This window comes from Miniopterus natalensis, chromosome 15 (assembly GCF_054644295.1).
Source record: "Miniopterus natalensis isolate mMinNat1 chromosome 15, mMinNat1.hap1, whole genome shotgun sequence".
NCBI classification, from domain to species: domain Eukaryota; kingdom Metazoa; phylum Chordata; class Mammalia; order Chiroptera; family Miniopteridae; genus Miniopterus; species Miniopterus natalensis.
Genome location: NC_142095.1, coordinates 33,682,085 through 33,753,335, shown reverse-complemented (window position 1 = coordinate 33,753,335; position 71,251 = coordinate 33,682,085). Strand labels below are relative to the sequence as shown.

The window sequence follows — 71,251 nt, the reverse complement described above, 5'->3', positions numbered from 1 at the left end:
ATTTAAATTCAATTTGATATGAGTTGTCTTGGCCCCTAAGTCAAGCCTGAGTTCCAAAGCACCTCTGGAAGATCTAGAAAAGGCTGGAGAGAAAGGAAAAAAGAAACAGAATTTCAAATGTTCTTTTCAATCACAATGTCAGGGGGGGTAAGTGTATATCCTGAATTTGCCCTGCAGGCACATTCAATGCAATGTTCTTTTTTAAAGCAAGAACATCACCAAATCTACACACTAAAAAGAACATTTTAACATGGATATGATGTATCTATAGGTACATTTTGGCTTTAATTTCTTGACATATGAAATACTAAGAAATGAGGTGGATGTTTATTTTGTAAAGTTTCACAGTCAGTGTATTCAAAGTTTCAAATATATCGGCTGAGTATGCCAAGCATCTTAGGTGGGGCTCCCAAGAAGCAGCCTCTATGGCAGAACACGTGTGCGAGGGGTTTATTAAGAAATAACTGTAATGGAGTGAGGAAAGCAGGACTCGCAAAGGGGAAAAGCTGGGCAAAAGGGCCCTTTAAGCAGGTCCTTAACCTTGCTCTGGTCCCCTGGGAACCTCTGGAGGGTGAGTTACAGCTTGGAATGTATTCTTCCACCCCCAAAGTGAGGAGCTGGACTTTCATACCCAGCCCTACAGTCCCTGGCTACAGCCACCCCTAGGTGCTACAAGCTCGCAGAAGGCACTTCTCTCTGCACCTGTGCAGAGGGCCCCAGCCACCCAAGGGTGGTCCTGGAAGAAACAGCAGGTGCAAATGATGGAAGCAAAGCACACAGAACCTGTGACATGAATGCTTCGAACCCGTACAAGAGACGCAGGGGCGCTGGGCATGGCGCTGAGGTCGTCCACTATTCCAAGCTGTGTGAAAGTTAACACTTTAGAAAGTTTGAAAAGCTCTTCCCCTGGTATTATTCCAAAGAGAGAGCGACTGACCTTCACTGATTCCAGCCAAGTTAATTTCCCTCTGGCAATAAACAAGCCTGGGTATCCTGGAATCAGCCCTCAACTCTTCACACAAAAAGGCAGGGGATCTGCCGTCTAACGCTTTGTTTCTCACTAACGGGCTGTCTCAATCGCTAGCTCGGGCTCCCCGCACAGCTTCTCACTCAGGTTTGACAGTGATAAGACATCCCAAAAAGATTAACAATCTTCTCTTGGATTTTTGTCCCACATGCTGATCTTGAACCTGGCATTGCTGAAATAGCATCCATAGAAAGCCAATCTTATTTTTCCTGATGAAGCCCACTCCCCCAAAGATTTTGACAGGACTTCAAGGAGCAGGGTTTCATCTTCCAGCAGTATGCGGACACGGCAGCAAGCACAGCTTTTCTTTACGGGTGATGGGTTAACACTGAAATTCGATTTTCTCAGCTAAGTCATCTTTTCAGCCGCTGACTGCGAGAGCAAACAAAACAATACCCTGGGATTTATTTTTAATTTTCTGTTCAAGTGAAGTTCCATCAACACTCAGAGTTCACGGTTTTCATGAATCCCTTCAACAATACAAAGTTCTTGTCATTCTGTGTGATTTTTTTTTTTAAAACCTATTTCAGATGCTCATAACCTTGGTAGATTCGTGATTTGATAGTCTAGTACAACACGGCCTCATTTGCCAAAGAGAATTGTGCCTTGTCGTAACAAACAGAAGAAAGGAATGTGTTGTTTGTTTAAGGCTTGTGTGTGCAGCTGAAAGCTGAGCCGGCCCCTCCTGTCGGTGTTCGGTGGGGGCCGTGAATAGCGTGGTCATGGCAGCGAGCCTGGAGGTTACACTCAGGGTCGGTGTCACAGACTCCCACTCTTCACACTTGACCTCCCACAGCCACTGCTGGGCGCCAAATATGCCAGGAACCCAGACCGAAAAAAGGGTGCCTCATCTACACCATTCCCCAGGGCGATCAGGCCGTGGCCTCATAGCTAGGCTCTAAACCAGCGTCCACTATATGGCACCAATTTTCCCATAGCCAGGATTTACAAGTTCAGCAATCAAGGGTGGGAATGGGAGTGGCACCACTCACTATTACCATGTTTCCCCAGTAATCCAAAAGCATAATTTACGCTTGTGACCTCATGGTCAGCTAGTCTAGCGGTCTTCTTTCTAAAGGGAGGAAAACATCCCCCAGGAAACACACTGATTTCGATGAATTGGAAATTAAGACAGCCACCCGGGGACTTACAGCTCCTCATGGCTCTGAGTCAACAAGCAACAAAGGGGGCTTCTGAGCTGCCTGGAGTGATTGATCCTGATGACCACGGGGTCATTGGACTGTTGTTCCACAACGGACTACAGCATGCAGGAAATTCCTTAGGGTTTTCTTAGTATAACCATGCCCTACGATGAAAGTCAATGCCAAGTTACAGGAAAGAAATCCAAGTATGATTAGTGACGGCCCTGACCCCTGGGAATGAAGATCAGGGTCAGTCATCCAACTGAGCAAACGCCCAACGAGTTCAGGTTCATGCAAAGGGCAGAGGGAACACATTCACTAGGCGATGGATGAAAGTAGTTACAAATACAGGCTCCGAAAGAGTGACCCGTGAAAAGTATAAACTTGATTGCTATCAAGTTTCTTTCTTATTCAGTGATGAATAAATTTGAGTGTTTGTGTATATTTTATACCTTGGTTAAATTTGCATAATGTAAAAAAATGACTGAGTGACCTGAAGGAAAAGCTGAGCCGCCTCCTGTCTAGTCTCCACATCCTCTCCCATTCAAACGAAACACCAGTTCAACATCATCAAAAGCAGTGAAAAGCCATTTTAGTTATTTATACTTTGTTGTATTGTTTAAGTTATAAAACTAATACATCATGTCAGAAGGATACAAGAGTCAACCTGAAAGAGCTCCTACTAGGCAAAGCTGGAACAGTTGGAGCAATAAAATAAGTAGCTATAATATTTATTATAACCCCCCAAAAAATAAATAAATAAAAGTAAATATCTGTGAGCCCATGCTAATGTAAAAAATTGAATAAATAGGTAAGTGGGGGAAAGTGATGATTCCTCTTCATGGAAGAATTCCATCAAATGGAGAAGAAAGGGGAGAAATAGAAAGCCACCCTCAGAGCACCACGGGAACAAGGGCTGCAAGATCCACCGATGAAAACTAAAATCAGTGAGTGAAAGTTTAAGGAGAAACAGGATGCCTGATAACCTCAAATGCCCCCATATTTATTACAGTGGTACCTCTGTTTTCAGGTTACAAACGCCGTAAACTGGGAAGGAAATGCTTCGGTTTTCGAACACGTCTCGGAAGTCGAACATGCCACACGGCTTCCACTGAGCTCAAGATCCTGAGGCCTCGCTGTCGGCTGTTGATCCCTCGGTTTTTTAACATTTCAGAACTCGAATGGTCTTCTGGAACAGAGTACATTCGGAAACCGAGGTACCACTGTAGTTACAAAAGGGGGTGCGGCAACTTTACAGTAAAGAAAGCTGGCAGATACCACATGATCAATTCTTGTTTGTCTCCCGGCACACTATGACCCCATCTTACCGGTTAATGGAATGTAAAGGCAGATCTGTGTGCCCTTACTCTGATATCTTTTGGGCAAAAGTGGAGGGGCTATTCTAACTCATGGGGGGATGTTATCAAAATAATTGTGTGGGGTTGTTTTTTTTTTGAAATTTACAAACCACAAACAAATCTAACTATTTGGCACCAGTCAGGCCTAGCACTGAATCTGTCTTCCTGTTTGCGTGCTGTGTGACCCTGGGAAAATTGCTTTCCCTCTCTGGATCTCTTTTCCTTATATGTAAAAAGGTAATATTATTCATCTTACATGGTTGCTGTGGGGGTTAAAGAGTGAATGTATGTCAAGTGCCTACCCTAGAGCTTAGCATTTAACTCCCCCCCTCCAATCTTAAAAGGATAAATTATTACATGAACCATGTATTGAAATAGAGATAGATGATAGAAGATAGATGATAGATATAGATGATAGATAGATGATGATAGATGATAGATAGATAGATAGATAGATAGATAGATAGATAGATAGATAGATAGATAGATAAGATAGATAGATGATAGATAGACAGATGTTTGTATATCTATATATGACACAGAGAGACATTTTGGTTATCTGATAGGGTCATTTATATGGAAGTGCTCACCCACCCAATTCTGCTAGACAAACAAGTAGAGACTGAATTCCTATAAAAAGCCTCTCAGAGCTTCTGTAGGTGCCAAGCAGTGGCTGGTGGGGAAAGTGGTGGGTGCAGCTAGATTGTTCTCAGGGTACACCTGGAGCAATTTTCCAAAGACAGAATGTGAGTCAGATTTTACTCCCCAGATGTAAACCATCTCAGTGGGCTGAATCAGCTTCCTTTCTTTAAGAAACCAAGAAAGAAAGAAAGCATATACTTTGAGTAAATAATGGAAAGGAGGAAATTACATATTTTGAATAAGTAACCTACTGCGCTCGCATTCACCACCTATTGCCTCCTCGAATTAGTGGGAACAGGTGAAATGAAGTAGGTCCTACCAGTAGTGAGACCCGGCCCAGATCTAAAAGGGAGTTATTGTTTATTGAGTTCTGTCCTATACAAGCTACCTGGGTTACCTGAATTAACGCTCACAACGACACTTCAAAATTAGGACCATGATTACCCCTTTTTTTGTAAGGAATTAGGCTCAGAAAGTTATAATGCATACAAAGTGAATAATGGAGCATTAGCACATAGTAAGTGTGCAACATGGCATAGTTACCAATATAATTATGATTATCTGCCAAGGTGTCACAGCTGGTTAACGGCAAAGTCAGGGTATTTTGAATACACACCCTTTTAAAATCATGAGCTTCCCAATACTCTGCAGAGACTTATAAACTTCCTTCCTTTTTTTCCTCCCTACATTCAAATGACACATCTTTTCTGAGCACCTACTTTTACCTTCATCTCCAACGGCACCTTATTATTTGCAAGGTCTGTTCAATCGGACACCGCCTTTGAGTCTCAGTCTTGTAAGGTAAGCAGAGCAGAAATTGTCTCCTCATTTTACAAACTGAAGCTCAGGAAGGTTCTGCTGTTCACAGAATTCTTAGATACACTTTCCCTCAGCAGTCATGCATGTGCTCACATGAACACACACACACACAGACACACACACCCGGCCCAGTCCCCTGGAGTTACGGTCATTCATTTTTTTCCCCTTGAATTATAGAAATACTATGTATTGATTTATGAAATTGGAAAATTACCAAAACTATGATGAAGAAAAGTTCTGTTTCCCAGTAAGCGTGCTCCTCAGAGACAGCTGGCGTCAACATTTCGGTGTCATTCAAAGGTGGTAGATGGGTGGGCCAAACACCAAAGCCAAACCACCAAAAATTTTATTTGGCCAAAAGGGTGTTTTCAAAGGTGTAAATTAGTTGCTAACAGTTAAAAATTGGGGGATTTCACATTAATACCATGATTTCCAGCTTCTCTTTAAAAATTTGAAGAGCTAGCAACACATGGCAACAGCCTGCTAGGAGCCCCTTTCCGGAGGGCATGTTCTCTTCAGTCCGCCTTGGTCCCCACCACTCCCTACTGCGCCGTCTGGTCTGAGCGGAGATCTTCTGTTAACCACTGGTGCCCGCAGTCCTCAAAGCTGTAACCACTGAGTGTCTCTTTCCTATCCTTGGAAATTATCTATGCAAATAATTTTTTTTGCATTTGAGATCATCCTGTAGTAGCAATTTTTCACGTGCCCTTTTCATTTGCCTCTGTTATCGTCAGAACGTCTAATAGTAGAAATTCTCTAAATACTCTCATTGCTGTACAGCCTTCCACTGTGTACCTTAACTTATTTCTGACTTTTTGCCATTATAAAGGACTGTGATGATCTCTTCTAGATCACTTAGATTGGGAAATTTTTCATGTGTGTGAGCCTCGGATGATCTTGTTGGGCCCCCCTTCCAGTGCCATCCATGACCTATGGCCTTGGCTTCAGTGTCACTGCTTCTTACTTATCCCACCACCAGTGCCAGGTCTCTGGCTGTCCATGGAGTCAAGATATTAACCCGTCTGCATCTGTGAAAGGAAGAGTGACCTCGGCGCGATGCTCCATAGAAGGGAGCCAGCATGGGGCTCCAGGGCCACCTGACCTCCGTCCACCCTGCTGCGCCTTCTCACAGGGCAGCCCTGCAACGACCCATCCCATCTGCCGTTCCTTCCACCCTCTGGCGTCACACTTTTACACTTACCCACCGTGGCGAAACGTTACTTAATCTGGGAATTCACCTTTTGGAACATGACTCAGAATATAGAAAAAAGCCAAAAGGACCTTGGCAAAGTCAAAGCTAGTGTCATCACCAAGCGCGAGCAGCAGAGGCTTTGCCCGAGCCACGACGCATACTGGAGACAGACTTTAACAAGGTCAGTTATCTGATATCCCAGATCACGGCCAAATAGAGATAATGAGTTAAGAGGGGGCAGAAATTAGAGAGGCGGCTGACTGGCACTGTCAAGTGCCAACTGACAGTGAGAAAAGAAATAAAAAAGCAGCCAAAAGAATAATAAATAAATTAAAAACCCACAGCAATCCTGGGTCCAGGGATAATAGCAGCAGTATCTGGAGGGGGCAGGGCAGTCAGTAGTGCCAAAAAGTGAAGGCCAACAAGGAGCCAGAGCATAATTTCATTTTGTGCAAGGCTGAGCTGGATCTGGACTGCCCAAGGCTTTGAGGGGTGAAATGACCTGCCTGAGGACCCACAGCAAGTGACAGAGGCAGGACTAGGGACAGGTCCCTAAAACCCCACCACTGGCTGTAGCACCCTGATCCCTCCCCATACTCAGGGTCCTTTTCAGAGGTGCAAATGTGCGGGGGCCACCGCAGAGTGAGGAGCATGTGGAAGCTGGAGCTGCCATTCCAACCAGACACCCCTGTGGCCTGGGGGGTCAGAGAGCTTCCGTAGAAGCTGAACGTGACCCAGGCAATGAGGAGACAGCTGGGACCCCTGACTTACCCAGTCCCTGGCCTCACCTGAACTCTGACTGGTGGGAATTTCTTAACCCTCTAAACCCCACTCTGCTAACATGTGGGGATTTCTGTCCCTGTTTTACCTGCCCCGTGGGCAATCTCAATAACTAAATTTGTCAGCATGTGAGAGCTTTCGAAACTGTTGCTGCTGTGTGGGTAGCCAGTGCAACGGTGGGAAAGGACTCGACCTGCTGGCTTATAAATGTGAGTTAATGCTCCATATTGCACTCAATCGTCTAGCCAGCCTGCAGGATTATCCGGAATGCTGGCTTCATGGCAAATGGGTGTTGGAGAGGCTTGGTTCTAAAACAGAGCACAGGGAAAATTATAAGAGACACTAGCCAGTTACACTATCAAACAGAAAACTTGGAGCTTTCATTTTGGCCAAGCAATATTTAGGATAAGATATATTCTTTTTGCACTTACGCATCTTTTCTGAGCGTTGTAATCTTTATAAACATTGGGTGTATTTCTGACGTAGCTTACTTTCAATCCAATGGCCTGTTGGGGTACTTTTGCTTTCATTCTGAGGAGGGGTGCCCATGAGCACTGCCCCATCCCTGTTAAGACAGGCCAGCTGAAACAGACTGAGGCCAAAAAGGCGAAAGGACTTGCCCAGCAGACGACCGAGTGGCAAAGATGAGATTCAGACCCAAACCCTCTTTGCTTCACAGGCTATCAGCATAAGGATGGCTCTCAGAGACAGGGGCCTGCAGCCTTGCGCATTTTAACTGACACTGCCCATTTAAAGTGGGGTGGAAAATATTATCCTCTTAATGAGCATCTAACTTTTGGGGGGAAAATATCTTGATGAGACATTTGGGGAGAAGAGGGGTCACATGAGGATAGAAGAACATAAGAAGCAAATTGCCATTCCTTGGAGTTGCCCAAGAATGTGCAGACAAGGAAGGAAGGGAAAGAGAAATGGAGAGATCCACGGAAATTTGGCCTTAGAAATGGTAGGATGTGCCATGTGAAATGCCTGCAGGGGGCCCAGCTGGGGCCTCAGGCAGAGATGCCCCACCCAATTCAAAGTCAGGACGCAGCAATGCAAGCCCTCCCTCGATCCTTCCACAGCCTCACAAAAGAAAGCCTGACACATTCGCCAGCCGCTCTGCGTGCTCGGGAGTTGGATGTGGAGAGGAATTCAAGTTTCACATCTGGGTCCAGTATGCGCAAAATAGCAGAAGCAGAATGACCTACCAGTTAGAGAAGCATGGACTCCAGACTAAAAGTCACCCTAAGAAGAACTCCCTCCCAGGTCTCACCGAGACTTTGGGGAGGGGTTTAGACTTCCACGGAGAGTAGCCCAGATGGGGCTCCAAGCTAATATTACCTCCCTGACAAGGGACTGGGGATCCCACCTCACATCTGGTTACAAGGCATTCTGCAAAGAATGTGACTGTCTACTCCCTGGAGGATTTCAACACGCAGTGGAGGAAGCAAACACAGAAACCACCAAGTCCAATGGGCTCTCTGAGCATCCCTAACCCCCACCAGCCCCATCGGTCAACGTGACCCCCTTCAGTTCTGCACACACGCGCGGGAGGAATCCCCACCCTTGATTCTCTTGTGGCACTTGGGACAGAGTACTATCTGAGAAACCTATTTTAGAGCTAATTCTAAATAAGAGTTCCATGTGCAAGAGAAACAGGAATTTAAGAGTGGTAGCTCTGAAAAGTGAACATTATCTGCTGTGCCAATTGGTGAGCGATGGGATGGTCTCTATGAGGAGGGGAGATGGGAGCAGAATGCTGGGCCCATTGGTGAGTGAGGGGATGGTCTCTATAAGGAGGGGAGATGGGAGCAGAATGCTAGGCCCACTGATGAGTGAGGGGATGGTCTCTATAAGGAGGGGAGATGGGAGCAGAATGCTGGGCCCATTGGTGAGTGATGGGATGGTCTCTATAAGGAGGGGAGATGGGAGCAGAATGCTGGGGGCTCATTGATGGGTGATGGGATGGTCTCTATAAGGAGGGGAGATGGGAGCAGAATGCTGGGCCCATTGGTGAGTGATGGGATGATCTCTATATGGGGGGGAGATGGGAGCAGAATGCTGGGGCCCATTGATGGATGATGGGATGGTCTCTATAAGGAGGGGAGATGGGAGCAGAATGCTGGGCCCATTGATGGGTGATGGGATGGTCTCTATAAGGAGGGGAGATGGGAGCAGAATGCTGGGCCCATTGGTGAGTGATGGGATGGTCTCTATATGGGGGGGAGATGGGAGCAGAACGCTGGGGCCCATTGGTGAGTGAGGGGATGGTCTCTATAAGGAGGGGAGATGGGAGCAGAATGCTAGGCCCATTGATGAGTGAGGGGATGGTCTCTATAAGGAGGGGAAATGCGAGCAGAATGCTGGGCCCGTTGGTGAGTGAGGGGATGGTCTCTATAAGGAGGGGAGATGGGAGCAGAATGCTGGGCCTGTTGGTGAGTGAGGGGATGGTCTCTATAAGGAGGGGAGATGGGAGCAAAATGCTGGGCCCATTGATGGGTGATGGGATGGTCTCTATAAGGAGGGGAGATGGGAGCAGAATGCTGGGCCCATTGATGGGTGATGGGTGGTCTCTATGAGGAGGGGAGATGGGAGCAGAATGCTGGGCCCATTGGTGAGTGAGGGGATGGTCTCTATAAGGAGGGGAGATGGGAGCAGAATGCTGGGCCCATTGGTGAGTGATGGGATGGTCTCTATAAGGAGGGGAGATGGGAGCAGAATGCTGGGGGCCCATTGATGGGTGATGGGATGGTCTCTATAAGGAGGGGAGATGGGAGCAGAATGCTGGGCCCATTGGTGAGTGATGGGATGGTCTCTATATGGGGGGGAGATGGGAGCAGAATGCTGGGGCCCATTGATGGATGATGGGATGGTCTCTATAAGGAGGGGAGATGGGAGCAGAATGCTGGGCCCATTGATGTGTGATTGGATGGTCTCTATAAGGAGGGGAGATGGGAGCAGAATGCTGGGCCCATTGGTGAGTGATGGGATGGTCTCTATATGGGGGGGAGATGGGAGCAGAACGCTGGGGCCCATTGGTGAGTGAGGGGATGGTCTCTATAAGGAGGGGAGATGGGAGCAGAATGCTAGGCCCATTGATGAGTGAGGGGATGGTCTCTATAAGGAGGGGAAATGCGAGCAGAATGCTGGGCCCGTTGGTGAGTGAGGGGATGGTCTCTATAAGGAGGGGAGATGGGAGCAGAATGCTGGGCCCATTGATGGGTGATGGGTGGTCTCTATAAGGAGGGGAGATGGGAGCAGAATGCTGGGCCCATTGGTGAGTGATGGGTGGTCTCTATAAGGAGGGGAGATGGGAGCAGAATGCTAGGCCCATTGATGAGTGAGGGGATGGTCTCTATAAGGAGGGGAGATGGGAGCAGAATGCTGGGCCCATTGATGGGTGATGGGTGGTCTCTATAAGGAGGGGAGATGGGAGCAGAATGCTGGGCCCATTGGTGAGTGAGGGGATGGTCTATATAAGGAGGGGAGATGGGAGCAGAATGCTGGGCCCGTTGATGGGTGATGGGATGGTCTCCATAAGGAGGGGAGATGGGAGCAGAATGCTGGGCCCATTGGTGAGTGATGGGATGGTCTCTATAAGGAGGGGAGATGGGAGCAGAATGCTGGGCCCATTGATGGGTGATGGGTGGTCTCTATAAGGAGGGGAGATGGGAGCAGAATGCTGGGCCCATTGATGGGTGATGGGTGGTCTCTATAAGGAGGGGAGATGGGAGCAGAATGCTGGGCCCATTGATGGGTGATGGGATGGTCTCCATAAGGAGGGGAGATGGGAGCAGAATGCTGGGCCCATTGATGGGTGATGGGATGGTCTCTATAAGGAGGGGAGATGGGAGCAGAATGCTGGGCCCATTGATGGGTGATGGGTGGTCTCTATAAGGAGGGGAGATGGGAGCAGAATGCTGGGCCCATTGGTGAGTGAGGGGATGGTCTCTATAAGGAGGGGAGATGGGAGCAGAATGCTGGGCCCATTGATGGGTGAGGGGATGGCCTCTATAAGGAGGGGAGATGGGAGAGGGTCTCGGAAGGCAGAGACAGTGGTTTAGCAGAACCACCTGTGCTGCCGGAAAGCACTGGGTCCGGCATCGGAGCCTGGGCTCTTATCCCACCGTTGCCTCACCCTTGCTGGGTGGCCCTGGGAAAGTCACTTTGGGCCTCACCTTCCTCTTCTGTAAAAGAGCTACCGTGACATCTGCTCCCCAATGTCACAGCAAATTCCAAGTGAATGTGCAGTGTAGAATGGGGGCGTTTTCAGAAGTAACGAGCAGGCAGGCTTGAAAAGTGTGCCCAGCCTGCTCGTCTCCCACTTGGCAGCTAAAGGGAGGAAGAATCAGAGAAAGCCCTGGGCCTTTGTTCTAAAGGCCACCCTCCCACGTGCCAAGGACAGACATAAGGCATGGTGAGGAACGACATGCTCCGGCTGAACGGGACCTTTAGAGGAGTAAGAATAACGGTGGCAATAGCGACAAGAGCGATTGAATGTGCACAAGCGCCGGTCACTGTTAAAATGCGTGTTCTATGTATTGTCTCATTTAAGCCTCCTAACGATCCTAAGAGGTTGGTACTATGACTATTATTCCCATTTTTGCAGAGAAGGAAACTGAAAAACTTGCTCAAGGTCATGCAGCTAGTAAATGTCAGAGCCAAGGCCTGACCCTGGAAGTCTGCCCCCAGGTCCACGCTCTCAGCCATCACGCTATAATAACTATTATTATAAGTGATAATGTTGCTATCATAGTTATCAATACAACTCTACTGTCATAATAAAATAGTAATAATAATTATTATTATCCATTGCATTTGGTTCCTCCCACAGCTCAATGACAAGGGCATTTTATCAATAGGGAAACTGAGGCTCGGGGAACCACTCAGAGTCCAAGGGGCAAAGCCAAGTTGTGACCTCCTGAACACACAAGTTTCCAGAGGTGTGGTCAGCAGACACAAGCTCACAAAATATTTAAAAATAATAATAAAAATTACCACCTTGAGACACTACCTGGCTCAGGGTGACCCACCCTCAGTTGGGACATGTCTTGCACACTTAACATCAAATGTAGGAAGGCAGGCTACTCCCAGCTGCCATGACATATTCTCAGTGACAGGAAGCACAGATAGGGTTCCCCGACCCTCTGAACCCCCGTGGAGATGACAAGGTTGAGGTGAAATCTACAAAGCACAGTGACTGGTGAGAATAAAACAAGGCTTTAATGCAATGAGGAAAAATTAATATAATCTGAATGGTGAAAAGGGAAGAATAAAGACTGTCTTCAGTTGTAAACACAAATTTTAGTTAATTTTAGTTAATTTAGTTAATTTAGTTGTTTTTAATAGAAAAGATGCTAGCCCAATTGTCTTCTCCGGGTACCCAGAAAGGTAAAAGAATGGAAACGATTTCAACTGGAAGAAAGGAAGCATGTTCTCCACGTGAGCTGAAAAAACGCAAGGAGAGCAACCAAACTAATGGATTTGAGCAGAGAATTAAGAAATTATAAGGTGATTCAGTAGCTCACAGAATCATCAGGAGGGTCAGACAACTATGTTTGCCCAGCGAGGATCAGTGTTGGAAGTTATGTCACAAAACTGGGTCAACGAAGGTGCTGCTGTTGCCACTGGGCACAGAGGCTACTCTACACCCCACATCTCCCACGTGGGATGGGGGCGTTGCCACAAGAACGGGTGCCACTGGAAACTGGGTGAGGCCTCACTCCTCCCAAACCAAAGGTGTGGCTGCATCTGCTTGGAGGACTCCAAGTCCTGCGCCCTACACCTTAGCTGCAAGAGAGGCTGGCGAGAGAGTGGCCGGCACTTTTAGCATTTTCAGCAACTCATCCTGAGTTGCCTGGGGCAGTTCCAGTTTTTAAACTGCAAGTTCCACATCCTGGGACTCCCTCCCTCAGTCCCAGTTGGGACGACTGGTCACCCTCTGATGGGGATGGTGAACTGTGGCCGGTGAGGTAGAAAGGGCAGAATGCTCCAAAATGCAGGAAGTTCACATTCCGAGTGGCCAAAAAGAAAGGGGAACGCCCACCACGTTCTCCAGAACAGGTCAGAAAGAGCCTGGTCCCGATGGATCCCAGGAAGAAGCACATCTGCCTGACGGCAGGGAGGTAGGCTAGGTGAGCTCCTGCGAGTTTTCTCAGCTACAGAATCTAGAATTCGGGAGCACCAGGAGCTGGTCATGCTGCAATGACGCAATGATTCTTTCCAGTGATGACTTTTTAAAGGCACACGAAGCAGTACATAGAACAGTTATACAACTCCAGCTGCTGCTGGGGCAAATCAAAGTGAATTTAATAAGAACCCAAGACAGGAATTTTTCATTCCACTGGGATAAACAGAGGATGATTCAGGATAATAATCCCTTCCCAGAAGTAAGCCTCACTCTGCAAGTCTTCCAAGAATCTACGATTGCGACTCCCAGAGGACATGGCACAGGCGCAGGGGCTGGACTGTGGGTATATTGATGGCTCGTCTCCCCAGCAAGAGCTCTGAATCAGCTTCCTCTGCTAGTGGAGTTAGGAAATCCCCCAGCAGGGCTCCACGGCTAGGAATAAGCATGTGACCCCACTCTGGCCAGTCACACAACCCCATTGCCCAGACCCAGCTAGCGTGTCCCAAGCCAGGCCTATCAGGCCTCCCCTGGGGTCTCCCGATTCTGAGCTGGGAGAGCGAGGCCCTGCCTTGGGCTCTTAGTCCTGGAAGAACTTGAAGCTAAGACCTAGGCAGCCATCATTCCTACTCTGTGGAGAAACCCTGTTGGCAGCAGCAAGAAATGGAGCCTTTGGGAGACTGGCAGAGACCTGAGAATGGGGAGTGAGGCAGTGTCCTAGGGGCATCCAACCCCTGCTCCGGTCCCTGAGGCCTTGGGTCCTGCAAGCTACCCCCCATCCCTTTCAGGCCTGTGAGCCCACAAGGTCCCCTTGCTTCTGATAAGGTCCCTGACTAACATGCACCTGAAGATATGGGAGTTATCAAGCCGCAGGTGGTCAGTTACTGGAATGGTTACACTCTATGAATTTCTCTGGGCATGGTGGGGCCAGGCAGCCACAGCCACCTCTCTGAAACTGAGTCACCTCCACTGAAAACAAAGCTAACAAATAGAACCAGCTTCACCTTGAGGGGCTGATGACTTTGGGTTATAATCCACACTCTTGATATGAGGCAGCTGAGGTGCAGAGAAGGTGCCAGTGACCCTCTCAGTTACATAGCTGGTAAGGCAGGTCAGCCTCGAAAACAGGCCACAGGCTCCAAGCCCAGTGCTCCTTCCACTTTAGTAGCACCTCACGAAGGAAGGAGGTGCCCAGGTGACCCTGTGCTGGTGCGAGAGGAAACCGATGAACTGAGGGGAGGCCCAGGTCAGGGAGTGATGACTGAATGCCCCCCACTAAGGGCTGTTGCCTGCCTGACTCGGTGGGTTCCTTGGCCGGACAGGCAGACAGAGCCGGCCTTCCCCAGGGCCCAGGGAATGAAGAGGCTGCCTTGGGAAGCGGTGGGAGTGTCCAGGCAGGTCTCGAAGGGAAACAGATGACCGGGGACATTTCTTTGGCAGTGACTGACGGCAGCAGCAAAGCTCGCCGTCTACCTGAGCGGTGCCTATATGAGCTCCTCTTCAGCAGAAGAGTTGGACGAACTAAGAGGAAAGGAGGAAAACAGGCCAAGGGCTGGAGAAAGCCAACTGCCTAGCTGGCACCGGACTCGGGGCATCAGGCACTCAGAAGTCCGTTCCTGCCTGCACTTCAGACTGAATCTAAAGCCAATCATTTCATTGCAAATTAAACTTCCGATAGTCCAAGTGCTCAGCCTCTGGCCACACCATGAGTTCATTAGGTAGAGGTACACATCAGTCAGAGGTACACAGAGTTATGTCACTGTAGTCCTCAGTTTAAAAATGAGCTTGAGCTGGGAGAAAAAAACATTAACCACATATAAGCACACAAACATATCAGGGAATTAGTATCTTCATGAAGAGCTGATACAAATAATTAAAATGTGAAAAAGACATAAGGAGACATTTTCCCCAGGAGAGAAAAGAAACATCAAATAAAATGGGGGGGAAATGTTTGGCATCACCGATTACCAAAGAAATGTAAGTAGAAGCCATGATGTGCCAACAGGATACTATTAAATTAGCAAAAATATCAAATAATGATAAAGCCCGATGATGGCAAAGTTGTAGGAAAACTGGTAAGTTCAAATACTGCTAATGGCAGAGGAATTTGGAAAGTAATTTGGAAGTGTTGCTTGAGCCATAAAATTATAGATACCTTATGACCCAATGATCACACTCCCTAGAATTTTTTCTAAAAGAATCTGAAAGCCCAATGCTCAGAGATCTTGGCACAGCAGCATAATTTAATGATGCACCAAAAAGGCTTAAAAGCAATCTAAATATCCACGACATGGAAAGAGTTCAACATTATAATATGCCCTCCTAATGGAATGTTTTGGAGCCATTTAAAATGGCAATTGTGAGGATTATGTAACAACTTGTTTGTGATATGCCTACACAAAAAGAAAACTGAGGAGAGAGTTACAGTTACGGAAACTTTTAATTCCAGGGATGCAAGAATAAAAGGAGCTCAGAATAATGAAAAGTGCTATTAAGTCGGTATGGGCGTGGGTGGTTCTCAGCTTTCTCATCAAGGAATTGGGAGCTGTGTTTCTCTCCCTCCTTCCGTCTCAGCAATTGGGGAACATGAATGAGATACTATATGAGAAGAATTGTGCACAGAGCAGGCTCAGTCCATGCTCTTCTCTTCTCCCTTCAGCTCCGGGTACTAGGAGGGTGTGACCTGCAGGGGTGGGCACCAGAGGTGAAAGGAAACATGCCTCTGCGGAAGTCAGATGCGCAGAGTGCCTTCTGGCCAGCACTGCTCACACCCCATATATTCAGTCTTCAAACCCAGTTTATCAACAGGCCCTGCATTCCTTTCCCCCAGGAGACCTAGAGGTTAGCACCCAGAGATTTGTTTGGAGGAAAGAGAGAACACAGGAGCTCCCAGCAGGGGGGAAGCTTGAGGGTCATGAACTGACCCCACACTCCCCCAGGTTTACAGTCTATAAAGGACGTGCAGGTCTTGGGTCTCCTCTGAGACTCACAAGAATTGTGGAAGAAGATAGAGTGGCGAATAGATAGCATTTGAGAGGAAGCCGAGGCTCAGAGAGGTGAACCACCCTCCCCAGGGTTGCACAGCCTGTAAGTGGCAGAGACGGCAGAAGGCAGACTGGCGATTCCAAAGCCCACATTCTGTTGCTAAATAGGGAGGCTACTGGCAGAAGCTGAGCTCCTCCCCAAAGGCCCAATTCCCCTTGAAACCTTCATGACAAGGAGACATCTGGATTCTCCAGAAACTTCCCAAGGGAAAGAACACTGGTTGTCTAGACCTGAAGTCTCCAAACTAGAGCATGATAATCACCTGGAGGTCCCTGGGCCCCATCCCAGAGTTTCCAAGTCGGTAGGTCTGGGGTGGGGACCAAGACTTTGCACGTCTGACAAGCTTCCGGGGTACACTCATGCTGCTTGTCTGAGGACCACGCTTTGAGAACCACTGGTCCGGAAGTCTTGATAAGTTTTTGAGCTTAAAGATATACTTGGGCAGAAGGGAGAAGTCATCTGCATGAAAACCGAGGAGAAAATGCCTCCTTTTGCTCCAGGCAGAGAAGTGAAATGAGAGCATAGGATGGAGCAGAGGGGAGGAAGGCCGTGGGCTGTGGGAAGGAGCCTCTCCTGTACCCTGGCACCGACTTCCATTACAGCCACGAGGGTTGCCAGTGCTCAGCGTCAATGGTTTGGAGAGGGTGGAAATTGAGGGGGTGAGTGATGGAGAGCCGTGTGGAAATAGGGGTGGGACACATGGCCAACAACGAGCAGAGGGACAGGCCGGCAATCTGGATTCCGCCTGGGAATTAGAGGGACGGGCTTTGGATTTAAGGCTGTGGTACCAGGGGACTAAGGATCTGTCACGAAGCTCCTGCGGGCAGAGCCAGCTGACGTAGAAACTGGGTGAACAGGGGACTGTCGTTTGTGGCATCTCCCGTGCACTGGGCTCGATCGCATTGCTGTGCATTTATGACCACGGCGGGAATGAAACGATCTCACGCAGTGGCTGTGCTGCCCTCTGGGCACGGGGAGGGGGGGCTGCTGGCCTGGGCCCGCCCCGGGACGCAGGGGCTGGCGTGAGGATGCCCGAGGTTCCAGGACAGGAGATGAACTCCTTCAGGAGGGCGTTAGCATCTTCCAGAATCCTCTGTTAAAAATGTCCTCAGAAAGCTATTTACCCATGAGCTCAACAAATATTTACAGAGCGTCTTCCAGGTGCTGGGAATAGAAAACCTTCGGACAGCCATGAGCTCACACTCTAGCGGGTTTTAATTGGCAACCAGCCTGTCTCGTTTTAATTTAAAACGGTCAGCAGAGTGAAGAAGCGGGAGCCAAATTAACAACCCGGTGAGCTGGGATTTTCATGCTAGTCGTTAGCTGACCGGTGCTGTTATGATGGATGGAGGTACTTGTCACAGAGGCCAGCATGGCCCAGAGCTGCCCATGGGCTGTGTGACTCTGGGGAGCCAGAGTCCTCATGCCAAGTGTCAACGGAGTGTGAATATCAGGCGTGCGAGTTTGGGGAGAGGGGAGGAGCAGCAGGGGATACAGGTGATTCACAGAAGATCTGATTAATATGGACCCAGCTCAGGAAACGTTTACATGTGGGCACACCCAAGGACCCACCACCCAGCCATGTATTATCTCTCCAGCACCCCAGCAGGCTAATTCCCCAAAGAAAACCGAAGCCCGGAGGCTCTGCCCAGATGTCAGTGCGAGGGGAGGGGAGGGTGACGGGGCAGAGCAGCCTGAAGGCACCGGTGGGGGAGAAAACAAAGCCAGCTCCGGAATGCACCCACCAATCCTGTCCCCACCCCAGCCCCGCCTGCGCCCTGCACACCCGACCTGGTGGTCAAGTTCCCTGCGCGGCCGCCTGGACTCTAGGTTCATGAACATGCAGATGCTGGAGCTCCTGGGGCGGGAGCAGCTGGATGGAAGGGGCGTTATGGCTGTGGCTTCTCTAAGAACCACCTTTCTGTTTCCATCCCAGACAAGAACACGCTGCTTTCTTTCCACACCTTGTAATTTCCTAAGTTTGCCACCCTCGCCTGTGCCATCAGGCAGCCGAGACTTAGCTGTTCTGATGCTACTTCTCTGAGGTTCCTTCCAGCTGATTCATTAACACCTTGAAATGCTGGCAAATCCTAAAAAGAAAACAAAAAACTGTTCTCCTCTGTTCCCAGCGGCCTTGCCGTGTGCCATCAGGTAAGTGTGCAGGGCTGGGTCTGCTCTGGAGGGTCTGTCCTGGGGGGTGGGACTCCCTCCTGCCAAATAATCATGCCAGGGTGACCAGCTGCCATTGTCTGAAACAGGGTTTCTCACCCTTGGCACTACTGCCTTTCAGGCCAGGTAGTCCTTTGTTGGCCTATCCTGTGCATTGTAAGATGTTCTGTGGCATCCCTACCTCTGTCTAGCAGATGCCAGGTAGTTTCGTTCGGTTTGGGTTCCCCCAAATAAGACCCTGTGAGCACAAGGAGCTTATGTGGGATATGCAAGGAAAGCCACTGGGGGAGTGGGGAAATTATATAACAAAAAACAGGTGCCAATAGAGGGCCTGTCATCAAAGCCAGCTGCCGCTGTGGGTGACTGGCCTGTGATCCTGCGGGGGACCTCTAGGAGGCAGTGTGGACACACTGCTCCCAGTCCTTCCTTCCCCCTACTCCACAGGGTGAGTGGGGGGGTGTTTGTAGAGCCCTTCCTGTCAGTCAGTGCTTGCTGGCTGCTCCCACCCACCAGGACCTCTCTCCAGCACCTCCCACCCAGCTGCACCCCAAAGTATACCCTAGGATGCCACTCCCCTGATGGTCAGACTCACTAAGGTGAAAGTCTAGAGACTGCTCACATGATCAGACCCAGCATCTCCCATCTCACACTCCACACGAGGACCCTCCAACCCCCTTTGCAACATCGGCCCCAGAATCCCTGTGTAGCATCTCTGCACCCTCCACCAAAAGACCATCTTCGGCTGCAAACCATAGGTCTTCCTGTTCTCCTTCAGAACCACCCTGTGTCCCAAGGGAAAGCTTCAGCATCGCTGAGTTCAAAGCACAACCACTAAGCAGTTGTTTGACCCCCAGCACTTCACCTCTCTGAACCTCAGGAGATCCTATGAGAGTGGATACAATGCGCCTAGCACAGTGTCTGGTATCAATCCGCAGGGTCCACTCACTCAACAAACTTGTAACTAAGGAATGTCACCCTCTGTTTGAAAAATGTTACTATCGTTGATCAACAACAGTACAAGCTCTCGCCACGTGCCGGGCACTGCTGTGCTTTCTGTGCATGAATTCCTGTGCTCACTCACTCAATCCTAGGAGTGAGGAAACGTCATCACCCACTTTCCAGAGGAGGAAACTGAGACAGGCGAGATTAAGTCACCTGCTGAAGTCACTCTGGGTATGCAGCAGAGCCGGGATGACTCTGAATTTATACAGCCCAGTTTATATGTCATCTTCTCAAAACACACATTGCAAGATTTCCTGAGCTTAACAGAAGTATAAGGACCTTCAACATCAATTCAAAAGCCCTTGGAATCCAGCTGAAAGCTGCCGTGCTTCTTGACTCAGCTCTGACGTGCGCCACTCTTGTGCCCAACAATCGCCTCTCCTGATGGCTTCCAGAAGCCGAGAGCACGCAGAGGCTGTCGGCCGCCTCCCGCCTGGGGGAGCAGATGTGCAACTGGATGAGCTGGTTGCACATTCACAGGCCTCACCTCGTTCCCACGGGAGACGAGCCTGGGGTGCCAGGCGCCCAGGCCCGGGTAGCTCCCGGAGCATGCATAACCCAGCACAACTCTTTTCTAGCATTCTCCGTTCACCGCATTTTCTGGCTGAGCGTTTCTACTCTTATCTTTTTCCCAGACGTGAACCAATGGGGCATTACCTCCACACTGTGCAGGGGAATTTATTCACTCAACAAATATCCCGAGGGCCCCTAGTGGGTGCCAGGCACTAGTCTCCGAAAAGCCGAGGTCAAAGGAACACCCTGTTCCCAGTTCTTCTACATTTCCCCTGAATCAATCTCTTCCTAAAGTCTCTGTTGGTCTCTGAAGGGGCCCGTACAGTTAATTCCTCAGAACATGCTGTCAGAAACCTTGAAAGGCTCAGTGACTCCCCAGGTACCCTGACTTTAAAAGGAAAGCCTGTCCTCTTCAGATCCCTCTAGGTAAATCCAGCCCCGACCACCGAGCCCTCCCTGGGGCAGCGGACAAGCCACTGGTGTTCCCTCCATGTGCCCTCTTCTTTAAAGCTTCTGCCTTCCTCTCTTGCTTTGCCAGCTTTCCTCCCCCCACCTCCCTCGGCCTCCATCTCCAGAGCTTTCTCCTCAGCACCTCTCCACTGCAAGATGCCTAGCATCTGTCTCCAATGTGTGTTTCTCCCCACGCCACCAAGCAATCCTGCAACACTGGCTGGGTGTCCTACAGTTCAACTTAATTCTGACACCATCTGCCTGGAGTTAGCCTCAGACCTCACAGGTTAAGGGCTCAGTCCCACAAGACTCCCCCCTACACACACACACACACACTTCAGATGCTGATCACAAATCCAGATTGTCACCTGGGCTTTTGACCAACTGGCTATAGATCCGAGGTCCCCACAACCCCCTCCTTGGGTTCCATTCATTTGCTAGAGCGGCTCACAGAACTCAGAGAAACGGTTCACTTAGTAGATGGCCAGTTTGTTATAATAGGATACAGCTCAGCAACGGCCAGATGAAGAGGCGCGTAGAGCATGGTTCGGGGCAGGGAATGGAGCTTCCTCGCTCTGGGTCCACCACCCTCACCCAGTCGCCACATGCTCACCAACCAGAAGCTCTCAGTCTTTGTCCTTCTGGGTGTGTGTGGAGGTTTCATCACCGTAGGCTTGACTGACCAAAGCGCTGGCCACTGGTGGGGGAACTCCATGCCCGAGAGGCGGGGGGCGTGGGGCTGCAGGAATGGAGACAAAGACCAAACGCCTCTGTTATTATAAACCACAGTACCCCGTGGCCCCTTCCCCACATCCTGCCGCTTCCTTCTGCCCTGGCTTCCTTGGCTCCAGGGAACCAACCAACTGCACCAATCTTTGCCTGGCCCACTAACTGGGGATAAAATCAAGATCTGCCCAAAGGGTATCCCATTTCCCCCAGTAAAATCAATTCTTCCTACACGAAAGCACACAGGCGGCAGACGTAAATATGCACTTTGGTAAAAATTAAAACAACTTATTGCTGGCCCTGCAGCATATTAAAATGAAATATTACAGAGATCCCCTCACATATCTGAGCAAAACAAAGACTTCCTGTGTTTCTTCCTGGGCTGACCAAGGGCTCTTTTTTCCTAAAACGCACTATTAAACTTCTGACAGTGATTTCCTACACCTCCTATTATCTTTGTCTCCTTTGAGCTGGGGTACAATTTAAACTAGGAATGGTTGGGACATTTTATTTCCTTTTAGCCCCTAGGCAGCCAACCCTGCAATTCTAATCCTGACACCAGCCTTGGTAACCACCAAAGGCTGTCTCCCTAATTTCCAATCTGTCAAGCTCCTTTTTCATTGTAGATATAGATCTTGTAACTCTTCTTGTCTGAGTTCTGAAAAGGATATGCTGTTTCCCATAAAAGAACAACCACAACTGAGCAATTTCACAAGAATATTGGTCTTTTTGTTCTCAGGAAGTCAGCTGCACTTATTAATCATAATAGCTATTTTGGCCCACGTCATTTTAATCCTAAACTCGGCCCTCCCTCCCCATGACAAAAGGCATATTGGGACATGTGGAGCTCTATGAAGATGATGAGGGGTGACAGGGAGGAGTCACACTGCACAGCAGATGGAACTCACCCCCAAATCCCTACCAGGAATCCCTTCCCTCCCTCAGTCTCCCTGGCCCCAATCACCAGGGGCCCCACGGCCCCGACCTCCTCAGGCCACTGCCAGATTGCTGGTTCTAAGACTGGGTCTCTCTGGGAGGTGGAACTTTAAGAATTACTGATGCTGGGTTCTAACCTAGAGCTACTGCCATAACTGATCTGGAGTGTGGCCTTGGCCCTGAGATTCTTCACAGCCCCCGAGGACACAGCCCCATACTATGCCTGCCCAGCCCCTCCTCACTTAGGCTGAGCCATTCAGCAACATCCCCAAGCTTGAACACCCAACTTCTCTCTGAGGCATTAGGGCACATGATCTGTAGTCTTCCACAGTCCCCACCACTCCTTATTTTTCCCCACACTAAGATTGAGCATCCCTTTGCTACCATCATTAACGTTTGCTGACACCTGTCCATTTTCCTACAGCTAAAAGGAAAGGGATGTGTTTCTTGTCTCCAGGCCTATCAAAAGAGAGATGTCACCAAGGCCCTGTGTTTCGTCCATCCAGCCTACTTCATTCACTTCCCTTAAGGGCATTTCAACTTGAGACCCTGGAATTGTCCTCATGTCATTCTATTAGTATCACTCCTATGCTACAGGTCAGAAAACTCATTCAAGGTCATACAACTCATGACTGGTAGGTCTGCTCAGGTCAGTTTGGCCCAGAAGCCCATGCTCTTAAAACCTACAGGATTCTGCATTCTCCAGTGAGCTGCCTTAGTTCCCTACTCTATTCTACTCTCTCAGAGCTCTGGCTGTTGGAAAGTCCCTCGTTAGGCGGAGTCCCAAATGTGCTTTTCATCTGAAAATACAGCATTCATGTGAAAAGAGAGGGTGGCAAGGAGTGTCAGGGGGCTGGATGCATTTAGCTGTCCAGTAGGCTTGGCTCAGCTGGGGGCCAGAAGCTATGGGCTCAGAAGGAATCGGGTGTTCATATGCTAGCAAGCAAAAAGCAAAAGATCCCTGGAGACCAGAAGTGTGGGGCTAGGGGGTACCAGGAGAGCAGAGGGGAGGCAAGAGCCTGGAACACAGCCCTGATGTGGAGCAGAGGTTGAAGTGATACACTTTGGAGACAGGCAGGGGCCACAAACCAAAGAACATATGTGGCCCCTAAACGCTAGAAAGGCAGGAAATGGATTCTGCTGCCGGCTGACACCTGGACGTTAGGGCTTCTGAACTCCAGGAGTGTAAGACAGAAATGTCTTATTTTACAGTAAGTTTCCATTCATCACAGCAGCAAAAGAAAACTAATACAGTTGGAAGTTTGGGTCCTTCCACCGTATATTAGTTTCATAGGGCTGTCGCAAGAAAGTACCACAAACAGTGTCTCAAATAACAGAAGGGTATCCCGTTGTGGTTCTGGAGGCCACAAGTCCGGGATCAAGGCCTTTGCAGGGCCACGCTCCTCTGGAGGCACCAGGGAAGGTCTGTCCCAGGCATCTCCTTGGCTTCTGGTGTTTCCGCGGCTGTGGCACAGAACTCCAGTCTTCACATGGTGTCCTCCCTGCGCGTGTGTCCCTCTCTGTGTCCTCATTTCCCTCCTTTTGTAAGGACGCAGTCATATGGGATGAGGGCCCACCCTGAGGAGCTCACCTTCACTTGATCATGTACAAACTCTGTATCCAAATAAGGTCCCATTTTCAGGCACTGGCAGTTAGGACTTCATCATCTTCTGGGGGGACACAGTTCAACCCACACACAATGTTACCCCTGAAAGCTGCCCACATTTACAAAATCTGGGTAGGGAAGGAGGCCCATAACTCCTTCCCTGCTAAAACCAGCGATCCTAACGTCCTCCCGCCGCTCTCGCCTGGCTCAGGGCAGTGGCGTCCGGCCCGCTGCTCACAGGAACGTCATCACGCTCTGCAGGGCCTGTGGCTGCAGGAGTGTCTCTCGTCTCCCACAAGGCAGTGAAATCCTCCCAGGTGGAACCACACTGGTCCCTCCTCCTGTGGCTTTCCTCCAATCCTCGCCGCCCACCTACCATATTCAGACATAGTGCTGGGCCCTCTGTTGGTCACTGTCCTTCCTTGTCTGCCTCCCCAGCAGAACTGTGCAATCTGCCAAGTCACGGCCCCAGTCGTCTCCACTGCACCTTCAGCATCTGCAACGTGCCCACACCCAGTAAGTATGTGTTGAACTAACGCATTGTTCAGCTTTGCTGCCCATCCTCTGAGCCCGGCAAAAACACCAGCACTCAGTTGCTGCATGTCGAATGGGAAAACAGCCCCGGGAAAGCTGCCTGGACACAGAGGAGCTGAGCTCAATCTGTTTTCAAACCAGGCATTGTTTGTGAAGAGGGACACTCTCAGAATCGCCAGGACTCCACCTGCAGTTCAGCTCCACAGCTCAGGCGCCACCATTAACTTGGAGCCAATTCTTTCTGTAGCCAAGACACAGATCCTAAGGGAGACAAAGTAGACAGGCACAGGGACATCTTAGCCCCTTATGAGCTCGGCAGAATTCACACTGACTGACTGAAACGCCACCTCCAGGGCACCCTGTGTCTGAGACATCAGTGGGGGTCTGGATAGGCCACCATGCATGCAGCTCGAGGACAAATGCAGAAATCCAGCCTGCACGACCTCTTCCAGACACCAGATCTCTACGAATTAATGAAGACCATGCTGGCCCGGCCGGGCGTGGCTCAGCGGTTGAGCATCAACCTAGGATCCAGGAGATCGTGGTTCAATTCCCGGTCGGGGCACATGCCTGGGTTGCGGGCTCGATCCCCAGTCAGGGGGGTGCAGGAGGCGGCCGATCAAAGACAACTCTCTCATCATTGATGTTTCTCTCTCTCTCTCCCGCTTCCTTCCTCTCTCTGAAATCAATGAAGATATATTTAAAAAAAAAAAAAAAAAAAAAAAAAAAAAAAGGCCATGCTGAACGCAGGAGCTCCTGCTGCTCTCAGAGATCATGCTGAAAGAACACAGCCCATGCTTTTCCCATCCAGGCACGTGCACAGCCCCTCCCTTCCCAGGAGCCTGCTCCCCTGCAGCGTCTAACAGTGCTGTCACTGTGGTTCTTGAGGCTGGCGATGGGTCCGTCTCTGCTCTCTCAGCAAAATGGACTCCATCTGAGCAACGTCAGAGCCAGTCTCCCCTGTTTTGGCAACTATCTTTGAGAAGCAGAGGGCAACTTGGGTTCATTTACTCCAAAGAGAGGAAGGGTTCAAGGTATCCCCTGAAGTGTGGGACCAAGGCCAAGCTATTCTTCCCCCAGGTGGGAGAAGGCAGGAGAGCAAAGCTGTGCTGGCTCAAGCGTGACTCAGGAGTGGCTCTACCCCAGGGTGGCTCTGACGACCCATCTCATGACTCTAAAGCAGGGTCGGCAAACTACAGCCTATGGGCCAAAACCTGGCAGCCACTTATTTTCATAAATAAAGTTTTACTGGAACACGACCATGCCCCTGGATTTCCCTACTGCCTGTGGCTGCTTTTGTGCTACAGTGATAGAGTTGAATCGTCGTGACAGAGAAAGCATGGCCCGCAGAGCCTAAAACCAGGGTCACCCTCATGGTCATGCAGCCCACAGGACCCCTGGCTTAGAAGATGCCCACAAGCTTGGTTTAAAGCTCTGCTGCCACCATCTTGAAATTCTTAATCATTTTTTAACAAGGGCCCCACATTTTTGTTTTTTCACCGGGTCCTATAAACTATATAGCCAGATCTGTCTAAAATATTTACTATCTGGCACCAAAGTTTGCCTGTCCCTTGACTTTTCCAATCCTAGACTGCCTTTCACTCTCTGCCTTAATAATTCTGGCCTCAGGAAGCCCACTCCATTCTGAAGCAGCCAGTTACACTTCTGGAAAACCGAATCAGTGTTCTGGTACCCTTAACGGTAATCTTATCAACTATCATTATCAAGAGGGCCTACTATGAGCCAGGCATTAGGTTGAGTGAAGCTAAAAACTTCTATTTAATCACCAGTCCTGGGGACCATCCAGAATAAATCTCATGCCTGAAGCCCAGAAGTAAAGTTCTTCTGTCCCTACTCACTGAATCTTCTCTTTTCCAGCCCAAATTGCTCTGTTTTCCATAAGATGTTTCAAGCTCCTGCACCATCTTACTCTCTTTCAATAGGATCTAGTTTCTCAGGACCCCTCTTAAACCATGGAGTCCAAACAAGGCTCCAAGAATATAGTTTGACCAGTGCAGAGTTGAGTAAAACAGTCACCTCCATCATTCTATAAGATATATCTCTGTTAATGCATTCTGAGATCACACTGTCCTTTTTGGGAACCATTCCAAAATCTCCAAAATATCTGGCAGGAATCATGCACCAAAATCTGGTCAGAGGAGATGGCTTTCTTATCCTCACTACATAGATGAGTAAACTGAAGCATAGAGGAAAATGACCAGCTGATTGGCATGTGGCCAGTTATTCCCAGTTCTCTCTCCAAATCCCAAGTTCTTCCCTCCACCAACCAAGACTCTTTGGCCATCAGATTCTTCAACTGTAAAATGCAGAAAATGGGTTTCTTCCAGCTCTGTAATGCTGTGATTTGTCTTCTAAATGTAAATCCTGAAAGCCAAGTAGTAAACAGAAAATAGAAGACCTCTGCCTAGATCTAGAGCTCCTTAGAAAAACAAAAAAGTTTCCTTTTCTACTACTCACCCTGGCCTTACTTTTTCATAAGTGATATAGCTTGCTGGTTAATGGTAGCTCTAAACTAGCCGGTTAATTGAGTCTTCCGATTGAAGGGCTACAACTTTCTCAGTGAGTTGGTCTATATCACCTTTCCTATTATTTCCTCTTTTCACACTCCACAAATTTATGTCTTCTTGCACATCCCATTTTCGAAGAGTTTTCTCTCTCTCCCAAACAACAGCAACAAATGCCTTTAAAATAAGAAGCAGAGTCCTCCATAAAACCGCAGGCACAAAATCGGCTTTGAAAAGTCACTCTCCTCCCTTCACTGCGTCTCACATCAGGAACATCACCCCAGGGCTGAGCTGAAAGCCCCATCTCTCAGTGTGTTCTTCCTAACACTTTCTCCACGGGTGCTCGGGCCTGCGGCAGGTTCATCACCCGCGTTTGACAGGTGAGAACACTGGGCACAGAGAAGGTAAATAGCTGAGCCAGGGTCACAAAGCCGGTCAGTGATGGGGCCAAGAAAAGACCTCAAGACTGACGGTTCCTGGGTTAAGTGTTCTTTGTCACATCACCTTTGGAAACAGGATTGTCATAATAAAATGAGAGACAGCTCTGCCTCTGGTATTGGCCTCTTTGCGCTCTGCCGCTCTGACTCCAGTCATCCTTCTAGTCCAGCTGAAGTGCTGCCACCCTCGGAAAGCACTCCCTGGTCTCCTCGGGCCACAGCATTTCCTTCCTCTGAAATCCAAAATCTACACTGGCTGCCCCACAACCTTGGCTCTCATCACTGGCCATCAGCTCAAGGCTGCAACCGTTTCACATGACAAATGAGCCAACTCACACACACCGTGGGGCATTAGCATCACTCCAGCACTCAGTGAGCCTCGACAGACGGCAGACATCCATTATCACTCATGGTCCCAGTTACTACAGCCATGAAACAAGCTACCCCAAAATATAGTGATATTTTTTAAAACTGTCTAATGCTCATGGACACTGTGGTTTATATATTCAAAAAAGGCACAGAGAAAACAGCCTGTCTCTGTCCCACAATGTCTGGGCTGCAGCTGGAAGGCATGAAGGTTTAGGGGTGACTTGAAGACGGGACTGGAGTCACCCAAAGCCTCATTCACTAGCATGTGTGAAGGCTGATGTAGGCTGACAGCTGAGGCCTCAGTTCCTTTCCTGCGGTCCCTCCACATGGGCTGGTTTGGGCTTCTTCACAATAAGGCAGCTGAGTTCCAAGGGCAAGAACCCTGCTAGGACCGAGCCAAGAAGCTGCATCCTCTATGGCCTGGCCCAAAGTCACGTCGCATCAGTTATCCCGTGTTCTACGAGTCAGAGCGATCTAACCCCTGTCCAGATGGAAGGGGAGGAACAAACCGGTCTCCTGGAGGGAGGAGGGACAGTTCCATTGTAAGGGCATAGATGCAGCCGTCTTTGAAAAATACAATTTCCATAATCATTCCTATCATCTGCTACCACCCCTCTCCTGTAGGGCTGAGTCTCTTCCCAGCGGCTCCCCCGCCCCCCTGTGACATTACTGCTGCCCCGGCTTTTCGCCGCACGGCTGGTCCAGCACTGGACGAAGCTCACTCTCCGGCTCGGATCCTGCCCTAAACCACATGAACACAAGCAACAACCTTCTTCCTTTGTCCCAATCGCTTTGTCGGAGGAGGTACATATCCTCAGGACCTGGGGGCCCAGGCTGGGGCATGAAAAAACCACAGCAGGCAATTCCTAAGAGGTTTAGAAACAGAGTTTTCTAGTTTCCAACTATTTGTCCCTAGTGACACTGTGGGGCTGACAATGTGCTCGGCTGAAAGTCTATATTTCTAGCCCCCTTTGCCAGGAGGGGTGACCAACGAGAAATAAACAGAAGTTGTGGAGTGGGACTTCTGGAAAGTTTTCTATTGGAGCTGACTCAGTGGGCAGGCACTTTTCCTTCCCCTGTCCTTTCCTTTATTCTTGTCTAGACCCAGATATGATGGCTGGAAGAGCAGCAGTTACCTCGTGCCTATGAGGTGGCTTTGAGACTAGGACAGAAGGACGGAGGTCTAGCTGCCTAATGACATCAAGTGGCCACCTGAAAATTCTGAACTACCTCTTTGTACTATGTGAGAGAGGAAAAAAAGTCCCTACTTTGTACAGGCCACTATGATTTTGCATCTTTATTATTAGTAAGTAGCCAAGGAGTTACTCATAGAGCCCTTATTACCTCCAGCTTTTTTATTAGACCCCCTGCCTCAAACCTCACCCCATTCCAGTCGCTGGTGATGTTCCTCACACACAAATCTGATAAAGCCCCTCTGCTGCTCTGAAGTCTTCCGTGGCTTCCCAGCACCTCTAGATAAAACCCATACTCTTTAGTGTAACATTCAGGATTCTTCAAGCCCAAGCCCCAGTGGAGCCATATCTCCTGCCCTACCCCGCAGACGACCCATGCTCCAGCCACTGCGCACTCCTCAGCTTCCTAGTTCACACCAGTCCTCTGATGTCTATAAGTCTTCCCGTGTGAAATGTTCTATGGGGTGAACTCCTGCTTGTTCTTAACACCTAACTCTAAAGCCACCTCCTCCAGGAAGTCTTCCCTGGTACCCTCAGAGTAAGCCACTGCCTCCTGTGGACTTCTAAAGCAAGTTCTTGTGAAATGCCTCTGATCTGTAGCACTTGCCACACTGGGTTACAGTCTGTTCCCCTAGACTATGAGTCCCTCGAGGCAAGGACAGAGGCCGATGGATCTGCTAGCCCCGGCTGCTAGCGAATCCTGAGTGAATGAGTAGGTGGATGGATGAGTGAACGGATGCGCAGGCCCTGGCCCCTGAGGAGGCAGAGTCCTCATTCCTTATGCTGAGGAGGCTTCGAGTGATGGCTGAGTTGGAAGAGAACAGAAAAAGTGAGCAGGCACCTAAGAGAGGAGCAGCCCAGTGACGCCCGCAGCCCCTGAGTACCGGGGAGCTATCACTAGTGACAGGACAAAGGGCAGCGTAAGCACGGACTTCCCATCCTCCGCATGGTGTCAAGAAGACAAGGGAGAGTGGGCAACCCCATCAGTGGTCCCCTTCCCTGTCTCACCCCAGGGCCCCCCCATGTCACACTCCGTCAACCCCCTGTCCAGGGGAAAAACCCCAGAAGTAGGAAAATCTCAGCCCTGCCCCAGGCCACCAAATAGCAGGCCAGATATGAACCACTCTAACATGAAGCTCTCCCAGACGGCGCTTCAGTTCCTGTGTGAAGCCCTTTCCCACACTTGAGCCTGTCTCCTCCTCTCCACAAGGGTAAGCGGAGCCCCAATTATTATTATTAGGGCCCCACTCTACAGATGGGGACATGGTGGCCCAGAGAGGGGAGGTTTGTCCACCTCACACAGCCAGCAAGAGGCAGAGCTGGGGCCCCACCCCAAGAGCTCAAACGCTGACACGCTAACATGGTGACATGGTGGGGCAAATTCCAGGACCTCACACCAACAGCAGAGCTGCAAGCTGGTGACAGCAGGGGATGCCAGGCCCTCTGCTCCTCACGTGAGGCCCAGCACCCACAGCAGCCCCCTTTAAGGAGTGCCGGGCCACCCAGCAGAGTGCCGGTCTTAATTTTAGCTTGGAGACCTGCCACAGAGGCTTTAGACAGAGGCAGGCTGAAGTTATGTGGGACAGCTGTCAGCTGGCATGCTGGGTGGGGCCTATTTAGCCAGCAGGGCAGAAGTCTGGGGACACTGAGCTGCCGTCCCTGCCCCAAGTCTTTCCCTCCCCGGGCCCCCCAGCTCCACGATGATGGCCGAAGAGCATACAGACCTGGAGGCCCAGATCGTCAAGGACATTCACTGCAAGGAGATCGACCTGGTGAACCGAGACCCCAAGAACATTAACGAGGACATAGTGAAGGTAGGCTCGTGGGCCTGCCCGGGCACCGCCCGCCCAGAGGGTGTCGGGTATGCAGAGCGCGGGGTGCTAGGTGGGGAGGGCTCTGTTCCACACACAGCTTCCCTGAAAAGAGACCTTGTTCCTCTGTCTTCTCCAATTCCTCCCAGAAAAACAAGCCTGAACACCCCCCACCCCAAAGAACCTTTATATAAACAAGAGCAAAGAGTTAGAGCCACACATGCGTGACCCAGGCTTTGGCTGGGGCGGGGAGCATGTCACAGAGTCCTTACTACTCTGCAGCTCTTCCCACTAGCTCCTGGCCCTCCTCCCAGGATGAAGACTAGGTGGCCAGCTTGGGCTCTTTTCCGTGCCAGGGGTCATTTCTGCGGTCTCCATAGTGGGCACGGGGTTAATCCCTGGAGGGTGGCTTCTGGCAGGGCTGGTTACCCTCCCAGGGGCACTCACCACCCCCACCTCCCCATGGCACTGCCCAGTGTCCATCTCCCAGGTATGGGGGCCATATCCAGTGCTCATGCCAGCGCCCCGCCTGACCCCTGGTCCAGTGGCCAGGCCAGGGCAGAGGCCTCTGGGAGGGCACCCAAGCCCGTGAAAGGAAATGCTCAGATGAGGGGTGGGCGGCAGCCTTCAGGGAGTCAGCCCCACCCACAGCCACTGCCTGAGCCAGGCCCCTTTCCTGGCCTGGCTCCCTCCAGGCCCACACCCCCTGCTCGGTACCCACAGGGATCTTCCTACAGCGGGACTGCTGGAAGCAGGGTGCCCGGCCACCAGCATCGGTCACCGGAAGGGCTGTTAGAAGGGCAGGTACCTGGGGCATCCTGGGTCCTACTGACTTCAGACAGCACTTTCCGATAGAAACATAACGCCCCTCAGTATGCAGGCACCCACGTAACTGTACATTTCCTGGCAGCCATGGTTTTATAAAGGAAAAGCAAACAGGGACATTAATTTTCCTATTTTTTATTTAACCAGTATATCCAAAATAGTATCATTGTAACATGTAATCTATTCAAAACAGTTATCAATGAACTACTGCCCAGTCTTTCTTCAGCTTCAAAGCCCAGTGTGTATCTCAGACTTAGGGTGCACCTCAGCTCAGACTCCAAATTTTTATCAGGAATCCTTGTTCTATATTTAATTGCATAAAATGTACAGTTGAAATGTCCAAATCGATTCACTTGCCCAAATTGTTCCAGACATTCTTAAAAGTTTGCGAATCCTAGAACCAAGTATCAGTTTTTATATTTTAATTAAAATTACACAAACTTTAGAATTCTTCAGTTGTACGGGCCACAAGTCAGTTGTACTGGCCCAAAGCTCATGGTCACTGAATTACACGGGTGGCCAAGGACTCATCCTAAAGCACCCCTGTACTTCCACCCTTCAGTGGGGCACCTTCCATGCTGGAGAAAGTCTATCTTCTCCCCATGGCTTTCAAAGCCCAACACAATCTTGGCCCCAACCTGCTTTTCCCACCTTCCAGCCCCCATGCCAGGAGCCAACCACACCAACCCGAACACACTCCTGTGCCTATGCCAAGAGCACCTGCCTCCTCATCTCCACATGGTGAAGGCCCTGCTCAGCCTTCAAGACCCAACTCAACTGTCACCTCCTCCAGGAAGCCTTCCCCAACTCCTCCAGGCAGTTGGTAGCTGGCTCTTCTGTGCCTCACCTTCACTCAGGGCATTTGTCCAGAACAGCTCATATTATGCTATTATTGCATTTATATATCTGAATATCATTAATAGTAGAGACAGGATAATTACAGCACAGTGTGAACAGTGCTCCAAAGGGACACATTAGGGAGCATATTTTGCAAGCTGAGAAGCACTATATAAATGGCAGACAGTATTCGTCATGGTTTGCTCACTGTGGTCTAGAGGGAATAATACTGGACTTGACTTTAATGGATCTGATTTCAAATTCAGGCTCCTCAACCTAAAAACGATGACACTGGACAAGTCATCTAGGTTTTCTGAGTCTGAGTTTCCCCTATAAAATGAGCATATCATTTGCCTCCGCCAGGTAAATGAATCTCAGAGCAGCGCTGTGCAATAGAAATGTACCGTGAGGATTAGCTGAAACAAGGGGTTTGAAAGGGCCTGACACAATCCCCGGCACAAAGCAAGGATGTGATAACTGCGGGCAGAGTAGGAGCCTGGAGGAGCCTGCAGGACAAGGGAACTGAGCCGGTGCCAGCTTTTACACCGTGGCCCCCCTCTGGTGGTCCCTGGCCAGCTGCTGGGAAAGGAGACTAGGACCCCAAGGGAGAATGTGGCTTCCAAAGGAGACCCACAACAGGTGACAAACAGAGAGAGGCTCTCAGGTCCTACTGAGCCAGGAGTGAGCCAACTCCAGGCTCTAGGCCCAGATTCTAACCCAAGGGAGGGATGGGGGCCCCCAGATGTAGCTGCTCACGCACCTCCCCTGGGGCTGAGCCCCAGAAAAATGTCTCTCATGGGCGAAGCAAGAGGCCCCACAAATAACCTTGTCGGTGTTCTTAGTTACATAACTGCCCAGACCAGGGAATGTCCAAATGGTTTGGGTAGTTATTTAACTTTTTCCTTCTTTTGTTTTTAATGAGTGAGAAATGAAAACGTTTTGAAATTTAGAACTGGGATCTTAAAACGAAGTCAGATAAATACCGCAAACAGGTTCACTCAGACTTCAGGATGGCGCAATGGGCTGTGAGGGAACCAGAGAGGAGGGAAGGAGCTAGGAGAGCATGGGTCACCTGGGCATCTTTTATCAACTGGGGAAAAGGCAAGATGGACGGGGTAGGAAGGAAAAGGGAGCAGGGGGTGAGGGAGACAGAGGCTCAGATGAAGGCTCAGAAGGTACCTGTCCGGGGTGGTTTCAGGAGTGGTAACAGCAGCCATGTGGCCTAGGATGAGTGATACAGTAAGATGCTGGAATAAGACCCGCTGCAGAGACCCAAGTTCTGGTCCCAGCCCTGACACTAACTTGCTGTGTGGTTCTGGGAAAACTCCTTTCCCTCTCCGGGCCTGAGTCCCTGGTATAGATAGAGGTTGAGTGGAAAAGAGGGAGACCTGTCCCCTCTACTAGATGCTGAGATTTCATACAGAAAAGCCAAAAATGAAGAGTAGGGGATAGATCCAATGTGTCCGTGGATTTGTCCCTCAGCAGAGGGGAGGCGCTCCATTTGGACTTCCCAGAGTTAAAACTTCCCCAAACTTCCTGAGCAAGGCCTGGTGCTGCCTTTGAACCCAGGGTGGAAAATAAGTTCTAAAGACAGAGGGGAGCCTTATACAGCCCAACAGACTTGAACTGTGGTCTCCAAGGTTCAGGGTTGGGCCCAGGGCAGAGGGGAGGCTCCTGGGGGACCAGAACTGAGGAGCCGGGGAAGCAACCACACCCCATTCCCTTTGCCCCCACCATCACCATCATTCATGGAGCACTGATTCCACGGATCATTACTGATCACCTGCCATGTGCCAGGCACTGTGCTGCTCAGAGGAGATGGTGAAGAGCAGGAAGACCCTGTGCCAGGCTCTGGGGAGTTAGTGTGTGCCCGTGGTCCCCAGGGCTCTCCAGTTCACCAGTGAGGACGCCTTTCCCTTCAGAGCCACCTTGTAAAGCCCCCAGCCCTCTCCCCCATGCATTCCTGAAGGACACCAGCCCCACCTTAAAGTCCTCTTGAGTTGTTTCTGAGAGGGCTCAGGGTGGCCTCAGCAGCAGCACGCTCTCTCCCCACCTCACACATAGGGTCCCAGGCACTATCGCAGTGGCAGTGATGCTTGAGCCCAGAGGGTCACGCAGGCCCTTTAGGTTCTGGCTCCAAGCACTCTTCCCTTAAGCAAAGTCGGCCCTTCAAATGGGGCAGGAGACAGATATGCTCCCTGCCCTGCATTCTAGATCCCATCCCATCTCCAGCCCTCACCTGCCACCAAATGCCTTCCTGCAGAAAAAAACACACAAACAGCAGCCTTTGCTGCAAACACTCAGAGGAGCTGGGAGCCTCCAGTTCTGCAAGCTCTGCTCCCTCTGCTCCCGCTGACACCCTGTTACAGAAAGATCAAACTGACCCTTACTCCTCCTTCCTCTCGAGAAGCCAACCCAACAGACGAGATAAGGCAAAACTAGCACGCATACAGGGAAGTTGCTAAGTGTCATAAGTTAGTGCCAACTGAAGTGTCCTGGGAGGTTAAGGGAGGAAGACATTACTTTCATCTGGGAAAATCAGGAGTCGGCTTCATGCAGAGGTGGTGTCCAGATGCATTCAAAAGTTGGAACAATTTAAAATGTGGAAAGGGGGAATAGGCTTTCCCAGAGGGGGAGACAAAATAAACAAAGGCCACATCATTGAGAAGAGTGTTGGGCAGAGTCAGCACATGTGAGGAATGGGCATCGCCCCCCCCCCCGCGTGTTGACGGCAGACAGGGCTAATGGATCCCAGCGCTTGACCATCAGAGAGGCAGAGTTGGCACACAGGCAAAACCTCCTCCCTACTCTGTGGGGACTAAGACAAAGCAACTGAAAAGAAATTGAGGGAGAGAAGGCAGAGGGGCAGGCTGAAGTTGGATTATGGAAGGTCACCCAACCAGCCAGTCATTCCACATGGGCAATTCCTTCTCTGTCAAGTACCTCTAGGAAAGGCTACTTTGGACCAACTCACACTGAGGTATTTATAACTTAGTGTTATGGGGACTTCTGGGTATCAACTTGTCTAGAGTTCTTCAAAATGTGGCCCACTTTCTTGGGGAGTTAGTTAAAATGCAAATTTCTGGGACCTGCCACCAGAAATTCTTATTCAACAGAACTAGTGAATGTTTTGCACTTTCAGATGCAAACAAGTCTCCTTTATCCTATAGAAGATAAACCTGGAGTCCAGAGTTATCACCAGTTTTCCCTAAAAACACACTGTATCAGTTATCTACTGCTGTGTAACAAATCACCCCAAAACTTCACGGCTTAAAGCAACCACCACCTGGTGATCTCTCACTGTTCTGCGGGTTGCCTAGACTCAGCTGGGCAGTCTGCTGGTCTCACTGGCAGCAGCTCCTGCAGCTGCAGTCATATGGTGGCTGGGGCTGCAGTTACCTAGGGCCTGTGCTGAGCTGGAACACCCAAGGTAGTTCACTCCTGTGCCTGGCACCTTGGCGGCTATGGCTGGGAGGTGGGGCTCAGCCCCGATACTGGGATGGCTGGGCCTCTATCTCCATGTAGTTTTTGGCCTCTCCCTTTATATGGCCTCTCCACCAGTCTCTAGAGCAGGGTATGGCAATGAGCTTGTAACCCCACTGGTCTATAGATTAGGGTATAAAAGTGAACTTCTAATATGGTGGCTCAGGGCTCCTAAAGCAAAAGCTGTCAGACCTCCTCAAGGCTTACTTCTGGAAATGGCACAGCATCCCTTCTACCTCATTCAGGTGGCTAAAGCAAGTCACAGGGCAAGCCCAGACTCCATAGGATGAGACTATGCAAGAATGTAAATGCTGAGAAGCATGACTAATTGGGGGGCATCTTGGAGACTAGCTAACCAACCACCAAAGCTGGTGCACAGCCAAGCCTAGAACTCAAACCCAGGGCTATTTCACCTGCATCAACTTTCCTGAAGGCAGAGACTGAGAGGGCAGGAGAGGCAACGGGAAGAGATGGGCAGGAGGGAAAGGACAGGGCTCATGAGATCTGGTGGGTGTTCTTCTGACAGGATTCTTTCTCCCTGAAGCCCTCTGTTATCTTGGTCTCTTCACAACTCTGTACATGAACCCAATTCCCTTTAAGATCCAGCCCAGGTGCCCTAGATCCCCAGTGTAGAGTGCTCTGGACCTCAAGCTCCAGGGAATCCCTGACCCCCTCCTCCCACCCCCAGGCCTGACCTGTGCTACTTTCTGTGCCTAGGCTCCTACTGGGGTACCTAGTCCTGCGATGGCCAGGATTTGATGCCAGGCCAACTTGGACCCCACCCCTGCTTGTCCTTTACATGCAGGGTGAAATACTACATATGATACATGGCCAAAAACCGACATCTGCAAGGGCAAAATTGTAGGTGTTGCTATGGTTATCATAGACTGTACAGAATTCTGTTCATATTATTACCAATTAATACACAGGAACCAACGTTTTGACATTTTTCAGCTGTTTTGCTGTAATCACCTTATTTTAGCTTCCTACTTTATAGTCTAGTGCTTCTCAAACTATCTCAGTCAGGGTCAGTTTTATTACTATTATTCCAATCTGTTTATACACCAATACTTTTGCAACATTTAATAAAAGTTAATTACTAGAGAAATCAAGTTAAAAAAAGGTACCACAATGTAAGCTCCAATTTTTAGTATTATTAGAGTCAATAGACATAAAATTACTGGGTCAAATTGCTGTGAATATTTCTAAATGCTTACTCTGAACTTCTGCACCTGCCTTGCTGTGGAGGGGGCACTGACTGAGGTCCACCCTTTAAGGAGCAAGGTAATGAGTGAGAAAACTAAGACCCAGCAAATCTAAGCCACCCCTTTGGGTCTTCTGACTCCAAAACTAACTCCTTGTCACAAGGGATCTTGGCCCAATCCTCTACCTGTAGAGTTAAAAACAAAAACAAAAACAAAAAATCCCAGAAGCCCAGAGAGAGAAAGCTCCATGCCCAAGACCACACAGTAGTAACTCAGTGGTCAAGCAGAGGGAACCCAATGTCTGCCCTCCTGCCTCGAGTTGTTTTCCCCACCACAAATGCCCTCTCTGAATTGTCCAGGGCCCCGGATGCCCAAGGACTGAGTCATGTGGGAATCTGGGGGAGGTATTTTTGACAGGAGGTGGCTGCTGGCCTCCCCCGCATCCTCCGGCAACACCCAGCCCTGTCGTCCTGCACCTTCCCTGCCCTCTCAGAGACTGCGGGGGCTGCGCTGGCTGGTTCTGATTAATCAACTGACTCTCTAGCTGTTCCAAAAATAAATATGCCGGGGAAGAGGGCACCAACTGATTGAGCAGCCACATTCTCCCCCTCCCACCTCCAGCCACTCCCTCCAGCTGCATACTGATCCAACCCCTACCCCACTACTCTCCCCCCAAAAGCCATCTCCCCTCTTGCTTCTGAAGCGAAATAAGAAATGAAGTCACCATGTGCTTCTGATACACTGGCACGACTGCCTAGAGCTCCTGAGCTGGGTCTTATAAATACCTCCCCAAATGAGCACGCTATGACCAAAGCCCTCTCCACTCTTAATCCCAGTTAAGGGAACAGCTGACTCCTCCCAGCACAGCCCATCCCTCTGAGAGCACATTTTCTGATTCACAGAAAACAGATCATTGCCGCATGCATAGTCCCAAAGGCAATTATTGGAAATAATTCAAATGTCAGCACCAACGGCTTCTGCACTAAAATGAAATATTATTAAAAGACACGACAGAGAGCCTGGCCAGCATGGCTCAGTGGTTGACCGTCAACCTATGAACCAGGAGGTCATGGCTCAATTCCTGGTCAGGGCACGTACCTGGATTTGGGGCTCAATGCCTAGTAGGGGGCATGAGGGAGGCAGCCGATCAATGAATCTCATCACTGATGTTTCTATCTCTCCCTCCCTCTCTCTGAAATCAATAAAAACATATTTTTTTAAAAAAGACAACAGAGAAATCCTTGGGGGTAGTATTACTACCGTAAGCAAAAACTGAGGGAAAAGAGGACCCATCCGTTTTATCAGCACAGGCTGAGGTACACATGCACACTTATACACAGTTATGGCTAGATAGGCTGAAGAATTGTACTTATAATCTGGGGTATCAACAGATTTTCTGAAATATATTTTCATAGGAACTTCAGAGCAATTGACCAAATAATTACCATCACCAAGCACCTATCACATGCCAGGTATTGTGCTAAGCGCCGCCCAAGAGGTAGCGTGCCCAGTACAGAGTGGGTGCTGAATAAATACTTGTTGGGATGGATGAAAAATTATTTCTGTTCCTCATGACAAGGTTATAAGAAGTAGTAAACCCATTTTATGGATGAGAAAGTGAAGTTCAAAGAGGTTATTTGCCAGAGGCATTCATTGGATCAGCAACTGCACACCCAGGGTTGGTACTCTCGCTCCCTGTTGAAGAAAGCGACAACCACCACCGACAGCTAATGGTTCAGGTGGGTTCTGTGCCAGGCAGTGTTCAGTAGTGACATGTCTGAACTTATTGAACTCTCCAACAAACTTTTGAAGTCTAGGAAAATAAGGCACAGAAAAGCTAAGTCACTTGCTGAAGGTCACGGAGCCACAGGGAACAGAGCTGGACTCAAACCTTAGCAGTGGGGTGTCAGTCGGGGCTCTTTAGTCCACTCTTGGAGGCCAGACACCAATAATCAAATGTGCTGAGCGGAGCAATGTGCTGGGATGGGTGAGCAAAGCATGGGCCGCAGAGGGACTGGGGACACTGCTCATTGCCGGGGGCAGGGTAGGTAGCTGGGAAGACGGGCAGGTGGGGCTGCCTTGGGGCAGGTCTCTGGCCGACAAGGACCAGACTTCAGAGGGGGCAGTCACCCTCCTGACAGCCAGCATCTCTAGGTCTGCCCCTGGCTGGGGCAGTGTGACGCGCTTAGATTAGAATCAGGACGCCTGGGTTCAGTCTGGGCCCTGCCTCCCTCCTCCGGGCCTGTCTGCCCACCTGAGGCGAGGAGGCATCTGGGTAGCCTGGGAGTGGGGAGGCACCCTCCTAAGGAACAGCACCCTCCTAAGGAACAGCCAGAGGAAAGGCAGCGAGGCCACAGGTGCTCAGTGCGAGAGGGAAGGAAGGAGGGAGTGCTGGCTGGGACTCAGGCAGGGAGGGACGTCTCTGCCCAAATGCCTCCCTCTGCTGGCAAAGTCCCTGGAGCTGCAGCATGCTCCAGAGGCCAGCCTCGTGCTAAGAGGCATGGGGCATAGGCTGGGCCATTGGCCACAGTGGAGGAGGGGCTGGCAGTGAGTACAGAACACCTCAGTCAGCAGGTTCCAGGCCCCAGGAGTTTGACTGAACCTCAATAGCCATGGTAGGTATACCCAGGGCAAGGCTGGAATCGTCCCTGGAGCATATACTCCCCAGCTTCTTGGATTTGAAAGCTCCCCTAAGAAGCAGCAACTGAATTTTTGCCCATTCAAACCAGATGTAGATGCCAGCACTTTCCATCCACTCCTCAAAGCCATGAGACATTCACCAACCAACTTGGGCTTTCTTTTCCAAATATCCAGCAAACCACTTTTCCATCTCTGCCTCCAAACCCTGCCATCCTCGACTGGAAGCCCTCCATGAAGAAGTGCCATCCTTCCCATGAGATGAGGACCCTGTTCATATTCTTCCCCTTCCATCCAGGGGGCCTTTTGAGGCAGAGAGAGACGAAGCTGAGGTTTACAGGAAGGTCCTCGCAGGCCCTACTGACTCCCTGAGTCAGCTTTTCCACATCGCCTACAGCCTGAAATCTCACCCTCTAAACTTTGCCCCCTGTTAACATGCCTGCCTATGTGGGCCCTCAGCCAGAGCTGTCCCCAGGGGGATCCAGGGATCTAAGGCACAGTGCAGGAGCCCAGAATCTAGTCATGTGAGAAAAACAGGACTCAACCTTGAATGTACAACACGGTCATGACCACTCCCTCCTCCCCAAAAATTACACTGGAAAGCATAGCACAAAAGCAATAATATTTTTAGTACCAGATAAGTACAAATTGGAAGTGCTCATTTCCTTTTTCCTGTTCCCTTAATTTTCTGCAATGTGGCTATGTTATTTTATAATGAAAACTAATTGTAATAATACCATTGTACATAGAGGAGAGGATTCCCTCCTCCCAACAAAAGTGGGGAGGGGGCCCACCCTGAAGACTAAAGTTTGAGCTCAGGCCTCACCAGCCCCCATGGGGGTCCCCCTCCCATTAGCCTGATTAGTCTGCATTCATTCAACCACTTTTTTTATCGTTACCTGAGGATATGCTTATTGATTTTAGAGATAGAAGAAGGAGGTGGGGGAGAGAGAGAGAGAGAAAGAAACACTGATGTGAGAGAGAAACATCGACCAGTTGCCTCCCATATGCACCCTGACCCGGGATCGACCCTGAAACTTAGGTATGTGCACCCGCGGCCTTTTGATATACGAGACGACGCTCCAACCAACTGAACCACCCGGCCAGGGACACGCTTCAACCAACCTTTATTAAAATGGCCGAGAACACTGAAGATGGTCATACCCCCATTTTACAGACAAGGCAGCTAAGGCTTAGTAATGCTAAATAACATCACACAAAAAGCAGCTAGAACAGTGCTTAATGCATCGCAAGGACTCAAGAAAGTCTAGTTAAGCGACTTAGCCAAAGTCGTCTTTTTTTTTTTTAAGTCCTCTGATTTCTTTCCTACTTCCCCAGTGGGACCTTAGTCACCATGTCAGTAGGATGTGTGAATCAGGTTCTCTGAGCACCCATGTTCCTTCCAGCTGCAAAGAGGGACGCTGCGAGCAGTGGGGGGAGGAAACCTGAGGTCCCTGCAGGACTAGGTCAAGGAAACAATTTCGCTTTCCCACATGGTGCTTCAGGCCAGCTCAGCCACACTCAGATACCAGACTCCCTTACTAGCCAGAAGGCGTGGCCCTCACTTTGCCAGATCCTAAAATAGCTCTCAGACCTGTGCACCTCTCTCCAACCCCTCGCCATCACCCCAAACCAGGCTGCCACCAGGTCCTGCCTGGATTATCGCAGCAGCTCCCAGCTGTTCTCCACATACATCCTCACCACCACCCCAACCTCAGCGGCCAGAGGTTGCTCCCTTCACAAAAGCCCTCAGAGGCTGCTCATCCACGGATACCTGCCCTGCCTACCTCTCCAGCCTCGCTCCAGTCTTCTAGGCTTGTACTCAGCCTTCTGGAAGCACCTGCATCTCTCTGAGAGCACGCATTGTCCCACTAGCTCCTCGCTCCCAGCAATTACTGCTCCTTCTGTCCCAAACACTCTTTTTTCAGCCACAGTTCCTCCCTCTACGTGGCTACCTTCAGGGTATCAGCTTAGCTGGATGCCTCTTCCTCCAGGAAGACTTCCCTTTCCCCAGGCCGAGCTCATGTCCTCCTATGGGTGCACGCAGCCCCCTGTCCTTCCCTCACCCAAGCACTTATCACTATGGGACAACTGCCTGCCATAAGCTCTGGGCCAGCAGGAACCTTTGCCTCTCCACCATCTTATCAGCAGGTACCCCGTAAATCTTGGGCATGACTGACTGCCCAACTCCCTAGGATCATAAAATAACAGAATTTGAGATCCATGCCTCCAGGCCTGCCTCCGGCTTTCCTTTGACTTCAGCAAGTCCCTCAGCTCCTCAGGCCTGCTCAGCCACCCGTAAGCTGAGGGGTCAAGTCTCCTCCGGGACCCGCAGGGTCAGGACCCCTGCAGGGAGTTCTGATGCTCACACAGCCAGCTTGGGAAGCGGGTGGGTGCTGTGACTGAGGATCCCCTTCCTGCCCCCGCAGGTGGATTTCGAGGACGTGATCGCGGAGCCCGTGGGCACCTACAGCTTCGACGGCGTGTGGAAGGTGAGCTACACCACCTTCACTGTCTCCAAGTACTGGTGCTATCGCCTGCTGTCCACACTGCTGGGCGTCCCGCTGGCCCTGCTCTGGGGCTTCCTGTTCGCCTGCATCTCCTTCTGCCACATCTGGGCAGTGGTGCCGTGCATCAAGAGCTACCTGATCGAGATCCAGTGCATCAGCCACATCTACTCGCTCTGCATTCGCACCTTCTGCAACCCACTCTTCGCCGCCCTGGGCCAGATGTGCAGCAGCATCAAGGTGATGCTGCGGAAGGAAGTGTGAAGCCGGGGGCAGGGAGGGGCGTGCGGGGCAGGGGGGGCAGGCCAGGCTGGCCCCACGGTGCTGCTCCACCGGGACTGCTGGCGAGCTCTTTCTCCGTAGGGACTGTTTCCCCCCAAGACCAGAGCACAGAGTTTAGAGAAACCAGAAAGAAGAGAGAGTCCCGCCACGAAAGCACAGCGGCCCTTCACTCTGCCCCCACCCCACCATGACGCCCCCATGACCGGCGCACGGGAAGGTCATTTGCTAAGAGGCAGCTACCGCAAGTCTTTGCGTTCACGTGTACTGTAACAGCACAAACCAGCACTCAGTTCCCACCCAGGCTGACCTGTCCACACAGGCCGCCAGGAAAGCCACCAGTGACTGTCGGCGTTGGGAGGGTGGCTCCAATAAAGGGTTTCGGCTGCATCTGGAGAGCGATGTGCTCTGTGCGTGTCCGTAAGGTGTATGCATGTCCTGATCAGCTCCAAAAATATACTTTGCTGCCCCGAGAAACAGACGTGGGACAAGTTGGTTGGCCCTTCTCTTGGCCAGATTCAACAACCAGAACAGAGTTTGGTTTCTATTGGGATTCTTCTTGGTAGCTGGGTATCTATCTGCTCCACCCCAACTCCCCTCCTGTTTCTTAGATTATTTACCACTGACTTCTGTTGCCCCCGCCCAGGCCGATAACAGAAGAAAATGGCCCCTGGGCTGGAAGGGATGGGGGGGAGACCCTCCCTGGCACCACTGAGGTGAGGGTGTGGGTTCAAACCTCTCAGAGCCTTCTCTGTCACTCTCCAGACACTGATCCCTGGCATTGTCAGTTGCCACATCGATACCTTCAGTCCTGAGAGATGTGATGAGGGCATAAGGTCTAATGTGTGCACATGTGGACTCACAATGTAAATTAAGAACCAACAGAAAGGGCATGTTTCACCTCTTCCCCTTCCCACTCCCCCCCAAAAACCCAAAAACAACCACCCAGCAATCTTATATCCTTTAGGAATGTTTTTTCAACTGTGTTATCCAGAACTTAGTCCTCTAAAAAAGGAGGGGATGGTTTCCGTGATTAAATTTATTTGGAAAGTGCTATATACTTCTCTTAAAGATTTTCAATAGACATTAACACATTAAAGGCTCTGAGAAGTCCTGCAGAAAAGAAATTGGTTAGGCCAGTATCCCCTAATCCTATTTGAATTTTTTATGCAATACCCACTTAAGTCTCATAAAATTAAGGTTCCACAGCACTTTTCAAGTTTTCAGAGGCATCACCTCATTGGCGGCTGGCCATGAACCCAAGGGGTTCTGGGGCAGCATGGTGGAACGGACCACACATGAATCGGGAGACAGGGCACAGGCAGCCTCGTTCCAGTCCTGTCTCTCCTCCTAGTTTTGTCATCAGTTTTGGCCTCAGTTTTGTCATCAACAAAATGATCTCTAATGCCCATTTCATCTCTAAAATTTTACCCATTTTTGTTCTTTCTAACATCTTATGAAATTTTCAAGCACAGAGGAAAAGGTGAAAGGGTTTGTGGTGAACACCTATACACCCACCATCTAGGCTCCACAATGAACATTCTACCGCTCCTGTTTTGTCACATCTCTATCTACCCACCAGTCTCATCTTCCTCTATGCATTTTTAAATAAGCTGCAGATAACAGTATATTTTGCTCCTAAACACTTCATAATCAATCCCTTAGTTTTTTCCAGATGAGAAAGTTATAGCCCAGAGAGGTCAGTAGACTTGCCAAAAGGTGCACAGCTAGCCAGCATCCTCGCTCTGCTCCCAGCACACCCCTCCGCGCTCTACTTTCGGTCTGCACATTCTCAGATGGACTCAGCAAGCCCAGGCTCCTCCGCTGAAAAACACTAGAGCCGATATTACTGACACCCTTCCAACACCTCTTGAAATCATTAGGCCGTCGGTTTCAGCCTTGGAATCTTGGGTTATGCAGAGATTGTTTCATCATTTCGGCATTTGCTGAAACCTGATTTAATTAACTACAATTCCACTTTTCAAGCTCGCTCTTTCACTGGGGGCAAAGCATGGCAGGTGCTCAGTTACCTGTGAAGTTCACGGCACTGGAGGAAGGACACACCCTTAGATGCATGTATGTCTCACTAGCTCTGTTCCTTGCAGGAATCCCCTTGAGAAGCAGGACACAGAACTGGACCCCAGGGTGGGGGGAGGGGTGCTGATGCAAACGGGCCAGAGGAAGGAGGTGGAGTTCCATGCACGCTCATATTCTATACCCAGGTAATGAGGGGCCCTTGACAAAAATGAAGGTTTGGGGGCCCAGCTCCAGCACGTGCTCCAGAAGTGGTTCCAGGGATGCACACAAACCCGTTTGTGATTTCACAGGTGGCCTCCATATCCCACTTGAGGAAACACTTGTTAGGGTCCCTTTAAGGTGACAATCCAGAATCCTATTATTAGACTGTGGCACACAGTGGGTTTGGCCACAACATACGAGAGGTTTGTTTCTGGGACCTAGAGTGTTTTCTGACAGAATTCTGATTAATGCGAGTACCTGTGCCCAAAAACAAGGGGACCGGGACCACCACCCCGCCGCCCTCACCATGCCCACCTCCCCTGCAAGGCCCAGACGCACCTCTGTAACAACCGGGCAGAGAGGTCTGCAGCCCCACAAGGGAATTTAAGTCTGCAAGCACCAGATATGGTCCCTGTTCTTGGGAGGGAGAAAGAAGAGGAAACAGTGTATGAAAAAAACAAGTTTATTAAGTGCACCTTTTGTAAAGCGGCTAATGAAGCAGGCATCTCATCACTGGCCACACCATTCACCATTTGGCACAGTATACAAGGGGACCACAGAGAGTCACTACAGCAGGACAAAATCAAGGAATTCACATTTTGCATTAAGTGATGTTTCATTGCAATTAAATTCAAAAAGGTTAAGCACTTTGAAACCAGGATCTTTGTAAAAGGCAGCCTCCTGCAGTCTTAATCCATAGACTTGCCCCAAAGGGACACCAAATTGTGTGACAGATTTTTTTCAGGGCCAAAAGAAATAAGGCTCAGAGTCTTCAAGTATTCACATTTCACTTTTGACTGTCAGAACAATGAAACAATCCAGAAGAAAATCTGCATGCTCCAATTTTCTGGCACCTCCAGCCACACGTCGGGTTTGTACGCTGGAGGAAGGAGACGACTGAGCTCCAGGCAGCGTTCCGGATCCCACACTCTTTCTTTCAGGCTCTTGTTGGGGAAAGACTAAGAGACAGTGAAAATATTCTCCAGGATGGGCCTGGAGATGGGTATGGCCAGGGTGCTGCTGAAATCAAAGATCACTGATTTGCTACAAACCAGATGCCTGCACCATGTGAGACCCAAGTACCATCCAGAGCTTTCACAGAACTAGGAAAGTGTCCCAGTTGGTTCTGGTGCCCAAGAACCTTACAACTCCAGTGTTCTCAGGAAGGTTGTGCCCCGGTCAGAAAAATCTACTATGGGTCAGTCTCCTTGATCCCCAATGGTTTTGTAGGCTCCTAGAATGACAACTTCCCTGGGAGTACGAGACGGGAGCACCTCTGGCTGGTGAGCAGAGAAGCTCAAATGCCAACCACTGCCACATATGCAACCAGAGTGCCCAGTGGTCCTATATGTGGGCACTGAGACCCCCCAACCAGCATCCTGTTAGCTTCCCAAAGAGCAAGGACTGGCTGGTATTGACACTCTAAGAGCATGTCATATCAACACTGTGCAATGCCTCTGGGTCCAAAGATGATATTTACTGTCTTTGGTCTCCAGTTAGTGCTGCAGATCTTGAACTAAATGCTGACTCTGAACACTGGCATTTCAAGTGCCTGCCTCTCTTCTCCCTGAACACTGAGACCCTGCTAGCTCACCATACTGTGTGCATGCATGTGTGCGTGCATATGTGTGTATACTGCAGTGTGGAGGGAGAAGGGAAAGTGTGTAGAGAGAGAGTAGCCTTTGGGAAATGCTCTTACTGTATCACAGTGAGTCCAAAAATAAGTATGGAAATGAAAAAACATTTAAAGAGCCCCCGAGTGCCATTGAGCTGGCCAGTCTCAGTCAGAAAACCTCTGCCCTATAACGTATTTAACAACTTGAAGGTATTTTTTGGACACAGTCAAGTTCTACCTCAAGGCTTAGAGGACATTTGAGAACATGTTTACCAGCTAAGTAAAGCCTTTGAGACCCTCGGTGAATTGTCCTTCTAAATAAAACACAGCACTGGCAGCCACAAGACATCCCTGTGCCTCTACTAGAGAGGGTGGGTATCTCATCTCTGCTGGTCCTTTTGGCCAAACTGGAAACACCATCTCTCACAGGAAAACTAAGTAAGAAAACCTTGGGATTCCTCGAAATGGTGAGTCAAGTAAAGAAACAGAAGTGCTGGGAGGTAAGAGATTCCAAGGAATTCATTCTTCAAGCTGAACTGAGCTGGTAAAAAAAAATTTTGTTTACTTTTTTACCTTTTAAAGTGTTCAGTTCAGTGTTTCTTAGAATATTCTCAAAATTGTGCACCATCACCACTAATCCCAGAATATTTTCATTACCCAAAAAAGAAACCTTGTATCTATTAGCAGTCATTCCCCACTCACCGCAGCCTCCAGCTCCTGGCCACCACTATTTCATAATCGATGTTTCTATATGTTTGCCTCTTCTGGGTATTTCATATACATGGAATCATATAGTATGTGGCTTTTTGCAATGGCTTCTGACACTTAGCATAATGTTTTCAAGGTTCATCCATATTGTAGTGTGTATCAGTACTTCATTTCTTTTTATTCTGAATTAGATGCCATTATAGCTATCCATTCATTGGGTGATAGATATTTGGGTTATTTTCTTTATTTGGCTATCATAAATTATGGTGCTATGAACATTTATGTACAAGTTTTTGTGTGTATGTTTCAATTTCTCGTGACTAAATACCTAGGAGTGGCATTTCTGGTGTTTTAACTTTTTGAGGATTTGCCAAATTACTTTCCAAAGTGGCTGCACTATTTTACATTCTTACCACAGCAACGTACAAGCATTCCAATCTCTTTACATCCCTGCCAACACCTGCTATTGCCCATCTCTTTGATTATAGCCATCTTAGTGGGTGTGAAGAGGAATTTCACTGTGGTTTTGATTTGCATTTTCCTAGTGAGTAATAATACTGAGCATCTTTTCAGGTGCCTACTGGCCGGTTATCTTATCTTCTTTGGAGAAGATATAAAAAATATGTCTATTCAAAAAAATATGTCTATTCATTTGTTAATTCAAATACATATTTTGTCCATTTTTAAAATTGGCTTGTCTTTTTCCCGTTAAGCTATAAGGGTTCTTGATACACTCTGGATACAAGTATAAGATTTGCAAATATTTTCTTTCATTCTGTGAGCTGCCTTTTCACTTTCTTGATAGTGTCCTTTGAAGCATAAACATTTTGTGCCTCGTTTTTATGAGGTCCACTTTATCTAATGTTCCTTTCTTTGCACGTTGGGTGTCGTATCTAAGAAACCATTGCCTGATCCAAGGTCGCAAAGATTGACGCCTATGATTTCTTCTAAGAGTTTTGTAGTTTTAGCTCTTGTTTAGGTCTTTGATGCATTTTGAGTTAATTTTTATATAGAGTGTGAGGTAGGGGTCCAACTTCATACACTTGCACTTAGATAGCCAGTTGTCCCAGCACCATTTGTTGAAAAGACTATCTTTCCTATTAAATTCTCTTGTCACACTTGCCAAAAGTCAACTGGCCATAAATGTAATTATTTATATCTGTACTCTCTATTCTATTCCATTGGTCAGTATACCTGTCCTTAAGCCAGTTCCAGATGGTCCTGATTACTGTGGCTTCCTAGTAAGTTTTGAAAGCAGGAAGTGTGGTTCCAACTTTGCTCTTCTCTTTCAAGGTTTATTTGGCTATTTGGGATCCCTGGCATTTTCCTATGAATTGTAGGATCAGCTTATCAATTTGTGCAAAGAAGCCAGGTAGGATTTTGAGAGGAACTGCATGAAATCTATACACCAATTTGGATAGTATTGTTACCTTAACAATATTTAAGCCTCTGACCCATGAACACAGGATGTCTCTTGATTTATTCAAGTCTTCTTCAATTACTCTCAATAATATTTTGTAGTTTGCAGGGTATAAGTCTTATACTTCTTTCATTAAAATTACTTCTATTTTAAATTCTTTCCAATACTATTATAAATTAAATTATTTCTTAATTTTAATTGCATATTGTTCATTGCTAGCATAAAGAAATACGAGCACATCCAGAAGGTAGTGAAGCAGGCATCAGAGGGCCCCCTCAGGGCATCCTGGGCTATACTGAGGACCAGGTTACCTCCTAAGGCTTTAAAGGTGGCACCCACTCTACCTTCAATGCTGGGGCTGGCATTGCCCTCAATGACCACTTTGTCAAGTTTGTTTCCTGGTAAGACAATGAATTTAGCTACAGCAACAGCATGGTGGACCTTATGGTCCACATGGCCTCCAAGGAGTAAGAGCCCCCTGGGCCACCAGTCCCTGCAAGGGGAAGAAAAGCCCTCAGCTACTGGGGACTCCTTGCCCCAAGTCAATCCCTCAATACACTGAGAATCTCCTGACCTCCACAGTTTCCATCCCAGACCCCCTGAAGAAGGGGAAGTGGCTTAGGGAACCCCACCTTGTCATGCACTGTTAAAATTCACTGTACCCAGCCAAAAAGAAAAAAAAGAAATACAATTTATTTTTGTATAATGACCTTGTACTCTGAAATTTTGCTGAACTCATTAATCAGCTTTAATGGGTGTGTGTATGTGTATGAATTCCTTAGAATTTTCTATATATAAAATCATGTTATCTACAAAGAGTTTTACTTTTTTTCCAGCTTGGATGCCTTTACTTCTCTTTCTCACTTGCTACATAAATGTTAGCTTGTTGAACACTTTTAACCCAAGTTTTAATCGGCTGCTTATGCCAAATTGTCTCATAAGGGAATCTCCCGTCCCTAGGGCCACCCTCTGACAAGCTGGTACCCAGCGATGCTAGATCAACCCACTCGAAGGCAAGCACGCTCTGGGGGCAGGAGGAAAGAGCACCGCCTCCCCATCTGAGGTCCCATTCCCACTCCTTACTCCAAGCTCAGGACACTAGGCTTCCACATACAATTGGTCACCAATCCTATACTTGCTTCTTTTCACAAGATCACAGAATAAAGGAGAAAAGAGATATCAGAGTGAAATTACAAGGTCCAAGAAACATAAACAACCCACCCAGCAGCCAGGGCAGCAGTGGGGTCAGGGTAGCAGGTGTACCTGTGGGAGCTCAGGGGAGGCCCAAGGACAGTGTGGTGGCTGAGTCACCCTGTCCTGTTCTCCACACACCACTTCCCCGTCCCGTGTCAGACCCCCTACCCCACGCAAGCTGCCCAAGCTGTGGAGGTGTACAAACTGAGAGGCACCTATACACATACGTACACGGCCACCAAGGGGCGGACTGTCCACATCACACAGCCCGATGGAAGGGGGCAGTCCAGCCCAGGCTGGTCACATGGAGGACAGCTGCGAGGAGCTCCTCTGGCTGGAGCTGTGCTGGCTCAGGACAAAGGTGGATGAGTTGCTCTTTTTGCTTACGCTCGTCTCTCCCGGCCGGGAGCCCCTTAGGTAGCTGGAGCAGCAGAGGAAGCGCTGCACGAGCTCGTGGAAGAGGTGGCCCGTGAAGAGCATGTAGATCCAGGGGTTGCAGCAGCTGTTGAGGCTGGCCAGGAGCATGGCGATGATGAAAGCCGAAGCTGCAGGGGGTGGGGGTGCAGGGAGAAAGGAGAGCAGGGCATAAGGACTGGAGCGTTAACCACTGTTTCCTGAGAGCAGCCTTTTTCTGGTACCAGGAGCTGGGCCACAAACGGAGCACTAAAGAGACAAAATCTGCCTTCCACATCCTTGCCGTGGTTGTGCACTCAGCCTGCCCCACAAGCCCTCCCAGGCTCAGCGGCCCTGGAAGGCTCCTGGTCCTTTCTCTCATCAAACACTTCCCCACTGCGTGCTTCCACCAGCAGGAGCTGTCCTCCTCACGGGCCCCTGTTCCGTCACCACTCACCCAGTAAGAGTGAGTGCCTACTGTTCAGGGTCCGAGAGCACAGAGTCTGGAAGCTGCCAGACCTTATTTGTATTCTAGCCCCATCAGGGACAAATGACTTTAACTCCCCCCACATTTCTGTTTCCTAATCTCTAAATGGGCAGACCAAGGAAGGGTGCAACTCTCTAACAGCGAATCACAGCCAGCCCCACAGAAACCAGATTGGAGCTGACACCTGACGGATGCTCATGAATGTTCCAGGCAGAGAAAGGAGGAAGGAATGGCACAGGCAAAGGTGTGGGGGCCAGAAAGTGGATGCTCTCTGGGAAGATGCCCCTAAGAGCACTGCTTTGACATAACAACAGACATTTACCAAAAAAAAAAAAAAGTGACACTAAAACTATCTGAGACACTTATGTACAAGCCATTATACTGAGAATTTATTAAGTTTGAGGCAAAATTAATGATCAGCAATCAACTTCAAGACATTGCCTGTCACAAATTTAAGCTTCAAAGGGAATAAAAATTCCTAACCCTAAGTACTTCTAAGTAGAAGGGGGAAAAATTCGGGCTTCTTTCAATGGACTTAAATCGGACAAAGTTCAGACATCTCCCACCAACAGAGGAGGAAAGGTAACACCTCCAGAAACTCAAGGACAGTATTCCCAAGGATCCTGTTCACAACCACATCCTCAGAAGCACAGCAACTGAAAACCCACTAGTCTTCGGTCTTTTCTGTAAAAAGTTTTCAAAAAGTAACTCTAGAATTCAAACGCTAAATCCGGAACAGGATTTTTCATGGGGACACTGGACTTGAGAGATCTAGATGCCTCTGTGGACGAAAAGGGGCCACATACTAAACCTAACAAGCTCGGGGGCGGCCTGCATGGTGGGCCTTACAAACTCGGAGACAGAAAGGAACCACACAGGATGGTCCGATCACAACAATGCCGACCTAAAAGCCGGTCGTGGAGGGTAGTCACATCCTAGGCCTGTAGCGTCCTTGACAAAGGTTCATCTTGACCTCCAGTGAGCCTGGGCATTGTCTTTTTGCATCTAAGACAACACACCTTTGAAGTATGAGTGATGCTCTTTTCCAGACCCCTCCGGGCACGCCCACCGACCAGGGACCACGGAACCCCTCATCGTCCTCTTGTGCCCTAAATACCACCTCTGTGTGTTGTAAATCTTACTATCCTGTACCCACCAGTGTAAAAGAAGTATGTGTCTCTCTATTTTGCTTTTAATCCGGTCTCAGAGATCTCCCTGCTTTATCTTCTCTCACTCCCTTAATCTACCACCGTTGGATTTCATGCAACCACTGCCCCCTCACGCCACCACCTCCTTTGATTCTAATGTTCAAAATAAGGTGCAAAACTGCCATTTTCTGGAGCATTTTTTCAATCTGTTGAGATTTTGCTTCCAAGCAACTGCAGTCAGCTTGACTCAAATAAACTCATAAACATTCTCTACAGGTTTGGAAGTGTCTCACGTTGGCACCACCATCAACACAGAGCAGAGTTATTGGTCTGCAAAGTGTCCCAGCACCAAAGGGAGGAGGGTGGCTGTTTGTGAGACAAATTCAGCGGTTCTCAAAGTGGAGTCCCCAGATCGCCTGGGAACTTGTTAGAAAAGCAGGTTCTCAGGCCCCACCCTAAACCTATGGAGTCAGACCCCTGGTTGAGTTTGTTGTAAACAGCCCTCCAGGGGAGTTTGATGCACACCCAAATTTAAGAACCACTGGTCTGACTATTTGGTGCACCTGGAACCAAAACAAGTTACAGCTGACCAAAATAAATAAATGTTGCAAAAGAGAAAGTTTAGAAAGCAAAAGAGGGAAATCTAATCCTTAGACTAAAATAATTTTAAAAAGAGAGAGAGGGAGAAAGAGTGAATGAGGGCAAAAGCCAGTGACACTGAATTCTTCACTTTCTATAAAAGAGAATGAAAAAATATATTTGCTCGGATTTGAACGGGCAAGAAGATGAATTTAGGTTTAGAAATTGTGGTGAAATATCACAGAGACTAAGAATAGGAAGTCTTCGACATCATAATTAAATATATAAAATGAAAGAGGCAAAATCAACACATAAAAGTCAAAATTTTAAAAGGCATTGGAAAGTAGGCTGTCAGGCGCCAGGGGAAGGGTGCAAGTGAATGAGACTCTAAACGGTGAAGAACAAAGCCCAGGCTGGGCAGAAAGGCACCGGCTCACCCAGGTGGGTAGTTAAGGGTATAATCTTAGTCGTTCGTTTAAGCTACTTACCTCACTCTTTACATTTGGATCTGTGTAATTTACTTACCATATATTTTTTTTAAACTTACATAAACAACAACAACAAAGCAAGCAGTTCATGAATTCCACAGTGGCTGCCCAGCCTGGTGAGAGGGGCTGCGGCCCCGGCCAGCACCTCTGCTCCCACCTGGTGGCCACAGACACGAATTACTTGCCTGGCCTTGCCCCTGGGGGCCGATGATCCTCCCTAAACTGAACCTGCTCATGCCAAGTTGCCAATATTAAGGACACATGTGCACTTATTTTATTTGACAGATATGCTAATCCCAAGACATGAGTCCCCACTGGTGGAATTTCAAGCCGTCAGCAGGAAGGAGAGCTATTTGGGAATTAAAAAAACAGGGACTATGGAGGACATTTCAAAGGGAAAAAGCAGCAGGAGCTTTTAACAGGTAAGAGAGACCTTCGGAGAGCATTCAGGGGCTGCCGGAGCTGGGGAAGGGAAACTTCAGGGGAGGAGCCCGGAAAGAGCCAGGCTGAGGAGGGCTGAATCAGGCTGAGCCTGAGCTTTAATCCACAGGCAGTGGGGAGCCACGGATGGTTTCCAGCAGACGAACGGCTGCACCTCATCTGCTCTCTGCGCTTACTGTATCTTGTTTAGGCCACAACTTTGCCCTTTCATCAGACTGCAGAGGAACAGAACAAAGCATGGAAAATCCTGTCCTTGCATTTCACAATGACGCTTCCAGGGAGTGCATGACAATGCAGCAATGAGTCCACTGAACTACTGTCAAGCTCACAGAGAAGAGGGCGGTTTTCAAAGCAGCCTAGATAAAGAAAGTGAAGCTCAGAGAAGGGAAGTGACTTCCACAAGGATGCACAGCAAGTCACCCTATGTTCCTACCTGAACATAATGAAGTCCGACTCCTCTTAAAACTAGGTTAGCATTCACACATGTCAGGTTGGTGCCAGGTAGCAAATCCTCTCAGCCCCAAAGCAAAGACACAGACTGGGCAGGCAATAACCCTCATGGTGTGATTTGAGGGACAGAATCAGAAAGCAACTTCCCTGTTCCAGCAACAGATGTAGAATCCCTCAGAAACCAAGCACTGCCCACTCCCCAAGGATGGTCTTATAAAATCCAAATGTACCTGGGAGGGGAAACACATTGCCTCTTATCAGATCACTATCCTTCCTGGCAGAAGTGTCTCTGGGTCTAGACCAGGGGCCAGCAAACTACAGCCCAAGGGTCAAACCCTGCCTGCAGCTCATTTTTGTACCAAAAATTACCCCCATTCATTCACATATTGTCTGTGGCAGCTTTCGCACTACAAGGGCAAGGTAAGTAGCTGTTAGAGACCTTATACCCACCCTCCAGCCTAAAATACTTACTGTTTGGCCTTTTATATAAAAAGTTAGCCAATCCTTGAGGCCCACAGTTAGGGGCAAATGTTTAAAAAAAGTAGAAAAAAAGGCTCAGAAAGGAGAGGGGCAGACCCTCAGAGCAAGCTCGGCCCACATCTCCCCAAATTGCCAGGAGCAGAACTTTGCTTTCAAGTTACCCAGGCCTGGCACAAGTCCTGGCTCTGCCACTTTGCAACTGTGTGTTTTTGGACAAATTACCTAACCTCCCTTAACCTCAGTTTCTCCATCTGTGAAACGGGAATAAGAAATTCTTTACAGAATCACTGCCAAGTTTAATCAGACAGGATTCCAAGTGCTCACCATGATTCCTGGCACACAACACCAGTAAACATTTAATAAACCTTAGCTATTGTCATTATTACTACGATGCTGTACACATGCTCAGTAAATGTTACTTTTCTTATCATTAACAGGATTAGTGCCAATACATGTGAAACAATGGGGGAGGCTGCTCCCCAGGCTGGACTGTGTCTTAGAATCTGAGGCAGTCCAAGGTGGGACATAGGACACAGGACATTCACAAGGAAAACCGGGGGGAAAATAGTGTAAAAGGGCTTTGTGAATGGCAAAGTGTTTATTCAAATAATTAGCATTATTATTATTATTATTATTATTATTATTGGATATGAGACATGATTAACTGCATAATTTTTTAAAGCCCAAGGTCTGGGGACTCCTGATCCCAGCTGATTAAAGAAACTGTCCTTTGCCCTTTTTTCCATGACTTCAAAAATTAAAAAAAACAAAATAAAAACTCAGAGCCCTGGGATTGGGTTATGTGACACCAAAAGAACTTTAGATAGTCCATTTTGGAAAATCTTACTCTGCCAGTGACCTAAGAAACCCAAAAGGACAGGTGGCAGCAACTCTCCAAAGGACCCCCTATAAAAATAACACCTTTCCCCCAGGACCAGCCCTGAGTGCCTGCGCACTGCTCTCTCTGTGGCTCCTGCCTAGAAGGGAGGGCAAGTGGGAGGCACTGGTCCAGGGATTGGCCCTCACACCTGCCTAAACTCAAGCTGGGAGAAAGAGGGGAAGAGGGGGTAGATTATGAGACATCCATGCATCCTTTCATGCTACTCTACTGGGTGCCAGCCACTGAGCCAGCCCTCGGGACCTGCCCTCAAGGGATTTACAAACACCAGTGGGAAAAAGAGAAGTACAAGGCAGACACTCTATTAAATAAACAGGCAGACACTCTATTAAATAAACACGGAGTTGCAGCATTTGGGGAAGGGGCTGGCTGGCCCAAGACTGGGGACCACAGGTGATCTTCAAGGTGGGGCTCCAAACTGGGAAGGTGAGCAGAAATGGCCAGGCACCAAAAGCAGACATCCCATGCCAGGCAGCTTTATACCCCAGGGGACAGAAACCACGCTGTATTTCCACTCAGGCCAGTGATTCATGGAGGGGTGGGCGGCTGAGGGCCACTCCAGGACGCTATGCTCAAGCCTTCAATCCGCCTACCAGCCTGGTTTTACTCAAGCCCCAAGAACTCCCGTGAGGATATCCCGGCACTCCCTCCACTCAAATTTCCCAGCACTTCTCCTGTCACTGAAGGCCCAAATTAGCCCAGAACAGCTGACACGCAGCTGCCCAAGGCCTCTCTGGGCTGTGTTGCTCCTGAGGCATTTCGCATACAATTCAGACACATGGCTCATCTGACATCTCTCATCTGAATCAAATCAAGTTCATCAACTTTCATACTCCAGAAACCAATCACTAGTTCCAAGGCCTCCGCACCTACCCTGAACCAGTCAGGTCTAAGTCCCTTATTTCTATAGGTGCTGTGTAGAATTTGGGAGTCGTGGTCTAAGGAAGACCTTTTTTTTTCTTTAATGTACACGTATATAAAGACTGAATACCAATATATATTAGAGTGCCTTCTTTGAAAAGCCCACAATTTGACAACATTGGAATTGTTCTAAAAAATCACAAGTGTGTGGCCATCTATGTGTCATAAGGTCAGGATTAACGGCCAAATTTGGGGGCCTCAGAGTGTTACAAGGGCTTCTATTACATCACTGCTCAAACCTAGGGGACATGCTGGGCTCTCTGGACTGAACCTAAGGAACAACCACATTCTGAAAACAGGGGCCTTTTTGCAAACAATCAGCCCTCCTCTACCCTGTGGGGACAACAGGGCCCTGCAGTCAACTGGGCCACAGGTGTAAAGGCTAACTGCACATTTCGGTAAAAGAGATAAGATATTAAAGACTTACTATTCAATGTGTAGTCAATGGGCTAGCTGCATGGGCACTGCATAGACGTCACCCAGACGCTTGTTACAAATGCAAACCCCACCCAGACTTTCTGAATCAGAATTTGCATTTTAACAAGATCCTCCACATAAACTAACTATCCAATGATCTCAACACGAAATGGACATCCGCTTCTTTGCACAGCCGGCCCCTACTCATCCTTCAAAACCCTTTCCAAATGTTGATTCCTCTCTGAAGCCCTACTGATTTTTTTCCCAGAGACAGAATCAACAAATTCCTGTTAGGGCACTCACAGTACTTGATAAATAAATATCTCTCTTACAGCATCATCCCTTCATACTGTCATTATGTTTATAACCTGTGACTAGAGACCATGTCTCATTTGTAGCTGTCCCTGGCCAGCAAAGACTGGAAAGTTCGAGGAGTTCAATAAGGGACTGAACTGAACTGAAGCTGAAATTAGCAGGCAGAAGTCCTAATAAATCAGCCACCTCCACTAGCACACTGGAAAGGCAAAAGGACAATTTCCCAGCTTGATGACAGGAGACGGCCTCCTAACAAGATGACTAGACTCAAATGCAATTCCCTCTAGGAAAATTAAATTCACACTCAGATATCAGGGTCAGGTGGAGAGAAAGAGAAACTAAATGTGCAGGAGCGACCACTATAGTGTGAGGCGTGGGCCCTGGAGGGCAGAGGCCCATGGTACCGGAGCATCTGCCAAATGGGTAGAAAGCACCAGCTTCCAGCAGAGCACAAAGGGAGGCTCTGGCAGAGGCTGCCCCTTGGTGGCCAGGAATCAGAATCACAGGAATCAGGGGCTGGGACACTGAAGACCACCTGGTCTGTGGTACACCCTGAATTACACGCCACCTGGTTACACACCATTCCTACCCACCTGTCATTTCCAAAACCCAGAGCTAGAACCTCCCCAGCTCCCCTCCAGCTGTCTTCCCCAGATGAGGCCTTTGTTTCTCTTTACCTCGGGGCACTTGTTCCCAGCGTCACTGGGCTCGCCACCATTCCTCACCTGACACTGCAGTCCTCTGCTAAAACACTGCTCTTGCGCTCAAAACAATTTCCACCTCCTCAATTGCACTGACTTCCCCCAGGACCCTGGCCCATCTTGAAACTTCTCTCTTCTTTAAAAGCAAACATTTATTGAGCACTTACAATATGCCTGGCACTATGTCACTGGCACATTCCACCTTCCCCTCAACCTAAATTCTATTCTTAACCCCTGAAAACTGAGCTCTAGGCAGATTTGGTCAACTGCCCAGGGTCATTGCTGCCACTTTATCTGGCTACCCCTTGAGACATAAGAACCCGACATCAGCCTGGCAGAAACTGGGGCTGTCCCTCCCAGAGGTCTATGGTACACCCTGAATTCTGTGACCAATCTTGGCCTGACTGTCACACGTTTACGAATATGGCAGCTGTTTGTAGAAAGAACACATTGATATTCACAGCAGGAAGGGACTCCCCCCCAGCTGAGGGAGACAGAGTTTCATGAAAGGGGCACCGGAAGAGGCTGCCGGGTCCCGTGTTGGGGTTGTCCCTGGACAGCCCCTGAGAGCATCCTTCTTAGATCATGAAGTCAATGGCACCCCTGGAGTTGTGCACAAAGCAGCCCACACACTGGACCTGGGCTCTGAAGGATGGATCTCCAGAGAAGAAACTGGGGTGGGCGCTCCTGTGGTGACAACAGTGTCAGCATGGGTGCCAAGCAAAAGGACCGTGTGGGAAATGGTAAGTCGGCAGGCCTGGCAGGGGACAGGGAGGCCGACTGGCCAGAGGCCAGGGAGAGGTGACGAGGGTGCACTCATCGGCTGAATGTTAGGTCAGGCCAGGCCTACACAAGGCTCTAAACCAGTGCTTCTCAACCTCTTAGGGGACATTGGGCAACGTCTGGAGACAGTTTTGATGGTCACACTGAGGGGGGAAGTGCTAGTGGCATCTAATGGGTAGGGCCAGGGATGCTGCTAAACATCCTATGGGGCATGGGACAGCGGCCCCTCCCCACACCACACTCAAAACAAAGATTATCTGGCCCAAAATATCAATAGCCAAAGTTGAAAACCTCTGCTCTCAACCAAGAAAGTGGTCATGGAAAGGAAAAGGGAAGTTTGACATGGGAGGTGTGCAGCCGAGATGGTGGGATCAGTGGACAGCGGAGGAAGTCAAGCGATACAGGTGTAGAGCCCAGAGGGCTGAGAGGGCAGAGCCATTAGCTAGGGGCCATGAAGCTGGGTGTTGCTGGAAAGATCCCAGGAGTCGGGGTGTCTGGGCCACAGAAAGGGTGCAGGGCTCTGGGGCAGAAGCAGGAATCAGCTTCTTTATTTAAAAATATATATATATTTTTAACTGATTTCAGAAAGACAGGAAGGGAGAGGAAAAGAGAGATAGAAACATCAATGATAAGAGTCATTGATCGGCTGCCTCCTGCACGCCCCCGACTGGGGATCGAGCCCGCAACCCAGGCATGTGCCCTGACTGGGAATCAAACCGCAATCTCCTGGCTTACAGGTCGATGCTCAACCACTGAGCTACACTGGCCAGGCAGGAATCAGCTTTTTTAACAAGTGCCCAACAGATCCAGACGCTGAGGGAAATAGAACACCCTGAAAATGCTGGCCTGGGGACAGGGGTAGTATAGTATGGCAGTGTCTCGCATGAGATGACTAGGTTCAAATCCCAGCTCCACCACTTATTCAACATGCTCTTGAGCAGCTCATACCTCCCTGAGCCTCAGTGTCCTCATCTGTAAAATGGAGATAATTCCCCCTTTCCTGCTGTGTTTGGGTTAGGATGAAAGATGGGGCCAGCCACAGGGTCTGGTACTTAACAAGGGGTGGTACTGATATCAACTAACGCAACTCCTCACCTCACTGAAACTGATGCCCAGAGAGGGTGCTGTGTTCCATCGGGACATGTTATCTCTGTTGCTCAGATGGGAATGGCAAAAGCTCACAGACCACCCAAAGACGTGCCCCATGGGGACTCTCATCACTTCCCAGTGCTATCCAGGGATCCAGTGGCTCTGGCTCTTGGGGACTGACACATGGGGTCTGGCAGACCACAGTTCAGCCCTCATCCGGCCCCTAGGAGTGAGCCCTATGGGCTTGCCTTTGCTTGCAACAGTGGACAGTGCAAGATGGTGAGGTGATCAGGTGGGCCAGCGCCTCACACAACTGACAGGCCAGCCCTGAACCCAGGCCCATCCCAGTCTCTCCAGAGAGCTGATCTCTTCCCATAGGCCCTCCCACAACCCCTGCTCCCCCTCCCTGCTCCCTCCTCAACCCATTCAGACATCCATCAAATGGGAAAAAAGTATGTAGCAAAGCCTCACCCAGCAGGCTTTTATTTTTTGCTGCTATTAATCAAACCTTAAAAAAAAAAAAGCAAAGACACCCTGGGGCAGAAACCCAAAGGGAAAACATTAGCACTAGCCAAGAACTCACAATTGCTTAATCGGACAAGAGTATGGTCATTAACTATCCCTGTAATTGCAATTTATACCCAGAAGGGCCAAGCTAAGAGCTCTCCCTGGCCAAGAACGGTCTGTCTACTCTCTCCTCCTGCCCACTCTCTCCCACTGCTCTCCATACCAATGGGTCACCTGAAGAACAGGTCCCTCTCCAAGTGCCCAGCCCACACACACCTGGGGCACAGTGTCCCTATAAGGTGGGCAGGCCACACTGGAGGGGCCAAAGTCCCACAGAAACAGGGAGGGGCTGGGGAAGCTCATTTTCAGATGGGAAAACACTTAAAACCAGGCCTCCTGTGCATTTCAACCTTCCTTCTGGTATAATACCCGACAGATGTTTGGTTGCCCCGAGTGATGGGACGCTCATTTCCTTACCAGGTAGCCAGTTCTACTGTTTGGAGGGCTGCTTAGAAAGTCCTTGTATTTGTACTCTTGTCAGAGCACCCAGGACAGAACGCCCCGGAGGACCAGGAAGACCTGGGCTTCTCATGTGAGACCCACCCTTTCCTCTGAACTAGGAAAAAGCAAAGGAACAAAGGGAAAGAAGACCTGAGGTTCCTAAAGTCCACTTCTTTCCCTGTTCCTGGAGCCTGAGCAGGAGCCCATCTCTACTGAAGGTCTTGTCCACCCCAGGATATCCTCAGGGGATCGGAAGGGCTCTGAGCCTCACTTTACCTAGGGGCATGCTCTCTTCTCTTTTCCAATGTCTTGTTTTCAAGACAAATGAATTGCTTAGTGTACTATTTTTTTATTTTTTTGGTTAATCCTCACCTGAGGATATTTCTTCCATTGATTTTTTAGACAGAGTGGAAGGGAAGGTGAGAGGTGGGGAGAGAGCGCGAGAAACACCGATGTGAGAGAGACACCAATTGGTTGCCTCCCTCATGCACCTGGACCGGGTCAGGATAGAACCCGCAACCCAGGTAGGTGCCCTTTATCAGGAATTGAACCCACCCGTGACCCTTCTGTGTGAGGGTCGACGCCCTAACCCCTGAGCCACACCAGCCAGGGCGACTCGGTAAACTTTTAAAGTGAAGAGAAGATACGCACTTCCCTGAGCAATCATGACATGTGAAACCGGCGGGGACTGTGGCTGGGGATCGCGGAGGCCGCGGGAGCCCCAGCAGCTCCTCTAAAGGGCCCGGCACGGACTCACTCGGACGCTCCCTCTGAGCCCAGCGCCGGGCAGCAGCCGGAAAGGACCTGGGACACTCAGGGAGGAACTAACCTGCCTGAAATCGGGGCGAGAGCTGGAGGGGCGGCTTCCTCCCAGGCAGAAGGGCTGGCAGAGGCCATGGCTCCTTTGGCGAGTCCTCCCCGCACACAGCTGGTAGGCAGGCGCCATATTGTAATTTCCAGCACCTGACGCACACCTTTGGCCCCGCCCCGTTTTTCCCGAAGGCCCCGCCCCTTCCTACCTGCAGCTCATCCAAGCCGTTTCCAGTGGCTTTTCTGTGCAAGTGGCCTCTCAAGCCTCATGCTTAGGGCTTTCCTAAAATCTCTCAAACAAGCAGCAGTGGGCCCCATACAGCTTGATAAGTGTCCCCAGGCCTGGCACTAGCGGCAGCCTGCATTGGATCATAGCTTGGCCTCTCCTGGACATCGCCAAGCCCAGCACAAGTAGCAGCCAGCTACGGTTTGCTGTGTAGCTCATGCTGGGTGGCGCTGGGCAAGGCACTGGCAGAGGCTGACTTTGCACCTCCCGGGAGGCCCCAGAGACAGTGCACCTGGTGCTCAGACTCGACCACACTGGATTACAACCCTGCCACATCCACGAGTGACACACTCGAGGGGAGCACTTGGTGAACACAAAGCTCCACTGAAGTAAATCCTGCTCCATAGGGGTGTCTCCAGCACAGCAACTCTTTGGTTGTCATTGCAACGGATCCTCACAGCCAACTGGCTGGGGGTTCAATTCCTCCCAGTGACGCCAACAGCAACCAAGGCTCAACTACAACAGGACAGTGTACACAGCCCACACAGGGGAGCACCTAGAAGGCCCAGCTCAGGTGACTGGGGAGGCTGAGCCACTGGACCCTACAGGGCACCTACTACAAAAAGCCACTCTACAAACTCCAGGAGACATAGCAGCTCTACCTAATACATAGAAACAAACACCTGGAAGCAGCCAAAATGTGGAGGCAAAGAAACATGTCACAAAGGAAAGAACAGAAGAAATATCTAGAAGAGGAACTAAATGAAATAGATCCAAGCAAGCTAACAGATACAGAGTTCCGAATTTTGTTTATAAGGATGTTTAAGCAGACTATTAGGGAAATAACTGAGAAAATTGATAACATAATAAAGTACCAATTTGAAATGAAGCCTACACAAAATGAAGTGAAGAATAATTTACAGGGAATCAACAGTAGAGTAGAAGACGCTGAGAATCAAATCAGCAATTTGGAACATGAGGAAACAAAAAACACCCAACCAGAAGAGCAAAAAGAAAAAAGAATCCAGAAATATGAAGATAGTATAAGGAGCCTCTGGGACAACTTCAAGAGGCCCAACATTCATATTATTGGGGTGCCAGAAGGGGAAGAAAGAGACCAAAGAATTGAAAACCTATTTGAAAAAATAATTACAGAAAACTTCCCCTACCTGGGGAAAGAAATCGACTTACAAGTCCAGGAAGCACAGAGGGTCCCAAACAAGAGGAACCCAAAGAGGCCCACAGCAAGACACATCATAATTAAAATGCCAAAGGTTAAAGACAAAGAGAGAATCTTAAAAGCAGCAAGAGAAAAGCAGTTAGTTACCTACAAGGGAGCACCCATACGACTGTCAGCTGATTTCTCAACAGAAACCTTGCAGGCCAGAAGGGAGTGGCAAGAAATATTCAAAGTGATGAAAAACACGTAACTACAACCAAGATTGCTTTACCCAGCAAAGCTATCATTTAGAATTGAAGGTCAGGTAAAGAGCTTCACAGATAAGAAAAAGCTAAAGGAGTTCATCACCACCAGACCAGCACTACAGGAAAAGATGAAGGGTCTTCTTTAAGAAGAAGCTAATGAACAAAAGAATCTGACGAACTAAATAGATCCAGAGACATTGAAGCAGGCAACAAACAATCATATTTCAGAGGGAAGAGAGAAGGGGGTGGAGGGTGGGAAGAGATTAACCAAAGAAGTTATATGCATATATGCATAACCCATGAACACAGTCAATAACGGGGTGAAGGCCTGGGGAGGGGGTGGGAGCAAAGTGGAGGGGTTCAATGGGGGGGGGGATGGGACACCTGTACTACTCTCAACAATAAAGATAAATTTAGGAAAAGAGAGAGAGAGAGAGAGAGAGGAATCAGAATATCTGCTGAATGAACGAACTGAATGCTGAAATGTCCTTGCTCTAAAATTAAGACACTAAGGGTCAAGGGGAAGCGGGGACCCCTCACCTCAAGTCCCACAGCTAGTAAGGGCTGGAGGGAGGACTAGATCCCAGGTCTCCCCAGTTTCCGCTCTAAGGGAGTGTCAGTCTCACTAACTCAAGGGCTGGAGTTTGTGCTCCTCAAGACCTGAGCCCGGTCTCTGCTGGAGCCTGCCCAGAAACAGGGATGGCCTGGTGTCTCATCTTTTTTACTCCCCACCCTCAATGCTGGCTTTTGCCCAACCTAACTCCCTAGTCCTGTGCCCCTCATAAGAAACCTATCACTGGAAGAAATGAGGGTGGGCAGGAAACCCCAGCTCTAGTGGCTGCTCTGCCTCTGACTTGCTGTGTGACCCGGAGCAAGTGCCTTCCCCTCTCTAGATCCCTGAAAGCCCACTGTAAGGTGCGACCAGCAGCTGCTGGATGAAGCCAGGCTGGCTTTACCAAGTCCTCCCAGCAACCCTCACATACCGCAGGTGCTCAATAAACAGTGAATGCCAAATGACCCAGGAACAAATGCTAGACTACCTGGGAGGGCTGGGAAAGCCAGGGGTCTGTGGTTTGGGGAAGAGAGCAAAGCAAAGTCATCCAGCTGAATGAAGGGAGAGTTCAGCTTGCACAGGGTGGCTGTGTTTGAGACTGCTGGGAGCAGTCCGATTATGTCAGGAAATGGGACATTCGCGCTGTCTCAAAGGCAGGTAGGGTGAAAGCAAACCCCTCAGTGTCTCCTTACAAACACTGGAGTCCCTGGCATCCCAGTGCAGTTTCATGTGCTCAGCCTCAAACAAAAAGGTGTGAGGGTGTGAGTTATTTGCCACCACTGATTACCCCTCCTACTCTTACCATTTGTGGGCAATGAGGCAGCAGCTGCCTGGAGCTCCTAGCCACCCAGGGACAGCTACAAGCCCAGCACCTTCTCAGGGCTCGGATGGACCGACAGAGTCGCCCGTCTCCCAGGGCTGCCCTTGTCCGAACCAGACCCCCTGGGTTCGGGCCGACGGGAACTTAAAGTGGAGGGGTCGTGAGATCGGGCCCAGGTTCGAAAGTTTCCTCCACTGCTCACTAACAATTCATAAGCTCAGGTCCCTTAACCTCAGTTTCCTTGTCGATGATGAGAAGCCACAAACCGTACGCCCCACGTGCAGCCCGAGGGCGGAGCTAAGGCCTTGCACGCGCACCTTCTCCTTTCCTTCCCCTGCTGCCCGGCGAGAGCTGGCGCTTCCAACATTGTTGCAATTTTACGAAAGAGCAAGTCGAGGCTCAGGGAAGTTACGCCCCAGGTCACTGAGCCGGCGGGCGGTGCAGCCGCGCAGGACTCGCCCCCAGCTCCGCAGGGCTCTCCCCACAGGCCCTCAGGCCCCGCCGGAGCAGGGCCCGCCCCGCCAGCCGCGCCCCGGCTCCCGCCCCGCGCTACCTTCCTTGGGCGCGTCGGCGTCCCAGACGCTCCACATCTGCACGAAGAAGAACGGCGTCCAGCACACGATGAAGGCCAGCACGATGATGAAGGTCATCTTGACCGTGCGGATCTTGGCCCTGGAGATGAGCTTGACGCTGCTGACGCGCGCCAGGGCCGCGCCGTCCCCGCCGCCCGCCTGCGCGCCCGCGGGCCCCTTGGCCGCCCCCTCCGCCGCCGTCTTGATGCGGAAGTTCTGCCAGATCTTGAAGCAGATGAGGCTGTAGCAGGCGGTGAGCACCACGACGGGCACGATGTAGACGGCGAGCGTGATCCACGTGACGTAGGCCTTGGGCCCCCAGGGCTGGATGAAGCCGGCCCAGCAGTCGAAGACGCCGTCGGCCACCTCGCGGATGGAGAATATGTGCGCCTGCGGCGCGCTGGCCACCAGGCAGCCCAGCCAGGTGACGAGCACCGCCAGGCGGTCCGCGCGCCGGCGCAGGGTGCGCAGCGGCTGGCAGATGGCCAGGCAGCGGTCGAGCGACATGAGCAGCAGCAGGTAGGTGGAGGCGAACATGCCCACAACCTGCAGGTACTTGACCAGGCGGCACAGCAGGTCGGGCCCGTAGAAGCGGAAGGTGATGTCCCACAGCAGCTGCGGCAGGACCTGGAACACCGCCACCACCAGGTCGGCGATGCTCAGGTGCTTCATGAAGAAGAAGAGGCGCGAGTGCTTGTGGCGCGTGGTGCGCAGCGCCAGCAGCACGCACGCGTTGCCGCTCAGCGCCAGGAAGAGGATGAGGCACAGCACCGCCACCTCCACGCGCGCCAGGGCCTCGTTGCGCTGCGGGGGCCCGTGGGTGCGGTTGCCCTCCGCCCCTGGCGGCGCCGCGCTCCCGTTCACCGCCTCCGAGCTCCAGTTGGCCTCCAGCGCGCACTCCATGCCCGGGGCCCCCACGGTGCGACCCTGGCCTTTTGGTGACTTTTAGGGCGTGGCCCGACGCGGCGCCCGGGCGGGCCTGGGGGCGGCTCGGGGTGCTGTGCGGGTGACTCCGCAGACCGGTCTGCCGGGCGGGACCCTGAAACCAACCCCCAGGACCTTGAAAAGACCGCCGTGTTTTTCTCCCGACGCACGTGCAGCGCAGGTGTCCCCTTCCCAGGAACCCCAAATCATCTGAGACTCGGGGCACAAGTGCCGGCCCCGAGATTGCTCAGCCGCCACCCCAGAAATCCCCGTTTGCGGTACCTCTGAGCCCCTGGAGATGTGCGCGAATCCAGCGGACCGCCAGCTGCTTGAGGTCTTCAGTCTCTACGACCGAAGGAGAGGGGAGAGCCCTCATCAGCCCCTGTGCCCCGGGACGGGACGCCCACCTTCCCCAGGGCTCTCAACACTGCCGCCTCCCGCGAGACCCCCAAACCAGTCACCTTTCCTAGTAAACCTTACTAGTTATTCCCTCCGGAGACCCCCAGCAGCCCTCGCCTGGAAAACTCCGGCTCAGGACCTTCTGCAACCTCGTTTCTAAGATGCGTAACCATCCCCAGCCCACCCCGGCTGCGTCCGTGGAGCCCCCGGCCAGCGGTCCCTCTTAGAGGAAATCCTGCCTCAGTACCCACCCCCAGGACCCCCAACTGCTGTCCCCAACACCCCTCCCGCGGGGATCCTCCCAGGCCCAGTCACCTCCCGAAGGGAGCTTCCCCAACCCAGCACCCTCGAGGGTTCCGACGCGCCCCGCGAGAGTCAAGGGCTCTGCATCCCGAGCCCGAGCCGTCAGTTTACAATCTCTCGGAGCCCCGCGCGCGCCTGCAGGAACCAGGGGGGCGAAGCACTTCACCACTTCCCCTTGGACCCAGAGGGTCCCATCCACCGAGGGGCAGGACCCCGCTACCTGCGCGGAGTCCACAGGCTGGTCTGAAGTTGGCTCCCGGAGTTGCACTACCGCGGACGGCTCCGAAGACGCATCCGCTCCCCGCCCAGGTTGGGGTGGCCACTGCTGGAACCGTCTGACACTAGGCTGAGGTCTTGCACTCGGGAGCTGCAGCTGGAACCCCCTCTCCCGCAGCCTGCCTGGTCCCTGGATGGGGACAGACGGCGAGCGGGGAGCGCGGCCGAGGCCGTGCGCACCGACAGCGTCAGCACGCGGCGAGGTCCGCCCGGGTCCGCTTTTCTGCAGCGGGCGGCCGGGGCTGCACCGCCGTAGGAACCCGCCAGGGGGCGCAGGAGGCCGACCCCGCAGGGCCCGGTTCGCTCGCCAGGCGGTGGCCGCTGAGCAGTAAAAAGTAGCTTTTCTTGGGGGCGGCTGGGAACTGCAGGAGCTCGGAAATAACCCGGCTGGCCGCTTCCCTTCTTGGGTTAGAAGCTCCAGGCTCTCAGGCATTGGGAGGCTTGAATAGCAGTGTTTTCCCCTAAGAAGGTGGTGAGGGCACTGCAAAAGCATGTAACTGGTCTTTCCCCAACACCGGGTTAATTGCAGCGCTTTTGTTTTGCTTTCCTTCAGGAGCCTGGTGTGGATCAAAGGAAGCCCTTGCTTTGGAATACTTCTGCTCATATTGCCATTCATGAGGAATTAGAAATGCCTTCTGATCTAATCAGCCCCGGGAAAGGCCATCATTCATTAGGTGGTTTTAGAGAGAGATCGCAAGGGGGGGAAATTTTATCTTCATTTTAAAGTGATTGTGCTCAGGCGAGGCCCTAAATCATTTCCGCCTCCTTGCCGTGCTTGGAAATTAAAATCCTAGATGGTGCCAAAGGAAGGTTAAATGTTAAAGATCGCTTCTCAGGCTCCTAGCTCCTTTTCTATTCCAACATCAGGTTTTTTGGAGTAATTTACAGTGGCAAGAATTCAGGCAGAAGGAAAAAGCGAGGATTCGAAAATGAACAGAGCTCTTTAAAATTTATTAAATGCGTATTTCCTACCGACATTTCACTTCTCCTTTTAATTATGTGGATACGGTTGAGTTAGCCAAGGACCCTGTTTCCCGATTCTACAATTATAGTCCTGTGCCAAGACTCTCTGGGGGCAGACCCTCAGGCAGCCGGGGTCCTGGGGGTCTAGCTGATTGAGGCCTGGGAATTCAATTCCTGCAGCATTGTGAAGGAGCAGGCAAGCTTGTCTTTTTCTAGCCCTTGGGATTTGTGTCAAAATATTGGTGTTTTTTTTTTTTTAAATTCAACTAAGTTTTAAAGATCGTATTGGTTTTATTTAATGATTCATGAACCGAGTAGCACCCAGGCTAGCAGGTAGAAAGCAGCTCAGAGGAGCTCTTACAAAATTAAAGACTTTTATAAGCAGAAGGGAGTGGGAACAACGCAGTTATACTAGGCAAAAAGCGGGTTGGCTGTTGCAAGGTTACTTTCCTCTAAGGGATGACAAGGTTTATCAGGCAGGTTACCTCATTAGTGCTGATCAGGTGATTCTTAGCCGGTTTAAGATTCCATCTCTGGGAGAGTGAAACTGTAATTAAGTTAAATCTCAGTTTGGCGATGTGGGGTTTAGCATAAGCCACTCCACTGGGGGCCTGTTGTCTTGTTTTTAACAATATCAATAGCATCTGTCACACAAATTACATACTAATTACATGTTAATCCTCAGGTGAGGGTTAAGTGGCCATGGAGCCTCCATTTCCGCATAAGTAAAATGAGGGCTGGTCAGGATAGCTAATCTCTGAGATCATACTCTGGTTTTCTGGAAGTTTATGATCCTATGCCACCTCAGAGCTTAATTCGAGGAGTAAAACACATCTGCCCCACTCCATGGCCAGATAAGGAGGGTTTTCCCTAAACACCCTGAGGGCTAAATTCGGGGGAAAAAACACTGGGCCTGCAGAGCCCAGCCTGTCCCTCACTCTCTAGGAAGACAGCTGCCTGCAGTGAACAGCTTTCCTGGGCCACTTCTCCAGGGCTGGGCTCTTCCAGCTGCGTGGGGAGGCTGCCCAGTCCTGTGCCAAATTCTGGACACGCTTAGCGGGAACATTTGGTTTCATGCAAAAGCTAAGTTCTCATTTAGCCTTCATCAGGGAAAAAACGTGAATAGTTTGACTCCTGTCCCTCTCTTGTTTTATTTCTCAATGTGTGCAAAGGCCAGACAGGGAAGAGAGGTGCTATTTACTGCAGGGTCCCCTTGAGGATGCCCACAAGGAATAAGGCATGCTCCCACCCCCTGGACCCCTGTCCAGGGAGGCACTCATTCATATATCCGCAGTGTGATGGTAAAGGTTACAGGCTGGGGCAAAATGCCGGGAACACTTGTGGGACACTGTCACAAAAAAGGCAGCTGGATTTTGAAGCCCAAGAACGAGTTCTCCAGGAAGCAAAGAGAGAAGGTGTTCTTCTCAGAGGCGTTCCAGGGTGTATGTGGCATTTGGGGGCACAACTATTCCATGGAGCTGGGATAAGAATTTGATGCCATTAGTTAATAAATACTTTTTGGTGCTGAAGGACCTTGTAGATTGTGCCAAGAATGGATTTTATTCTGTAAACCAGCATTCCCCAAAAACGTGGAATAGAATACTTTCTCTGATGGTACTCGAGACGTGGATTTAATGTTGAGAGATACGTGCTGAATGACAGGGTGAGGAAATGAGTTCTTTTTCAGTTGTTTCATCCCTTTTTTATTTCAGCAAGGAGACAATCTGATATAACAAAAATCGCAAAGGTGGTGGGAAAGGTTAGGGAGACAGTGGCAGGAAAGGTGAGGCATGAGGAAGGACTGTAAATAGAACATACTCAGTCGTGTGCTTTAGCATGAGACCCCTGGTGGCCACAGGGAAGACGGGAAAGGAGACACTGGCATTAGGAGGCTCACAGGGGTCCAGGCAAGAGATGCTATAGTCAGGGACCAGGGGGGTGACATGGGAGAGTGTGTTAGGGTTCTCCAGAGAAAAAGAACCAATAATATACATGTGTGTTGGTCTGTTTATCTGTCTCTATATCTACAAAGACATTTATTTTAAGGAATTGGCTCACATGATTATGGAAGCTGGCAAGTCCAAAATTTGCAGGATGGGCTGGTAGGGCACGGACGCAGAGAGGAGCCAGTGCTGCAGGGTAACCACTGTCTGCCTCAAAATTCCTTCTTCCTCAGAGGTCAGTCTTGCTTCTGTTTAGGGCTTCACGGATCGGATGAGGCCCACATTGAAGAGGGCAATCTGCTTTACTCAGAGTCCGTGGACTTAAATGTTACTCTCATCCAAGAACACCCTCACAGAAATACCCAGAATAATGTTTGACAACGTGTCTGGGCATTGTGGCCCAGCCAAGTTGACACAAAATTAACCATCACAGAGGACATCTCAGCATTGCTGTTTTTATAAATTTCCCAGTCTTCCTCAGCGACCAAGCATCCTGAAGGTAGGGCCGTTATTGTATGCACATGCACTTCAAAGACCCAGGGCACTGCAGAGAAGGCAGACATTTATTAAACACAGAAGGATGGAGTGGGGAATGGAGGGAAAGGGGAAATAAAGTCCCCATGGGCAGTCTCATCGTCTTGAGAGCAGCACCGTGCCACCTGAGGAAGGTTTCCTGCCCAGGGGATGACTGTCCACGACCCACTCTCGCCTCCTGAAACTGGGTCCTGAGTTTTAGTAGCTTGGGGATCTTCCAGTTCTGGTCCAGATAGACATGGATCCAAACCCAGATGACCACCCTCTTTATGCAGAGTAGAAATGAGCCGTGAACACGTCCAGTTCACTCCCTCCCTGTGCCGCCCCTCAGCACCCCGATATCCTCCCCGCCCCCATGTGATCTCTCAGTCTCTGCTGGGCCTCTGGTCAGGAGGGCATCAGAGACACCCTCGGGCATGAAGGCTGAGACACATTTTAGCAGTAATCCTCCTGCCAGCAAACTTGTCCCCCGGCCTCTGACGTGTAGAGATGCTGTCCAGGTGTGGGAACATCAGCGCATGTGGGGTGTCCTGGGATGGTCATGAGGCTACACCAGGCTGTGTTAGGACGCCAGCTTATAACTCTTGAGTCCTTCTAGCCTGTATCATTTGGGGCCACTGCTCAGCCTGTGCTTCATTCCTGTGTTCCATGGAGAGACCATCCTATGCAGAGAGTTTCCTGTCCAATCAACCTCCATCTTACTAATCTTTCTGGATGGAGTTCACCAGTCTTTTCAATTCAGTTAGACAATCGTGTGTGTGTGTGTGTGTGTGTGTGTGTGTGTGTGTGTGTGTGTGACTGTGCCAGGCTAGGACAGTAACTCCTTTGAACCCTAACTGTTGTGATGGGAATTCTAAATCTTTACCCCTTCGGGGAAGCCCTCTCTGACCACCCTGCCCTCTGAGAACTCCCCACTTTCTGAACTGCTACGTGAGTGCAGATTTCACTTGTAATATGAAGGTGCTCAGTCTCCCCACTCAGTTGTAAATGCCTAGAATTAGTCTCCTAGGTCAAAGTCCTTTATACATTTACTGCCATCTTTCCTATCGCACATACCTATCAATAAAAATATGTTGAGAAAATGATTGATGGATTGCCCAAGAACATCCCTCAGCAAATTAATCACGAGGGGCTGACCGGTGCTTCCCGGAATGATATTTCTGTGAAATCAGGAGGAGGGCTCTTTGTGAGAAAGCGTGTCATTCATACCCGCGTGCCTTCTTCCCGAGGGGACTGATGACAGAGATAAAGCATGATGCTTCTAATTCCACAAGCATGACCACTGATGGTGGGTGTCACCACGCAACTATTAAGGAATTGGCATAAAATAATGCATTCTCCCCTGGTTGACACCCTTGGCCTAGGTTAAGACATAATTAGAGAGAAAAGCGTTTTTCGGGATTAACAGACCTTGGAATAAAAGCAGGCTGTTCTGCAGAAGAAAGGGTTTATTGAGAATCAGGATCTTTGGAATTCATGACTTCTTTTGGAGGAGTAGGGCCCAGAGGAGTGGAGAGGCATTTAAACGTGGATGTTACCCTCAAGACGAGCAGA

General features: G+C 49.9%; 2 protein-coding genes across 2 annotated transcripts; one reads left to right on the top strand and one right to left on the bottom strand.

Moving 5' to 3' along the window:
• Positions 1-30,276: 30,276 nt before the first annotated feature.
• On the top strand, positions 30,277-42,161 carry CAV3 (caveolin 3). The gene is made up of 2 exons (XM_016209984.2): positions 30,277-30,406; positions 41,820-42,161. Exons 1-2 carry the CDS (start codon positions 30,293-30,295, stop codon positions 42,159-42,161), a joined length of 456 nt encoding a protein of 151 aa, XP_016065470.1. The 5' UTR covers positions 30,277-30,292.
• Positions 42,162-49,474: 7,313 nt separating this feature from the next.
• Positions 49,475-65,258, bottom strand: OXTR (oxytocin receptor). The gene is made up of 2 exons (XM_087824657.1): positions 64,337-65,258; positions 49,475-49,896 (listed from the first exon to the last, which is right to left on the bottom strand). Exons 1-2 carry the CDS (start codon positions 65,256-65,258, stop codon positions 49,652-49,654), a joined length of 1,167 nt encoding a protein of 388 aa, XP_087680783.1. The 3' UTR covers positions 49,475-49,651.
• Positions 65,259-71,251: the final 5,993 nt, after the last annotated feature.

Bases quoted from the DNA above. Each gene is read 5' to 3' on its own strand.
- OXTR (XM_087824657.1), bottom strand. From the start codon at position 65,258: ATGGAGTGCGCGCTGGAGGCCAACTGGAGCTCGGAGGCGGTGAACGGG. The intron at 49,897-64,336 runs GTAGCGCGGGGC...CACCCCCTGCAG, and splicing joins CGCCGACGCGCCCAAGGAAG to CTTCGGCTTTCATCATCGCC.
- CAV3 (XM_016209984.2), top strand. From the start codon at position 30,293: ATGATGGCCGAAGAGCATACAGACCTGGAGGCCCAGATCGTCAAGGAC. The intron at 30,407-41,819 runs GTAGGCTCGTGG...CTGCCCCCGCAG, and splicing joins TTAACGAGGACATAGTGAAG to GTGGATTTCGAGGACGTGAT.